The sequence below is a fragment of the Bidens hawaiensis genome, unplaced genomic scaffold (genome assembly GCF_021521415.1).
Source record: "Bidens hawaiensis isolate Kalapana, Puna unplaced genomic scaffold, B.hawaiensis_p1.1 tig00006634_1, whole genome shotgun sequence".
Lineage (NCBI taxonomy): Eukaryota > Viridiplantae > Streptophyta > Magnoliopsida > Asterales > Asteraceae > Bidens > Bidens hawaiensis.
In genome coordinates this window covers 339162-411250 of record NW_027491448.1, presented here as the reverse complement: position 1 = coordinate 411250, position 72089 = coordinate 339162, and the positions used below count along the sequence as shown (strand labels likewise).

Genomic DNA, 72089 nt, shown 5'->3' with positions numbered 1-72089 from the left:
CTACAGCAGCAGGAAATGTTCAGTTCCTAGTGGTAGCCATCGACTACTTCACCTAGTGGATAGAAGCAAAACCCTTAGCCCAAACAACCGTGAAACATATCAAAAAATTTATTTGGGAATTTATTATTTGTCGTTTTGGACTTCCACAGAATTTGGTGAGCGATAACGGCACCAACTTTGCTGACAAGAAGCTACAACAGTGGCTCAAAGAACTTCAAATCACCCATACCTTTACCTCAGTGGCACACCCACAAGGTAACGGTGAGGTGGAAAGAGCAAATAAGAGCATCGTCGAAGGCATCAAGAAAAGACTCTTGGAACACAGATCCGGCTGGGTGGACGAGCTTCCGCACGTCCTTTGGGCAAACAGAACGCTGAAGAAGGCCAGTACGGGAGAAACCCCGTTCAGTCTCACTTATGGCACTGAAGCCATGGTACCGGTCGAAATTGGTTTACCCTCACCAAGGGTCTTGATTCAGCCAGAAGACAATGATGCGGAAAGACGGTTGGACCTTATGCTAACCGAGGAACGCAGAGACTTAGCCGCAGTGCGTGAAGAGAACTACAAGCGACAAATGCAAAAGTACTACAACACGCGGATAAAACTCTGCAACTTCAATATAGGAGACTACATACTGCGTAACAACGAGGCTTCGAACCAAGAACGCCCGGGAAAGCTGGCCCCGGTCTGGGAAGGGCCATATATTATCAAAGAAGTCCTGGGAAAGGGCGCATACCGGCTCGTAAGGCTCGATGGCACTCCCATCCCAAGAACATGGAATGGAGCTCAATTACGCAAATGTTATATGTAGATCAATTCCAAACTTGTAAAGAAAAGGCATAGAGCCACTTCTAATGGAAATGATTTCTCCTTTCACAATGTGTTGATAGCCTTACCTTTATACTTATGAACTTCCCACACTATTGTGCCGGTATTCACCGCATAAATGGGGGAAGAAGTAAGTCGTTACGTGTGGAAGGCGGCAAAACCCGCATAAACACAACGCTAAAAATCTTAAAGTTTTAAGGAAAACCTACACGCAGGTCAGATGTAAGTAAAGTTTAGCCATCCTTGTAAGTGCAAGTGACGGTCTTACCCGCACAATCACGAACAAGGAAGCAAAACTTCAACCTATCATCTACCACGTTCAAAGGTTAACTTATTCTGAACACTTAAAAAATTTCAAAGGAAAAGATGAGGAAAAACTTCCACGCAGGTCAGATATAAGTAAAGTTAAGCCATCCTACTAAGTGTAAGTGACGGTCATACCCGCACAATCATGAAAGAGGAAGCGAAACAAACTTATAATTTACCACGTTAAAAAGTTTAACTTATCTAAGTACTAAAGAAATTGCTAAGTTAGATCAAAACATGCGTAAAATAAACAAGGCAAAGAACAAACACAATCTTTATTTCATCAAAGTTCAAATATTATAAAGAGCTATACAAAAGCAAAAATCTACGCTAGTGGTGGAAAGGGATCTTCAGAATCAAGCTTCAGGACCACTTCCACTTGGACCCGCTCCATCAGTAGAGCGTGGTGGTTCAAGGAAAGCTCTAAGGATAGCAAGCCCATCATCAGCAGCAGCGACTTCGTTCACCTTCTCCACCACCGGATGCGGGAAGGCGGCATACTGATTCACTGCTTGGTCGTAAACAGCTTCAGTATCAACATTGTACAAAGGGAAGTTGGAAGGCGGGATGTCTTTCTCAACGAACCCTAAACCAAGCAGGAAGCCGGCCTTTTCCCCATCCTCGTGAGAAGCGTTGAGGGCTGCGCTCATAGCATCATCATAAGAGGTCTCTGAGAAGACCCGATGCACAACCTACAAGAAAATATACAAGTATCAAAACCTTTTCGTATCTACAAAGAAAAGCGTAAAGAAATAAAAAGCATACCTGAGACAACGCTTCTCGAAGAAGCCATTCCTTGGCAACCAGAGCTTCTTGGAGGGCAGCTTGAGCTTCGTTACGGGCGCGTTCGGCTTCACACTTGTTGAGGTTGGCAAGCAACACTTCTTTAGCCGCAGCCTCTTCGACGCCCTTTAGCTTCCGCTCAGTAGGGTCAAGCACCCCCCTCTGGTCCAAGATCTCCTGGAGCTTTTTGGCGTCTTCCATCGCCAAGGCATCATGAGCCTGCTGGAGAGCCTCTAATTTGGCTTTAAGCTCTTCATTCTCCACGCGTAGAGGCTCAGCAACAGCTTCAGCCTTGGTGGCCCTCTCGGTTGCGTTCCTCGTAGTTTCCTTAGCCAGCCGAAGCTGTTCATTAACAGCTTGGGCAGCCTTGGAACGGGCCTCGAGTCGAGCCTGAACTTCAACCTCGAGGGCCTTGAAGGCCTTCTCCTTTTCCGCAGCCACTGCGGAAAGCCTTTGGTTCTCCTCCCGGACAGCCCGCGCCTGAGCCACTTCTTTAAGGCGAGCTGCTTTTAACTTGTCGTTTTCACGACAAAGCAGCTCGACGCGCGGCTGCATCCGGGCCAGGAGAACCCGAAGCTCATTGGTTAGCCTACCCTCCTGCTAGCTAGCCATGGCTTCCCCCAACGCACCACTGGGAGCAGCGTGACGAGCCCATTCCACGCACTCCACAGGGGTGCGAAGGGTTGTTCCTCGGCGAATGTTCCATCGTGGAACATACACTTCATTGGAATCCGACACTGCAAAAAACATAAAGCAGTTAGGAAAAGATGATATAAAAAAAAATGAAAAGGGCCAAAAGAACCCTACGCACCTGTAGGGTCAATAACAGGCCGATAGCCGCCGAACCCATCACCTGAACCCAAGGGAAATCCATCCAAGAGGTCAGGCAGATGGGAAGGTGGCAGAGATTGGCGAGAAGCCCCATGCATACCTGATGGATCGGCCGTCGTCGCCGATGACGGGGGCATGGTAGCAGCCGTCGCGGTCGCCGCCGCGGAATCCGCAGCAATAGTAACCGCCGGCTCGGTGAAAGATGCTGTAAAAATCGCACTCACAGCCGGCGGTGACGTCATCTCAGCTGGAACAGTCGGCTCAAAGGAGTGAGCAACTGAACCAACGGAAGCAGGCGCAGGCGCCTGGGTCGACGCCTCAGGTAGGCTGACCAAGCCTACAGTCATTGGCGGAGAGATACTCCTCTGCGCTCCACCCTGGAATGCGTCAACATCCACGCCTGCGTAAAGAAGATAAGTGTTAAATGATATTAAGCTATGAAGTTAAAAAACAAGAAGTTTGTACTTACGGGTTTTCTTGAGCCTAAAGGTACGGAGAGGCGGGGACGAACCCGATGGAGCCGGCCTCTTTGCGCCGGTTACCGTCGTCTTCTTGGGCTCTCCGGAGGTGACAGTCGCAACCTCCGGAGCGGTGGTCTTATCACCACCGGGATTCCCCGCCACCTCTTCGCTCTCGGTCTCCGAATCAGACCGAGGCGCCGGATCGGCAGTGGAGGCCACCTTCTCCTTTCCCTTCCCGCCGGCAGCCTTCTTCTTCCGCACCAACGGAGGACCATCTGCGGATTCCTCATCAGAACATACGATTAGAGGAATTCCAGCAGAGGTTTCAACATTGAGGGGTCGAGGGTTGAAGAGCGCCTTACCTGGCCGCCTGGCGCTCAGGATCTCGTGGCCTAGCGGGTAGACCTCCACGAACCGATCCGCAGTTTGTTCTAGGATGGGCAACTCGTTCTCGTCTAGAGCGCGAGTACCCATCCGAGCGGGACCGTCAGACTCCCGCGGGTTCAGGAGCGACTGCAGGTCGTTCCCCTCTGAAATAAACAGGAAAAAAGTTAGAAGAAATTCAGAATCAACAAAAAGAAACAAAACATACCGTAAGGAACAGAGTTCGAACCGTATTCGAGGACGATCGGAACCTTTTGCGCATCCGCCGCCTTCCACACCCGGCTCATCCCCAACATCACCATCCAGGACTCCGCAAACCGGTAAACCGGAGATTGGACCCGGGAAATCCTCGAAAACCATTCCGCCTCCTCGTAGTTGGAGGCGTGAAGGCTGGGAAGAGCTTGCCCGTTCTTAAACTTCATGGCAAGAGGGATGGCGCGAGCGGATATGAAGAAGAACTCCCTCTTCCACGCGCGAAGACTGCGCTCGGTTGCGCAAATCCTCAAACCCTTAATCCGGGTTATCAACCTGTACCACCCCTGGATGCACCTCCAAGTGTAGAAGGTCATCAGGCGGTCAACATAGGGCTCAATGCCCAAAATCCGGCACACCCATTCGAAGTGGCGAATCTTGGCGATCGCGATGGGGTGCAACTCGGTCAAATGAACACCGTGCCTCTCAAGGACACGGTAAACAAACTTTGTCAATGGGAACTTAAGATTCCCATAAACAAAGAATGCAGCATAAACCCCGATCTTGCCTCTGGGGGCATCGTACACCGTCTGGTGGGGTTCAGGAAACTCAGGCTCGAGAGACTCGAGCATGAACTTCCTGACGACGTACCGATATAGATCGCCAGGCAGAGCACACTGACACTCGCTAGCAGTACTCTTGTCATCAGCTGTAGATTCGAGATCACGAGACATCTTGTAAAAGAAGAAAACGATTTCGGGAAAATGCTTGCCTGAAAAGGTGAGTATTCGCCGGAAATCGCTTAGAAGATGAAGAGAAGAGTGAAAGTGTCGATTACAAAGAACCCTCTCCCCTTTTATATACTAATCGCAATTAATGCGATGAAATTAATGCGGAAGAGAGAGAAAACGAAGGTGCAATGAAACTATGACACGTGGCAAAAAGCAAGCTGGCAACAGCTGTTGATAGGACGCATACCATTAATTTCGCGGCCACGCGCCAGAAAAATCGCGCCCACGCGCCTGAAAAAGCGTCTGGAATGACCATGTACTGTCACGTCACCATAACTTCCTGCACGTCCTGACACAGTCAGAAGAAACCGTCGCACGACGTTTCAGAGGTTTTGACTGTTCTTATCCTTCCACAAACTCTTCGAATTTCAAAATTCAAAATTCAAAAAGATTCAAAAGTAAGCGGGAAAATACCCCTTACCTTGGCAACCAAGTAACCATAAGACGGGTGCGGGTACAGTGTCAAGGCAAAACCCTTCACATACTTAGCACCCGCAGGGAATTGACGCCAGGAATACCTTGGAAGTAAAATAACAGTAAGACAAGTGCGGGTACAGTGTCAAGGCAAAACCCTTCACATACTTAGCACTATGCAGGGAATTCAAACCAAGAAGGATCTTCTGGGCCATGCTTGCGGAAACGGGAATAACACCCCCGCATGACGGGAACGTCGAGAACTATATTGTTTGAAACTCCAAGATGGAATTGGTGGTTTAGCATAATTGATCGCTATGTTGAAAACTACCAAGACCCCATGGAGAATCCATACAAGTGGGACTCAACGCTCCTGACGTGCGAGGAGGTTACAAACCTACCCGCTTCACACCCAAAGATCAAGCAGAAAAGTCGGGAATTTCTGCGTGACATCAGGAAAACTGCGGGAAGAATCACCACGGAAAACCTAAAAACTAAACCCTTTTCAAAACCCCTTGCTAAGTCCAAAAGTTCACCTCACTTATTAATAATTCATGAGAAGAACATTGGACTGGGGGGACTTGAAGAGGTAGGTCCCAGCAGAGCCCAGTTGGACCCGCAAGACTCACCTTGAACAGGGACGTCTGCGCAATGACCAATTGCTCCAGCAGGACCCACCATGCTCAAAGAACCTTACGCGCAGTACGCCAGCTGTACCCGCAGGGAAAGCCTCCCAATGGTGAAGTACCCCGCCTGTTCCCGCAGCTGCGGATACAAGCCATCAGGGAAGGCTACCCGCACTAACAGCAAGGCTACACGCACAAGGCATTAGCTACTTCAGTAGTCAAATGAAGGAATGAGCAAGGCGGGAATACTCCCGCCTAAATGAGCCAGTCCGTATGCTTCTGGAAGGTCTTTCGTACTATACCTACTAAGGTATGGGCGGAACAGACAATTTGACCAGAGCAGCCCATGAACCAATCACAGGGTGACAGCTCACCAACAACAATACGAGGAGGAGCACCCTCTAGTACTGTTTGTCACTATTAGCCGCTGCCTACTCACCAACCCTTACGATGGGACGTGCACAGCCTACAGTTTGTGGAACAGTGCATAGCCGGCAGTAACGGAACAGTATACAGCCGACCTTTACTGTTGGCCGTAGCCTATCCACCAACCAGCATGGCCTGTGCGTAGTCCACTGTTGGTGGAACAGGAATACTATTCAGCCGGCTGTACCTTCTAGGAAACCTACCTTCGGCTATAAATACTCCAACACCTTGGAATGGTAAGGACATCATGATATCTCAATCTTATCTAGCAATCTCTTAATATACACTTATATTTAGAGCAATCTAGTCTGATTCTCACGCCGGAGGGTGGTCACAAGGAGGAACCCCCCCCCTTCTCAGTGACGAGCTTACGGTGTCTGTTTTGCAGGTCCCCTGAAGAACAACTTTCTCTGCTAGACCTCATCCTCGTGGGAAACATTACTTAACCCCCAGATTATCTATAATCTGTCCAGGGTTCACTTAGTGTTTCTTCAATGCTACATTTGCGTGTTTTTTCGTAAAGCATATTTTGCCATTTTCATAATGCTTATTTTGTCATCAAAGTCATCGGTTTATAAGCGATACAACATTGTTATACGTCGTTACCTGAATTATTTAATTTGGCCACACCTTTATATTAAGGAAAATGACAAATGTGTCTTCGTCAAATAATTATAATTTCTTAGTAAAGAGTAGACTAACTACTTTATCTATCATGTACTAGGACATCTAGTGTTTTAAACTAGAGAAAAGTCCTAAAATGTGTATTTTCAAAAATAAGTTTTAAATTTTAGGTATCATTTATAAAGAATTTCAGAAATATGTATTTTAAACTAGTCCTGACGACTAGTAGTTTACAAAACTAGTCGGGGCGACTATTTTAGGCTAAGAAATTTTAAGGACAAGTATTTTGAAGCAATAAACTTGTCGGGACGACTATTTTAGGTAAAAAAAATAGTCTTGACGAGTTTTTATGAAATTTTTTGTACTTTTCTTAATATTATATTATTATATTTAATTTACTCATAATTAGTTTTTCTTCTATAACTTTTAAAATATAAAGTTTTACTAAAATCCAAATACACCGTTGAGACTTGCTTTTTTTTTATTTGCGTGCCGACGTTAATTTTAATCAAAACCGAGTACGTAAAAAAATCTCGATATAAATTGAATAAAATTTATGTTGGCGCGTAGATCAAAGAAACACGTCTCAACGGTGTATTTGGATTTTAGCAAAACTTTATATTTTAAAAGTTATAAAAGAAAAACTAATTATGAGTAAAATTAAATATAATAATATAATATTAAGAAAAATACAAAAAAATTCGTAAAAACTCGCTCAGACTATTTTTTACCTGAAATAGCCATCCCGACAAGTTTAGTGTTCAAAATACTCATCCCAAGAAGTTTAGGACTTCAAAATATTCGTCCCTGAAATTTTCTTAGCCTAAAATAGTCGTCGCTACCAGTTTTGTAAACTACTCGTTGACATCAAAAATCTAGTCGTCACGACTATTTTAAAATACCTACTTCTGGATTTCTTTACTGTAACATTCGTTAAATTTCGGATCATAAAACCCGACCCATTTTAAAATTTTTATTTATTATTCGGTCTACTGTTATTTGTTTTATTTTTTATCAATCATTTCACGCTCGAATTAGTTTCGGTTTTATATATATATATATAATCTAACAATCGAAGAATTGCCAAAACAACCCCTAAACTAAACTATAAGCACCTTTGCACCATTGACCAAAGATGAAGGACCACAGTGCAATTAACATTCAAAAAATCTATTCCTTTCTTCTTCTTTAACCGCCGACGGTACCCCCCCCCCCCTCCAATGGCAACTCGTATTTGTCACCCTAAATCACGGAATTGACCTAACCAAATTGATTCTCCGTTAATACACGATTCCACCGACACCTTAAACATGGAAATTGATTAGTAAATTGACAGCTAATTCAAGCAAACAAAGCTGCGGCTACCATAACCTTAATACGCTATAAATACTCGTCGATATCTCAATTAAACTCGCACACACATTCCTCTCAATCTCGCAAAGCAAAACCCTAACCCAATTACAGGTGACAAAGCCGTCTGGACCTGTTCCTAACTCGAGTTCGGCCGTAACCTGTTGTTGATCGTTAACCCTCATCCCGCAATCATAAACGATAATTGAATGTCACACCCGGCCCTGAACGGCGGAAACAGCCGGGCGCACGCGAGTGGGGATTGATAATTAAGCACGGGCCATTGCAAACATTCAAAGTAAGATTTTCATTGCGCATGAAATGTTTAATTCAAATACATTACATTGTTTAAGAACTACATAAAAACATCCAAGTATAAAAACTGTTGAAGATTTCCACGCCATATCCCCTTGCGCGGCGGGAACAACCACGCGCATCGAAGGGATAGAACTAAAATCTTCCAAAAAGCTAGTTTTAGATGTTCAGCGTGAGGTGCTCTAAGTGTGACTCCATGCGCTACCTAGTTATCTCCTGAAAGACACGTAAAAACATTTGAATCAGTATAAACTGAGTGAGTTCACAAGTTTTAGTAACTTGATAAATCGCATTGCATCATAGTCTTGCTAAAAATCATATTGAAACACATTTCTGATTTCATGTCTAAACATATACTTGATAATCCGTATGAAAACATAGATCTGACACATATTTCTGATAAAAGTCGTTCCGCGGGCTACGCGCGAACATTACTGGGAACCGTGCTCGTCTGTGTAAGTGGCGCTGCCACTACGAGCGAAATAAGTAATACCGTCCCGCGGGTTACGCGCGAACGTTTCTGGAAAACGTGCTCGTCCATGCAAAGTGGCGCTGCCACTACGAGCTAAATAATGTAATGCCGTCCCGCGGGTTACGCGTGGACATCTCTGAAAAACCGTGCTCGTCTATGCAAAGAGGCATTGCCCCTACGAGCTAATCAATAAATTCCGTCCCGCGGGTTACGCGCGGACGTTGTGCCGGAAAACAAGGCGCTCGTCCATGCAAAGAGGCGCGACCCCTACGAGCGGGCTCAAACCCATAGTACTGCCCCATGACCATACTAGGCACTCGTCCATGCAAAGAGGTGCGACCCCTACGAGCGGGTGGATCAAACCAGCAGTCCCTACCCTTAGAGTTCCAATGGTAAAGTGATCACTTACTCGAGTTCTAGCGCACATACATCGAAAACCATAGATAACCGTTCGCATTGCTTATCATGAAATATAATTTAAACACATAATCGCTTGCATAGCTTGTAAGTATACCATGATAAAACATTATTTAAGTACGTGTCCCTCGCCCCGAAAACAGTTTAAAAACAGTGAAAACAGTGAGAATAGGGGCTGTGAGACTCACCTGTGGTTCTTGTTAAGGGATTAATCGAGATTCGGGTTTTCTTGGTGTTAGCCTTTGAATTGAAGGTCTAGAATAACAAGAAGTATATAAGAAATAGGAGAATATAAGGGTTGGAAAGTAGATCTCAAGGTTATAATCTCGGCTTACCTAGTAACAGGAACGGAATTGAAAATCAAACGGATGCTTGGGCGATGATTAGTGCGTGCAACTTTAAGAGAGAAGTTTGAAGTGTGTTTTGGGTGATAATTTAGGTTACATATTTATAGGCAAACTCAAGGGAACACAATCCCTTGCTTTAGGGGATTGTAATCTTTTCATATCTAGGTGTAATGATGATAAAGTATGGAAATTATTATTATTTATTTAAAAGTGGAGTAGTGGATAAAAGATTTTGATTTGATTTGGACAGGACATGCAGGTCTGTGGTTGGTGAGAGTAGGGTGGCTGACAGTTGACTTTTCATGTTACAGTATGCTTTTTCAGATGCTTTTGTCAGTGTACAGTAAAAAGTGGAAAATCTCTGAAACACGCTACTGTTTCCTTTTGGGCGGGAGTAATTCCCTTATATCTGGGATTTAGGCTAAGTGTTCTGCGCGTATAACTTTGTGCGCATAGCTTTCTGCGTGAAGGACACTTCTTTGCTGCGGGTAGGTGCGTAACCTTCTCGCAGTCAGGGACATTGAGTTTCATTTGTAGATTCTCCAGGTGGTCTTGGTATTTCAACATAGTGATCAGTCATGTTGAAGTCAATTCCATCTTGGAGCTTCAGACAAACTAACTCTCAATGTTCCCGCCATGCGGGGAGGTTAGTTCCCCTTCCGCACGCGCATAAACGATTTGGGATGCACCCGCCTTAGCATCATGCGGGACGGTCAACCCAATAGACAACATTAAGTTATGGATACATAAAACCAATACACTCGCGCATGGCGCATATAACATATGCCCACGCAGGTTCCTAACATGGTGCGCTCGCGCAGGGCGCACATAACATGCCCGCTCTGACTAACATGGCGCGCTCGCGCACGGCGCATATAACAAACGCCCGCGCTAACTAACATGGCGCGCTCGCGCACGGCGCATATAACAAATGCCCGCGCTGATTCTAATATAGCGCGCATATTATTATCAATCACCTAATTATTAGGTTGATTACTTGGTTTAAGGGGTTGGGAAATTACCGGGTGTCACATTCTCTCCCTGTTAGAAGAATTTCGTCCCGAAATTTAGGAGACGTCGCTGGCAGAAGCCATGCTCTGAAAGAGGTGTGGGTATTTCTGGCGCATTTGATCTTCTCTTTCCCAAGTGAATTCAGGCCCACGCCTTGAGTTCCATTGAACCTTTACTAACTTGATTTTGCTTCTGCGTAACTTTTGTTCTTTCCAATCGGTTACTGCTATAGGTTCTTCTACGAAGTGCAGTTGTTTGTCGATGTGAATCTCGTCCAACGGCAAAACCAACGTTTCGTCAGATAAGCACTTTTTGAGGCTGGACACATGGAACGTATCATGAACTCCACTGAGTTCGGCGGGTAAACGGAGTTTATAAGCAACCGGACCGATCCTTTCCAGGATCTCAAATGGTCCAATGTAGCGCGGATTTAACTTTCCTCGCTTGCCGAAACGGGGGACTCCTTTCCATGGAGAGACTTTCAAAAGTACTTTATCCCCTACTTGAAACTCCAACGGTTTCCTTCGCACATCTGCGTAGCTCTTCTGTCTGTCACGCGCTGTCTTAAGGCGATCCCGTATCTGAAAAATCTTGTCTGTTGTTTCTTGGATCAATTCTGGACCAGTCATTTGCTTGTCACCCACTTCAGCCCAGCACAGTGGGGATCTACACTTGCGCCCATACAAAGCTTCAAACGGCGCAGCCTTGATGCTTGTGTGATAACTGTTGTTGTAAGAAAATTCAACCAATGGGAGATGAGTATCCCAGCTACCTCCGAAATCGATGGCGCACGCGCGCATCATATCTTCCAATGTCTGGATTGTTCGCTCGCTTTGCCCATCCGTTTGGGGATGATATGCCGTACTCATGTCAAGACGAGTACCTAAAGCCCCTTGTAACGATCTCCAAATTCTTGAGGTGAACCGACTATCTCTATCAGAAATGATGGACACTGGGACTCCATGTTTTGAAACTACTTCTCGAATATACAATCGGGCTAACTTTTCCATCTTATCGGTTTCCTTGATCGGCAGGAAGTGCGCTGACTTAGTTAGCCGATCTACAATAACCCAGATTGTGTCGTAACCCCCAGGTGTCCTTGGCAGTTTGGTGATGAAGTCCATAGAGATTTGTTCCCACTTCCACATGGGAATTTCTGGCTGCTGAAGTAACCCCGACGACTTCTGGTATTCAGCCTTTACCTTCGAACACGTCAGGCACTTACTGACATACATCGCGATGGCGCCTTTAAGATTGGGCCACCAATACAGCGCTTTAACATCTTGGTACATCTTGTCTGTGCCAGGATGTACGGAATACCGCGTCTTGTGAGCTTCGTTTAATACTTGCTCGCGCAATCCTCCCTTGAGAGGGACCCATATGCGGTTAGCGAAATATAGATTGCCGTTCTCCTTAAGTTCCAAACTCTTAATCATACCCCCAAGGGATTCGTTTTTAACAAACTCTGGTTTCAAGGCTTCTTGTTGAGCGTCTCGGATGCGGGTAGAGAGATCTGCGCGAATGGTCAACCTTAGAGCCTTGACTCGTAGCGTTTTTATTCGCTCCTTCCTACTTAGCGCGTCTGCTACCACATTCGCCTTTCCAGGGTGATACTTTATTTCACAATCATAATCATTCAACAATTCAACCCATCTTCGTTGCCTCATGTTTAAATCCTTTTGATCGAATATATGTTGAAGGCTCTTGTGATCCGTAAAGATTATACACTTTGTACCATAGAGGTAATGGCGCCAAATCTTTAGCGCGAAGACAACCGCTCCAAGTTCCAGATCATGCGTTGTGTAGTTCTTTTCATTGGTCTTGAGTTGGCGCGAGACATACGCTATGACTTTGTCTCGCTGCATAAGGACACATCCGAGTCCCTGATGTGAAGCGTCGCAGTAAACGACGATGTCATCCGTCCCCTCGGGCAGAGACAAAATTGGTGCACTACATAACTTCTGTTTCAACATTTGAAACGCTGCTTCCTGATTTTTGCCCCAAGCAAACTTCTTGTCTTTCTGAGTTAGCGCGGTCAGAGGTAGAGCTATCTTGGAGAAGTTCTCAATGAAGCGTCGATAGTAGCCAGCTAGTCCTAGGAATTGCCTCACCTCAGTTGGGGTTTTTGGCGCTTCCCAGTTTTCGATGGCCTTGACTTTGGAAGGATCAACGTGTATTCCTTTCTCGTTTACAACGTGACCGAGAAAGTGAACTTCTCTAAGCCAAAACTCGCACTTGGAAAACTTCGCATACAACTTCTCTTTCCTCAACAATTCCAAAATCAATCTCAGGTGTTGCTCATGCTCGGCCTTGGCCCGAGAGTAAATCAGAATATCATCTATAAATACAATCACAAACTTGTCCAAGTATGGTTTGCACACGCGGTTCATCAGATCCATGAATACAGCCGGCGCATTAGTTAGCCCGAAAGGCATCACTAAGAACTCATAATGGCCGTATCTAGTTCGGAAGGCTGTTTTCGGCACATCTTCCTCATGGACCCTAAGTTGGTGGTATCCGGACCGTAGATCTATCTTCGAATAATAACTGGATCCCTGCAACTGGTCAAATAAGTCGTCAATCCTCGGTAAGGGGTACCGATTCTTGACTGTCAGCTTATTCAGCTCCCTGTAGTCAATACACATTCTGAACGAACCATCCTTCTTCTTAACAAACAGTACTGGAGCTCCCCAAGGTGAAAAGCTTGGGCGTATGAAACCCTTATCCAATAGTTCCTGTAACTGATTGGATAGCTCTTGCATCTCAGACGGAGCTAGTCGATAAGGCGCTCGAGCTACTGGCGCAGCTCCTGGGACTAAATCAATACGAAATTCGACTTGTCGCGGTGGCGGTAATCCGGGCAAATCTTCAGGAAAAACTTCTGGAAATTCGCGCACTGCTGGTAAGTCTTCAATTCTTCGCTCATCTCCTTTCTTCTCTACTACATGCGCCAGGAAGGCGTAGCACCCTTTCCTTAGGCACTTGCGCGCCTTTAGGCACGAAATCAGTTTCGTCGCAACTCCCCTTCTTTCCCCTTGAATCACCAAGGTTTCTCCGTTCAACAGTGGGACCCGAACCTGCTTCTCATGACAAATAACTTCCACGTGGCTCTCGACTAACCAATCCATACCTATTACAATGTCAAAACTTCCCAAGTCTATTGGCAACAAGTTAATATTGAACCCGTGACCTCCCATGACTATTACACATTGTTCAGTTCTTTCGTTCGCGCATAACTGCCTACCATTGGCTAGTTCTATAGTATAAGGTGTGTCTAGCCTACTGGTTTCTAGGCCTAGGGAGTCTTTAAACTCGGCGGATATAAAACTTAGGTCAGCGCCAGTATCAAATAAGACAGATGCAAAATGGCCGTTAAGCAAAAACGTACCGGTTACCACATTCGGCTCTTCTTTAGCTTCGCCTGCGCCGATCACAAAAGCTCTCCCGCGAGCTTGGTTTCCCTTTTGCGGGCAATCCCGACTAAAATGCCCTGGCTTCCCGCATGCGTAGCAGTTGTCGCTTGCTCCAGCTTCTCTGATACGGCAATTCATCGCCTTGTGTCCTGGTCTGCCACATTTGGCACATTCGATTCTTGCGCATTCACCCTCGTGGTGATACTTGCATTTGTTGCACCATGGGCGAGGCCCGCTGTATCCTTTTCGTGGTGGCTCCGCGGCCTGAATCGCATAAGTCCTTGCACTTTCTTGCTTCTTGAACGGTGGCTGCTTGGAGTCGGACCCTCGGTGGTGAGAGTTCCACTTCCTCTTGGGATCAGAGGTTCGCTGCTCGATTCCGCGCGTAGTCAACATACCCGCATGGACCGTATCCCTTGTAAGGGTGATGGCCCGCGCTACCGCCTCATCAAAGGTTGGAGGCGCTGCGGCGTTGAGCGGAACCCTAACAACAGGAGGTAACCCAAAGATATACCTCTCGATCTTCTTTTCCTCCGTGTTTGCCATGTCTGGCACCAACTGGCAAAGCTCGTTGAACCGGTTGTTGTAGGCGTCGATATCCGTTCCTACCATGGTGTGGTTCCAGAATTCCTGTTGCAGGTTCTGAATCTCTGCGCGAGAGCAGAACTTTCTTATCATCATTTCCTTCAGCTCCTCCCAGGTCTTGTGGAGAGCAACTTCTCGCCCCAATGTCTTCACTTGAAGCTTCCAAGACGAAGCTGCTTCTTGGAACATGCAGGTCGCGTAAAGGACCTTCTGGTTCTCACTACATCCGCTAATGGAGAGAACTGTCTCCATCTTGTCAATCCAGTTGTAGAGCCCAATGGCCCCTTCGGTACCCTTGAATGGCCAAGGCTTAAAGGCCATAAATGTCTTGTAGGAGCATCCTTTGTCCAAGGCTCCTGATTCGGGTTCTGGGGTCTCATTCTGACGACCCTGACTTGATTCGGCCTTGCTGGCCTCATGTGTTGCGATCGCTTGCGCGATTATTTCCGCGAGTTCCTCGGGCGTCATGGTAATTCCCTTGGCTTTAGTTGGAGGCATTCTCGCTTTAAAAGAGTGAAAACATATCAACTTAGCGCATGTACTCTGAGCACATAATGTTTTTATCTTTATTTACTAGACACTGTGTGACCCGTGTTCCTAAGTGTGTGTATAGTTTCTTTTGAAAATATTTTCTTTGAAAAATATTTCATGCGATTTCCCCAACGGTTATAGTCTAGGTTAAAACTTCTTTTCCTAGTTCGCTATAACCAGTGCTCTGATACCAATCTGTCACACCCGGCCCTGAACGGTGGAAACAGCCGGGCGCACGCGAGTGGGGATTGATAATTAAGCACGGGCCTGCAAACATTCAAAATAAGATTTTCATTGCGCATGAAATGTTTAATTCAAATACATTACATTGTTTAAGAACTACATAAAAACATCCAAGTATAAAAACTGTTGAAGATTTCCACGCCATATCCCCTTGCGCGGCGGGAACAACCACGCGCATCGAAGGGATAGAACTAAAATCTTCCAAAAAGCTAGTTTTAGATGTTCAGCGTGAGGTGCTCTAAGTGTGACTCCATGCGCTACCTAGTTATCTCCTGAAAGACACGTAAAAACATTTGAATCAATATAAACTGAGTGAGTTCACAAGTTTTAGTAACTTGATAAATCGCATTGCATCATAGTCTTGCTAAAAATCATATTGAAACACATTTCTGATTTCATGTCTAAACATATACTTGATAATCCGTATGAAAACATAGATCTGACACATATTTCTGATAAAAGTCGTTCCGCGGGCTACGCGCGAACATTACTGGGAACCGTGCTCGTCTGTGTAAGTGGCGCTGCCACTACGAGCGAAATAAGTAATACCGTCCCGCGGGTTACGCGCGAACGTTTCTGGAAAACGTGCTCGTCCATGCAAAGTGGCGCTGCCACTACGAGCTAAATAATGTAATGCCGTCCCGCGGGTTACGCGTGGACATCTCTGAAAAACCGTGCTCGTCTATGCAAAGAGGCGTTGCCCCTACGAGCTAATCAATAAATTCCGTCCCGCGGGTTACGCGCGGACGTTGTGCCGGAAAACAAGGCGCTCGTCCATGCAAAGAGGCGCGACCCCTACGAGCGGGCTCAAACCCATAGTACTGCCCCATGACCATACTAGGCACTCGTCCATGCAAAGAGGTGCGACCCCTACGAGCGGGTGGATCAAACCAGCAGTCCCTACCCTTAGAGTTCCAATGGTAAAGTGATCACTTACTCGAGTTCTAGCGCACATACATCGAAAACCATAGATAACCGTTCGCATTGCTCATCATGAAATATAATTTAAACACATAATCGCTTGCATAGCTTGTAAGTATACCATGATAAAACATTATTTAAGTACGTGTCCCTCGCCCCGAAAACAGTTTAAAAACAGTGAAAACAGTGAGAATAGGGGCTGTGAGACTCACATGTGGTTCTTGTTAAGGGATTAATCGAGATTCGGGTTTTCTTGGTGTTAGCCTTTGAATTGAAGGTCTAGAATAACAAGAAGTATATAAGAAATAGGAGAATATAAGGGTTGGAAAGTAGATCTCAAGGTTATAATCTCGGCTTACCTAGTAACAGGAACGGAATTGAAAATCAAACGGATGCTTGGGCGATGATTAGTGCGTGCAACTTTAAGAGAGAAGTTTGAAGTGTGTTTTGGGTGATAATTTAGGTTACATATTTATAGGCAAACTCAAGGGAACACAATCCCTTGCTTTAGGGGATTGTAATCTTTTCATATCTAGGTGTAATGATGATAAAGTATGGAAATTATTATTATTTATTTAAAAGTGGAGTAGTGGATAAAAGATTTTGATTTGATTTGGACAGGACATGCAGGTCTGTGGTTGGTGAGAGTAGGGTGGCTGACAGTTGACTTTTCATGTTACAGTATGCTTTTTCAGATGCTTTTGTCAGTGTACAGTAAAAAGTGGAAAATCTCTGAAACACGCTACTGTTTCCTTTTGGGCGGGAGTAATTCCCTTATATCTGGGATTTAGGCTAAGTGTTCTGCGCGTATAACTTTGTGCGCATAGCTTTCTGCGTGAAGGACACTTCTTTGCTGCGGGTAGGTGCGTAACCTTCTCGCAGTCAGGGACATTGAGTTTCATTTGTAGATTCTCCAGGTGGTCTTGGTATTTCAACATAGTGATCAGTCATGTTGAAGTCAATTCCATCTTGGAGCTTCAGACAAACTAACTCTCAATGTTCCCGCCATGCGGGGAGGTTAGTTCCCCTTCCGCACGCGCATAAACGATTTGGGATGCACCCGCCTTAGCATCATGCGGGACGGTCAACCCAATAGACAACATTAAGTTATGGATACATAAAACCAATACACTCGCGCATGGCGCATATAACATATGCCCACGCAGGTTCCTAACATGGTGCGCTCGCGCAGGGCGCACATAACATGCCCGCTCTGACTAACATGGCGCGCTCGCGCACGGCGCATATAACAAACGCCCGCGCTAACTAACATGGCGCGCTCGCGCACGGCGCATATAACAAATGCCCGCGCTGATTCTAATATAGCGCGCATATTATTATCAATCACCTAATTATTAGGTTGATTACTTGGTTTAAGGGGTTGGGAAATTACCGGGTGTCACATTGAAGCATGCTTATAATTCGTTTCTGATCCATTAACAACAACCCTAACTTAATTTGAACGAACAACAAACAAATCATCAGATTAAATTTCTAGGATTTGTAATTGAATTTGGGTTCTGGGTTGTATCTGGTTAAATATATTAAGAACTGGTATGAAACACAAAGTGAAGCACCAGCCTGTTGGCTGGTGCGTTTCGTGTTAAGACACTGAACCGGCCCAGGGCGCAGGTTTCTGTTTATTTTTTTAAGCCATTGTCTAATTTCTTTAATAATTATAATAATAATAAATAAACATTATTTTAGTAAAACCGAACCCAATAGATATTATTTTGGCCATGGCTTCGCGTCATATGGTTCCTTTCTATAAGTACGTATACGTATATACACATAAACATACATACATATATAAATATATATATATATATATATATATATAATTAATATTAACGTTTCATTAAACATATATATAATGTTATTAATACTTAATATCGGTTATTATTTATTTAAGATCTATTTAATTTAATATATAAGCATGGATAAAATATATCACTTATATTAATTACCAAATAATAATATTAACACTAATAGTTATAATAATAATAATAATAATAAATATAGTGTTAATACTAAAATTAGTTAATAAATAAAATAACCTAACCCTACAAGACTCCAAATTTATGTTAACAATGAAACTAGTAATATGTTAAACGCAAACCACCATCAAATCTCAAATCATTATGTCTTATTAGATTTCGTCGTTTATTAATATTATTGTTAACAAATAGGCTCTTTTGTTGACGTATCTAGAGGAGCGTAACAAAGTCTATAATAACTCCTAATCTCCGTTTCGTCTTCGTTAACTTGTTCGAAAAGGTAAGCAACTCACATCCCCCTTTTTACCGTTTTATATTTTGGGGGCGTTATGCGTTCACACTACGATTCCATTATTTGCGTTATATGATATTGCTCAATTAGTTATACGTGCCAATGTGACTATGTGTTTATTTTATATTTTGGTGGTTGGTATCTCATCTCATCCTCATTAGTATGATCATACGCCGTCAGAGTAGCTCATTATCTATGTGATTCGAGTGAAAAGACAATTTTTATATTTATTGTTATGCTAGTTGTAGTATTTCATATTATCGCAAGGAATTGTCATTTTCAATATTATATGTATTCAAAAATCGTGATTACTTGCTCAACTTTATGTTGACAAACTATGTATTTTCACGCATGGCGCAGGTAGCTATATTGGGTGAAGCAAGAGATTAAAGAGTAGATTGGACTTTAGGTTGCATGAGTAATAAAGACGGATTTTGCTCTTATTTATCTAAATTGTAATGTTTATTTATTTCGAGACAATGTTTGTGTTTTTGCGTACTTGAATTATATGAAATAAATAATTTAGATATTGACACGTGTATTTACTTTATTGTCTTTTGAGCTATGATACAATTATGTCGCGCCCCGGCATATTCCGTCGTAGGTTGGGGTGTGACATTTACAAATGATACTTAAAACTTAAAACTTACTTTTAAAAATACATAATTTGAGAATTTTCCCTTTAAACTATCATGTATTGTACAAAAATATATTAAAAAAACATTATGTTTATTATATAAATTAAGGGTGGTATTTCAAACATATGGGTGGTTACTAATCTTATTTCTTCATTTAACCACTAAAAAGGGGTCCATCATGTAATGAAACCGGATCCGTATAGAAGAGTAATCGGGTCTGATGGAGAGAATTATGCCAAAGACGTCGATGACTTGATGCAGTTTGGAACATCTGGACATGTTGCCGGTTTTATTTTTCAAGCGATTCAGGTAAAGTATTCAGGATATAATTTGTCTATAAAGAGTTAAAATATAAATATATGATAAACCAAAAATAGGCTAGATTAGTTAAATATGTTGAAAGTTATCCGATGAGTTAGGCTCGGTTAGAGGGTTTTTCTCTCTTATTGTGGGTGTCTCTTAAGAGTAAAATAGAGATGATCGGATGAATTTTTTATTCCAATGACCGTCAAAAAAAAAATTAACATAAGTACACAACACAAACGTGTAAAACTATTCAAACTTTATTAAAAATGCTAGGAGTTCGAGTCTAACCCAACTTAAATGAATTAATCATGATAAGTTATTATTATTATTACTAACTAGGGAGTGGGATGAGCACATAATTTATGTTGCTTGCCACGTAAGCATCACAACCCTTATAGCTCTTTCTCTATAAATAATATCACCTTCTTTGTTTTCTTGGAGCACATCACACAACACAACACAACAACCAGCAAACATGTTCAAATTCGTATCCTCCTTACGAAGGCTTAAATCCTCCCAAAATCTTGGTCGTCACCGTTTTTCTCAACAAGCTCGAAAACGATCACCACCGGTTGAGGGATCTGAAGAAACACTAAGTGACCCGGTGCAGATTATAGATAACCTGGGGGTTAAGTAATGTTTCCCACGGGAATGAGGTCCAACAGAGACGGTTGTTCTTCAGGGGACCTGCAAAACAAACACCGTAAGCTCGTCACTGAGAAGGGGGGGGTTCCTCCTTGTGACCACCCTCCGGCGTGAGAATCAGACTAGATTGCTCTGAATATAAGTGTATATTAAGAGATTGCTAGATAACAGGATAGCAGATGATCTTACCATTCCAAGATGTTGGAGTATTTATAGCCGAAGGTAGGTTTCCTAGAAGGTACAGCCGGCTGAATAGTATTCCTGTTCTACCAACAGTGGACTATGCACAGGCCATACTGGTTGGTGGGTAGGTTACGGCCAACAGTAACAAAGTCGGCTGCACTATTCCACCAACTGTAGATTATGCATGTCCCACCTACTGTGGATTGTACGCAGGCCATGCTGGTTGGTGAATAGGTTACGGCCAACAGTAACACTATTCCACCAACTGTAGGCTGCGCATGCCCCACAGTAAGGGTTGGTGAGTAGGCAGCGGCTAATAGTGAAACAGTACTAGAGGGTGCTCCTCCTCGCACTGTTGTCGGTGAGCTGTCACCCTGTGATTGGCTCATGGGCTGTTCTGGTCAGATCGTCTGTCCTATCCATACCTTGGTAGGTATAGTACAAAAGATCTTTCAGAATCATACGGACTGGCTCATTTAGGCGGGATTGTTCCCGCCTTGCTCATTCCTTCATGTGACTACTGAAGTAGCTAGTGTCTTGTGCGTGTAGCCCTGCTGTCTGCGGGTAGCCTTCCCTGATGGCTTGTATCCGCAACTGCGGGAACAGGCGGGGTACTTCACCATTGGGAGGCTTTCCCTGCGTGTACAGCTTGCGTACTGCGCGTAAGGTTCTCTGAGCATGGTGGGTCCTGCGGGAGCAGATGGCCTTTGCGCAGACGTCCCTGTTCAAGGTGAGTCTTGCGGGACCAACTGGGCTCTGCTGGGACCTACCTCTTCAAGTCCCCCCAGTCTAATGTTCTTCTCATGAATGTTTAATAAAGTGAGGTGAACATTTGGACTTTAAGCAAGGGGTTTTGAAAAGGGGTTTTTAGTTTTAAGGTTCTCCGTGGGGATTCTTCCCGCGGGTTTCCTAATGTCACTTGCAAAAATTCCCGATTTTTTTGCTTGATCTTTGGGTATGATGCGGGTAGGTATGTAACCTTCTCGCAAGTCAGGAGCGTTGAGTCTCACTTGTATATATTCTCCATGGGGTTCTGGTGGTTTTCAACATAGTGATCAATTATGTTAAGACCACCAATTCCATCACGGAGTTTCAAACAATATAATTCTCGACGTTCCCGTTATGCGGGGATGTTATTCCTCTATCCGCAAGCATTGCTCAGAAGATCCTTCTTGGTTTCAATTCTCTGAGGGGCGCTAGGTATATGAAGGGTTTTGCCTTACACTACCCGCGCTCGTCTTACGGTTACTTTACTTCCAAGGTACTGGGGTCCATTCCCTGCGGGTGCTAGGTATGTGAAGGCTTTTGCCTTAACACTGTACCCGCACCTGTCTTATAGTTACTTGGTTGCCCAGGTATTCTTGGCTTCAATTCCCTGCGGGTGCTAGGTATGTGAAGGGTTTTGCCTTAACACTGTACCCGCACCCGGCTTATGGTTACTTGTTTGCCAAGTTATTCTTGGCTTCAATTCCCTGCGGGTGCTAGGTATGCAAAGGGTTTTGCCTTAACGCTGTACCCGCACCCGTCTCATAGTTACTTGTTTGCCAAGGTAAGGGGTATTTTCCCGCTTACTTTTTTGAATCTTTTTGAATTTTTTGAAATTCGAAGGGTTGGTGGAAAGATAAGAACAGTCCAAACCTCTGAAACGTCGTGCGACGGTTTCTTCTGACTGTGTCAGGACGTGCAGGAAGTTATGGTGACGTGACAGTACATGGTCATTCCAGACGCTTTTTCAGGCGCGTGGGCGCGATTTTTCAGGCGCGTGGCCGCAAAATTACTGGCACGCGTCCTTTTGACAGCTGTTGCCAGCTTGCTTTTTGCCACGCGTCATAGTTTCATTGCACCTTCGATTTCTCTCTCCTCCGCATTAAATTCACCGCATTAATTGCGATTAGTATATAAAGGGGGTGGAGGATCCTTTCCAATTCACACTTTCACATTTTCTCTTCATCTTTACAGCGATTTCCGGTGAATACTCTATTCAGTCGAGCATTCCCTTGAAATCGTTTTCTTCTTCCTTCTGCAAGATGTCTTCACATGATTTCGAGTCTACAACCGATGATAGGAGTACTGCTGGCGAGTGCCAGTGTGCTCTGCCCGGCGATCAGTACCGGTATGTTGTTAGGAAGTTCATGTTCGATTCTCTCGAGCCTGAGTTTCCTGAACCCCATCAGACCGTGTACGATGCCCCCAGAGGCAAGATCGGGGTTTATGCAGCATTCTTTGTCTATGGGAATCTTAGGTTCCCATTGACAAAGTTTGTTTACCGTGTCCTTGAGAGGCACGGTGTTCATCTTACCGAGTTGCACCCCATGGCGATCGCCAAGATTCGCCACTTCGAGTGGGTGTGCCGGATTTTGGGCATCGAGCCCTATGTGGACCGCCTGATGACCTTCTATACCTGGAGGTGCATCCAGGGGTGGTACACCCTGACAACCCGTATTAAGGGTTTAAAGATTTGCGCGACCGAGCGCAGTCTCCGATCGTGGAAGCGGGAGTTCTTCTACATATCCGCCCGCGCCGTCCCCCTTGCCATGAAGTTTAAAAATGGTCAAGCAATTCCGAGCCTTCACGCCACCAACTACCAGGAGGCGGAATGGTTCTCGAAGATATCCCTGGTCCAATCTCCGGTTTACCGGTTTGCGGAGTCCGGGATGGTGATGTTGGGGATGAGCCGGGTGTGGAAGGAGGCGTCTCAGGTTCCCATCCTTCTCGAATACGGTTTGAACTCTATTCCTTATGGTATGTCTTGACTTTTCTGCTGATATGAGTTTGTCTTCTAACTGTATCTTTTCTTTCAGAGGGGAACGATTTGGAGTCGCTCATGTACCCGCGGGAAGCTGACGGTCCCGCGCGGATGGGTACTCGTGCTCTAGACGAGGGCAAGTTGCCCATCCTGGAACAAACGGCGGATCGGTTTGTGGAGGTCTATCCGCTGGGCCACGAGATCCTGAGCCACCGGCGGCCAGGTAAGGCGATATTCTATCCTCAATCCCTCAATGCTGTACCCGCTGCCGGAATTCCTGACATCCCTTCTTCTGAGGAATCCGCAGATGGTCCTTCGCTGGTGCGGAAGAGGAAAGCTGCCGGCGGAAAGGGGAAGGAGAAGGTGGCCTCCACAGCCGATCCAGTGCTTCTATCTGACACTGAGTCAGATAGTGAAGAGGTGGCGGGGAACCCCGGTGGTGAGAAGACCACTGCTCCGGAGGCTACGACTGTTGCCTCCGGAGAACCAACGACGACGACGGTGACCGGCATCAAGAGACCGGCTCCATCGGGCTCGTCCCCGCCCGTCCGTACGTTCAGGCTCAAGAAAACCCGTAAGTACAAACGTCCTTATCTTTGTAGATTTATCACTATAAATTTATTGAAACTTATCTTCTTGTGCAGGCGTGGATGTTGACGCATTCCAGGGTGGAGCGCAGGGGAGTACCTCTCCGCCAATGACGGTAGGCTCGGTCAGCCTACCTGAGGCGTCGACCCAGGCGCCTGCGCCTGCATCCGCTGGTCCAGTTGCTCACTCCTTTGAGCCGACTGTTCCAGCCGAGATGACGTCACCGCCGGCCGTGAGTGCGATTTTTACAGCATCCTTCACGGAGCCGGCGGTTAATGTTGCTGCTGACTCCACGGCGGCGACCGCGGCGGATACCATGCCTCCGCCATCTACTGCGGCGGAAACCGTGCCGCCTCCGCCATCGGCCTCGACGGCCGAACCTTCAGGTACGCGCGAGGCTTCTCGCCAATCTTTGTTACCTTCCCATCTGCCTGACCTTTTGGATGGATTTCCCTTAGGTTCAGGTGATGGGCTCGGTGGCTATCGGCCTGTGATCGACCCTACAGGTGCGTAGGGTTCTTTTGGCCTTTATACATTTTTTTTTTTTTATTATTTTTTTATCATCTTTTCCTAACTGCTTTGTTTCTTTTGCAGTGTCGGATTCCAATGAAGTGTATGTTCCAAGATGGAACATTCGCCGAGGAACAACCCTTCGCACACCTGTGGAGTGCGTGGACTGGGCTCGCCACGCTGCTCCCCATGGTGCGTTGGGGGAAGCCATGGTTAGCTACCAGGAGGGTAGGCTAACCAACGAGCTTCGGGTTCTCCTGGCCCGGATGCAGCCACGCGTCGAGCTGCTTTGTCGTGAAAACGACAAGTTGAAAGCAGCTCGCGTTAAAGAAGTATCTCAGGCGCGTGCTCTCCGGGAGGAGAACCAAAAACTGACCGCAGTGGCTGCGGAGAAGGATAAGGCCTTCAAGGCCCTCGAGGTTGAGGTTCAAGCGCGACTCGAGGCCCGCTCCAAGGCTGCCCAAGCTGTTAACGAACAGCTTCGGCTAGCTAAGGAGACTGCGAGGAACGCGACCGAGAGGGCCACCAAGGCTGAAGCTGTTGCTGAGCCTCTCCGCCTGGAGAATGAAGAACTTAAAGCCAAATTAGAGGCTCTTCAACAGGCTCATGATGCCTTGGCTATGGAGGATGCAAAGAAGCTTCAAAAGATCCTGGACCAGAGGGGCGTGCTTGCGCACACCGAGCGGAAGCTTAAGGGCGTTGAAGAGGCCGCTGCAAAGGATGTGCTTCTTGCCAATCTTAATAAGAGCGAAGCCGAACGCGCCTGCACCCAAGCTCAAGCCGCCCTTCAAGAAGCTCTGGTTGCCAAGGAATGGCTTCTTCGAGAAGCGTTGCCTCAGGTATTTTAGCTTTGTCTTCACGCTTTCCTTTGCGACAGAAGTTTTTTACACTTGTACATTTTCTTTGTAGGTTGTGCATCGGGTCTTTTCAGAGACATCTTACGACGATGCTATGAGCGCAGCCCTCAACGCTTCTCATGAGGATGGGGAACGGACCGGCTTCCTGCTTGGTCTAGGGTTTGCTGAGAAAGGCGTCCCGCCTTCCAACTTCCCTTTGTATAATGCGGATACTGAAACTATTTACGACCAAGCAGTGAACCAGTATGCTGCCTTCCCGCATCCGGTGGTGGAGAAGGTGAATGAAATTGCTGCTGCTGATGATGGGCTTGTTGTCCTTAGAGCTTTCCTTGAACCGTCACACTCTGCTGATGGTGCGGGTCCAAGTGGAAGTGGTCCTGAAGCATGATCCAGAAGATCCCTTTCCACCACTAGCGTAGATATTTGCTTTTGTATTTCTTTTGTATGCGGGTATATACCCAGCAATATTTGTAATATTCGAGTTTCGATGAAATAAAGAATGTGTTTGTCCTTTTCTTTGTTGCATGTTTACACTTAGCAATTTCTTTAGTACTTAGATAAGTTAACTTTGACGTGGTAAATTATAAGTTTATTTTGCTTCCTCTTTCATGATTGTGCGGGTAGGACCGTCACTTGCACTTAGTAGGATGGCTAAACTTACATTTAACCTGCGTGGAAGTTTACCTCATCTTTTCCTTTGAAATTTTCTAAGTGTTCAGAATAAGTTAACCTTTGAACGTGGTAGATGATAGGTTGAAGTTTTGCTTCATTGTTCGTGATTGTGCGGGTAAGACCGTCACTTGCACTTACAAGGATGGCTAAACTTTACTTACATCTGACCTGCGTGTAGGTTTTCCTTAGAACTTTTTAACATTTTTAGCGTTGTGTTTATGCGGGTTTTGCCGCCTTCCACACGCAACTACTTACTTCTTCACACATTGATGCGGTGAATACCGGCACATGGGAAGTTCATAAGTTAAAGGTAAGGCTATCAACACATTGTGAAAGGAGAATCATTTCCATTAGAAGTGGCTCTTAGGCCTTTTCTTTACAAGTTTGGAATTGATCTACATATAACATTTGTGTAATTGAGCTCCATTCCATGTTCTTTGGATGGGAGTGCCATCGAGCCTTTCGAGCCGGTACGCGCCCTTTCCCAGAACTTGTTTGATAACGTATGGCCCTTCCCAGACCGGGGCCAGCTTTCCTGGGCGTTCTTGGTTCGAAGCCTCGTTGTTACGCAGTATGTAGTCTCCTTCATTGAAGTTGCAGAGTTTTACCCGCGTGTTGTAGTACTTTTGCATTTGTCGTTTGTAATTCTCTTCACGCACTGCGGCTAAGTCTCTGCGTTCCTCGGTTAGCATAAGGTCTAACCGTCTTTCCGCATCATTGTCTTCTGGCTGGATCAAGACCCTTGGTGAGGGTAAACCAATTTCGACCGGGACCATGGCTTCAGTGCCATAAGTGAGACTGAACGGGGTTTCTCCCGTACTGGCCTTCTTCAGCGTTCTGTTTGCCCAAAGGACGTGCGGAAGCTCGTCCACCCAGCCGGATCTGTGTTTCAAGAGTCTTTTCTTTATGCCTTCGACGATGCTTTTATTTGCTCTTTCCACCTCACCATTACCTTGCGGGTGTGCCACTGAGGTAAAGGTGTGGGTGATTTGAAGTTCTTTCAGCCACTGCTGTAGCTTCTTGTCAGCAAAGTTGGTGCCATTATCGCTCACCAAATTCTGTGGAAGTCCAAAACGACAAATAATAAATTCCCAAATAAATTTTTTGATATGTTTTGCGGTTGTTTGGGCTAAAGGTTTTGCTTCTATCCACTTGGTGAAGTAGTCGATGGCTACCACTAGGAACTGAACATTTCCTGCTGCTGTGGGAAATGGGCCTGTCACATCGATGGCCCACTTCTGAAATGGCCACGAAGAAGTGACTGGAACAAGTTCATTCTTCGGGCGATGCTTGTTGGGTGCGTAAAGCTGGCAAGACCTGCATTTTCTGGTGTATGCCAGTGCATCCATATGCATCCCCGGCCAAAAGTATCCCGCATTGTTCAGCTTAGCCACAACAGCGCGGGGACCTGCGTGAACTCCACAGATGCCTTCGTGTACTTCCCTTAGGAGGTAGTCAGCATCTTGGTTGTCCACGCATCTTAAGAGTGGGCCAAGAAAGTTACGTCTGTAAAGGGTGTCATCGATGAGTTGATAATTCAGTGCTTTACAGCGTAGTTTTCTTGCCTGTGTTTTTGACTCTGGTAGTGTTCCTGCTGCAAGGTAATTTATTATTGGTGTCATCCACGTTTCTGTACCGGTTTGGATGACACAAATTTCCTTGTGCGGGACTGATGGTGCTTCGAGGAGTTCAATGCGGATGTCCTTTCCCAAGTGGGTGAAGGCTAGTGATGCAAGCTTGCTTAACGCATCCGCAGATTTGTTTTCGCTGCGCTTGACGTGTATGACTTTACAATCATTAAAATCACGCATAAGGGTTTTTGCCTGGGCGAGGTACAGGGCCATTGTGTCGTTCACAGCCGTGTACGTCCCATTTATTTGGTTGGCCACCAGCATGGAATCCACGTGGGCTTCCAAGTTTTTCACTCCCATCTTACGCGCAATTCTCAATCCGGCCAAGAATGCTTCATATTCGGCTTCGTTATTCGTACTTGGAAAATCCAACCGAATAGCGTAAGTATATTCTTGGCCTGCTGGGTTGGATAATTTTAACCCTGCGCCTGAACCCTCGCTACTGGCTGCTCCATCAGTGTAGAGTCGCCAGACATCATTGATGTCCTGTGCTGGGGAGGGTTGAGCCTCCTCCTGGCACTCTTTCTCCCGCGAAGCGGGGACTTCTGCAATAAAATCGGCCAGGACCTGGCCTTTTATGGCTGGTCTTGGCTTGTACTTAATTGCATATTCTCCCAATTTAATTGCCCATTTGGCTAGACGTCCCGATAATTCGGGTTTGCCTAGAACGTTTGAGAGTTTGAAGTTGGTGAAAATGGTGATTGGGTGGCCCTGGAAATATCGTCTTAACCTGCATGAAGCGTGTATAAGTGCCACGTAAGCATCACAACCCTTATAGCTCTTTCTCTATAAATAATATCACCTTCTTTGTTTTCTTGGAGCACATCACACAACACAACACAACAACCAGCAAACATGTTCAAATTCGTATCCTCCTTACGAAGGCTTAAATCCTCCCAAAATCTTGGTCGTCACCGTTTTTCTCAACAAGCTCGAAAACGATCACCACCGGTTGAGGGATCAGAATCCCCGGTTATACCGGCTTTTGATTACACTCCTCCGCCGTACGTGGGTCCCACTGCCGATGAGATCCTCCACAAGCGTAATCAGTTCCTCAGCCCTTCCATGTTCCACTTCTACAAGAAACCCGTGAGTTCCTGTCCGATTAATTTCCATTATTTTAACGTCTTAAATTACATCTAGGCCAAATGTTCTCGTGTATTTGTCAATTTTATTATGTTATAATAATGTGTTAGGATCATTCTGCATCTGCTTATAATAACAAGATTAACTTTAAGAAGATTAAACTTTTTAAGACAAAAGAGTAACAAGCTAAGACGGTGTTTTTTTTTTTTGTTTTTTTTTTATATATCAAACTAAGTTTTTGTAGAATTTAATAATATATAAATGATTGTAAATTTGTGTTACATATAATTAAAATTTTGCAAAACAGTATTTGGTATCATATTCCATTAATAGTGATTAAAAAATGTTATCATATCAAATTTTATTCATGATTTAACTAATTTTGAAATCAAATTCCAAGATATTATAAGGTTTATTATCATTTATGGGATCATTAATTTCTAATATCAGGTTCACTTCTTTTTAGTATTTTATTTTAATTCAATCACAGATTTCTATATATATATTAATCATTTTCATACGTTACGTAACATAATTTAAATATAAATCTTTTCTTGTCCACCTCTAGTTATTTAAGGTACATTTTTTCTCCCAGCAAAAAAACTTATGTCTTTTTTTTCCCTTAAAATGACGTTTTGTCAATAAGGTAATCAACAGGCAACGAGGTCCCATTTCACTTTTATTTGATAATAATAGCTGATAATAGTTGTGAAGTAATTTATATATTCACTATCAAAATTTGATAATTTTCGTTCATTACTTCTTAAATAACTTTATTAACAACATTAAATCTATAAATTTTATACTTGATAAAGGGTAAATAGCCAATTGTTTGTTACCATATTATATGTGGGTAAAGTTAAAATATAAAGGACAACAAAAATGAAAAAGATGAGAATGAGTCTAATCCGTTAATCTTCTATTTAAATTATGGAGATTAATTTAAGAAAATAATTTGATGAGAATGGCATAAAGGTAATAACCCGCTTTTTTTGACTTTCTCTTTCTACATGCAAGGCACACGTTAATTCTTCCATCATTTTAAAACGTCCATAACTTTTTTATACAACATTATTTTAAAAAAAAAAATTCACCATAATAACAAGCGTTTTCTATGTTTAATATGAGTATCATATTGTTAAATAAAAATAAAAAAAATTAGTGGGTTTTTTATATTGTGTTATTGGTTGTTCATTATGATTTTCAATTGGGTTTTTCTATGCATTGTGTTATAGATTTTGGTCATTGTGTTATCAATTGATACTCATATTAAAGATAGCAATTAAAACAAAGATTACGTCATTGTGTCTTTTTATTTATCATTGTGTCTTTGTGCTCATCATTTGTCTTTTTACTTATCATTTTGTTTTAATTATTATGTATTACGTTTAAGGTCATTGTGTTATATGTATTCAACATTGTGTTTTATGTTTCAGATCATTGTGTTATATATGTAGTCATCATTGTGTATTACGTTTCATGTAATTGTGTAATATGTATTCATCATTGTGTTTTATGTATTAGATAATTTGTTATTATTTTATTATTATATTTACGTATTATTATTACACCGTATTATTAGCATTTAAAAAAAAACACAATGATGATTTGAAAGACAAAATGACGAAAAAAACACAACAAGAAACAGAAAGACACAATGACGTAATTTTTTTATTTTTATTTTTATATAACAAAGTCATACTTATATTAAAGATAAAAAAAATGCTTGCTATTATGGTGATTTTTGTTTTAAAAACTAATATCATATGAAAAAATTATAGACTGTTTTAAAATGATGGGGGAATTGACATGTGACTTGCATGTAGAGAGAAATATGTATTATTACTTTTATACCCTTTAACATTTGGTTCTCACTTGACACATGTTAATCAATTATGGCTTCTCACACTTTAAATTTTTATTGGCTTTTGTAAAATAACTCAACCCATTATATGTTTTTTATGATTTAATTACTATTATTACCAATAATACAATCAAAATTTTGTTTTTATATGCTCATTACTTTTGAATTATTTTACTTACCATGTGTCAACTAAGTTTAGTGATTCTTGTTTCAAGCTACAACACCACTTATATCAAAATTCAGCTAATCTTTAAACAAACTCACATTTATAGATAAACATTAATCAAACTTGAATCCATGTTATTTTTTTAAAGTTTAAACCACCAAAGACTAGGAAAATAGTATGCTAATATTTTGAAATACTTTCAAAAAATTAAAACATTGTTTCTTAACTCTTAAACTTTATAATTTGTTAAAAACATTTGATTTTCATACAAAATTTTGATTTTTAATGGTAGGTGTCTTTTATGGGACAATTTAACAATACAAATTAGCCATATTATCGTCCCATTTTAATGAATTAGAACGTTGGTCCTCCCTTGATGACGTGGTACATGACGCGTCAAGGACGTTAGCAATATGTTACATGCCTCATTATTAGGCAGGCGGACGAAGCAATTGCTATTTTGAATGAAGGTCGTGTTAGTGGTTTGATTGAATTATTGTAATCCAATGTGTCTTTTTTAATATATATATATATGATTAGGTTAAAATGAAAACCCACTTGAGTTGTGAAAACTCTAGAAACTCATTTTCAACCACATGTTTTTAATTAAAGTTTAAATCTTGTGGTCTACAATTAAAGTTAATAAAAAATATAAACATATATATAACATTTTCTCTCTCCTGAAAACATATATAAAAATTAGTAAAAAAATGTTAAAAAATAGCAAAAAAATGTTTTTTTTTTATTTTTCGATATTTTGTATTAAATGTAACAACATATATTACGTATGTAACAAAAAAAACGATTTTACATAGGGTTTTCATGGGTTTTTACAACTCAAGTGGGTTTTCATTTTATACTTCCCATATATATATTGAAGAGGTAGGTCCCAGCAGAGCCCAGTTGGACCCGCAAGACTCATCTCAAAGAGGGACGTCTGCGCAGTTGAACCCGCAAGACTCACCTTCAACAGGGACGTCTGCGCAAAGGCTAAACTCGCAAGACTCACCTTGAAGAGAGACGTCTGCGCAGAAACCAACTGGATCCGCAGGACCTACCATGCTCAGAGACGTGACGTCCTTACGCGCAGTACGCAAGCTGCTATCGCAGGAAAAGCCTCCCAATGGTCGACGTACTCCGCCTGTTCCGGCAGCAACGGATACTAGCCATCAGGGAAGGCTACCCGCGCAGCAAGGCTACACGCACAAGGCACTTAACTCTTAAATAATTCAGTAATGTCACCTGAAGAAAGAGTGAGCAAGCCGGGAATACTCCCGCCCAAAGCCGGGAAAACTCCCGCCCAAATGAGCCAGTCCGTACGCTACTGGAGGATCTTTTGTACTATACCTGACGAGGTATGGACAAAAGATCTGACCAAAGCTGCGACAGCTCACTGACAACAGTACAACGAGCAGCATGCTCTATTACTTAAATGTCACTATCAGCCGCTGCCTACTCACCAACCTGTCGTGGCACGTGCATAGCCTGCAGTTGGTGGGAAAGGAATAGTACACAGCCGGCCTGGTCACTATCAGCCGCTGCCTACCCACCAACCACCAGCACGGCATGTGCGTAGCCCACAGTTGGCAGAACATGAATACTATTCAGCCGGCTGTACCTTCTTGGAAACCTACCTTCGGCTATAAATACTCCAACGCCTTGGAACGGTATTATTATCTGATTATCTTATCTTCTCTAGCAATCTCTCAATATATACACTTATATTCAGAGCAATCTAGTCTGATTCTCACGCCGGAGGGTGGTCACAAGGAGGTACCCCCCCTTCTCAGTGACGAGCTCACTGTGTCTGTTTTGCAGGTCATCAGAAGAACCATCTTTGCCGGACTTAACCCTCGTGGGAAACATCTACTTAAACCCCAGATTATCCGTAATCTGTCCGGGGTCAATTAGTGTTTCTTCATTGGCGCCATTCGTGCATAAAAGCTAGAACTAATTTTCAGTTTTTTCAAACTTCTAGAAAGATGGTTAAGGTTACTCCGTTGCCAAAGCCAGCGAGTGACCAAGAAATCCCGGTAATCACAACCCTAGTTACTGGGAGGAACACCGGCGATCACACAAATATTATGAACACTACCCCGGTTACTCAAGCCGGAGCAAGTGCAGTAAATTTTACGAACACTACCCCGGTTACCCGAGCCGGGGCAAGTGCAGTAAACAATCATCCCCTGGGATTCATTGATACCCAGGCGGAAAGACGACAGACGAGGTTCCCCCACCAAACACTTGATCAAGTTAAAGCGTGGGCGGAAGCACGTCAGAGAATTCCAAGCTGAGTTGGACGAACGCTTATGTTCACTCCAACAGGCTGACGAATTCGGAAGCACTCGACAACAGCTCAACATGAGCAATGAGTGCGAGTACTTGGACGATGATTCGGAGGAATCCGACACCGACGTAAACCCTCGCCATAGGGCGAAAGGGAAACGTAAGGAAACGGACTTCCAACCAAGAAGGAATTTTGGAGAAACCTTCAAACCAAAAAACGTGGGTGGAAACCCACGTGACTTCTCTAAAACCTTCAGACCAACCGCTGCAAATGCGGGAACCTCCAAGTTTGCAAGGGACATTGCGGAAGCAATCGCCCCGAAAAGTGCCAAGCAGATGCCCAACATCGGCACTTATGATGGTATATCCGACCCAGATGATCACCTGAACAGATTCATAGCGGGGTCAACCGTCAGCAACTGGATGGAACCCACGTGGTGTTATATGTTCCAGATGACACTGGTTGGAGCGGCTAGAGCGTGGTTTGACCGTCTACCGGTCCACCACATCTACGATTGGGCGGACTTCCAACACAAGTTCAGCCAACACTTCAGTCAACTGAGGAAATATACTGAAGAGCAGTGGACGATCCTTAACTGCATCCGAGAGGAAGATGAGTCTTTACTAGACTTCATCACGCGCTTCAATACAAAGAAGCTAAGTCTGGGCAGTATTAGCGAAGATCTTGTTCGCGCTGCTTTCATCCAGGGCGCGAAAGACCCAGAGCTCATCCGCACCTTAACGGGTAAAGATGACATGCCATCCACATGGGATGCCATCATGACAGCAGCTAAACGCTTCGCGGAAACGGAAAAGCAACTGGGTAGTGATCTTCCCTAGAGCACGAACCTCTACACCCAGAAAACAAGAGAAAACAATGTCCTTACCGCCCGACTAAACAAAAAGAGGAAGCTAGGTATTTGGCAGTCAAGGGTAAACTTTGACACCTCATCCGGCTCGCACCCTCAGTTAGGCGGAAAGGATAACATGCGGTCGTCGAACCGGAACTCCAGATGGACGCCACTCACCAAAAGCGTCACCGAAATATTTGACACCGAGAGGCTTCCATAACCAAAGGCTCCAATAATCCAAGAGCGTCACAACGCTGATCAGAGCAAATTCTGTGACTTCCACAGGACAAGAGGCCACACCACCGACGAATGCTTAGACTTGAAGGACATCGTCGAAGCATTTGTCAGAGATGGGACGCTCACGCACCTCGTGGCGTAATGAATGCTGAGCAGGCTAATGCGTGTAGAACCCCAGTTGGGGAAAAGACGGACGAAACTGCAGCTACAATGTTGGAAACTACATACTACGTAAACAACGAGATTCCGAACCAAGTGCATATCGGCTCGAAAGGCTCGATGACACTCCCATCCCAAGAACATGGAAGGGAGCTCAATTACACAGTCTGCATGTAGATCAATTCCAAACTTGTAAAAGAAAAGGCCCAGAGCCACTTCTAATGGAAATGATTCTCCTTATCACATTGACGCTGATAATCTTACATTTATACTTATAAACTTTCCACACTGATATGCCGGTCTTCACCGCATACATAAGTGGGGAAGTAAGTCGTTGCGTGTGGAAGGCGGAAAAACCCGCATAAACACAAAAAACGGCCAACCTTCACGCAGGTCAGTTATAGGTAAAGTTGGGTCATCCCACTAAATGAAAGTGCCGGTCCTACCCGCACAAATCATGATAGAGGAAACCGAACTAACCTATTGACAACCGCGCGTCGAACGGTTAACTTATTCAACACACTGATATGCCGGTATTCACCGCATAAACAAGTGTGAAAAGTCGTTGCGTGTGGACGGCGGAAAAACCCGCATAAACACAAAAAACGGAAAACCTTCACGCAGGTCAGTTATAGGTAAAGTTGGGTCATCCCACTAAATGAAAGTGCCGGTCCTAACCGCACAAATCATGATAGAGGAAACCGAACTAACCTATTGACAACCACGCGTCGAACGGTTAACTTATTCACTGATATGCCGGTATTCACCGCATAAATAAGTGTGAAAAGTCGTTGCGTGTGGACGGAGGCAAAACCCGCATAAACACAAAAAACGGCAAACCTTCACGCAGGTCAGTTATAGGTGAAGATCGGTCATCCCACTAAATGAAAGTGACGGTCCTACCCGCACAATCAAGATAGAGGAAACTGAACACTAACCTATTGACAACCGCGCGTAGAACGGTTAACTTGTTCAAAACACTTGGAAATTTGCTAAGTTAAAGTATGCACGAGCGAATCATATATGGTTTATGCGGCAAAACAAGTGCCAAATTAAGCTATAATATGCATGAGCAAGTCATATAACGTCTATAAAGCAAGTCATCCAGTGAAAGTGGCGGTCCTACCCGCACAAAGATTTATACATTCCATAAAAATTCAAGTATTACAAGAATGGCCGGGTATCTACCCGCCTACAAGAGTGTAAATCTATACAAAAACATAAACCTATCCTAACAGTGAGAAAGGATCTAAAGGTTCAAGCTTCAGGACCACTCCCTCCAAACCCACTTGTACCCGCACCATCAGTTGGCTGTGGCGGTTCAAGGAAGGTCTTGAGAATGGTTAGCCCATCATCATCAGCAGCAACTTCGTTCACCTTCTCCACCACCGGATGCGGGAAGGCAGCATACTGGTTCACTGCTTGGTCATACGCAGCTTCAGTATCTACATCATATAGAGGGAAGTTGGAAGGCGGGATGCCCTTCTCAACAAACCCCAGACCAAGCAAGAAGCCAGCCTTTTCCCCATCCTCATGAGAAGCGTTGAGGGCTGCGCTCATGGCATCGTCGTAAGATGTGTCCGTGAAGATCCGATGCACAACCTACAAAATACCAAGTATCAAAACCTTTCCTAAGTACAAAGAAAAGCGTAAAGACGTTATGAAGCTAAGCTTACCTGCGACAACGCTTCTCGTAGAAGCCATTCCTGGGTAACCAGAGCCTCCTGGAGGGCAGCTTGAGTTTGGTTACGGGCGCGTTCGGCTTCACTTTTGTTAAGGTTGGCAAGCAACACTTCCTTAGCAGCAGCCTCTTCAACGCCCTTTAGCTTACGCTCAGTATGGTCAAGCATACCCCTCTGGTCCAAGATCTCTTGAAGCTTCTTGGCGTCTTCCATGGCCAAGGCGTCATGAGCCTGCTGGAGCCTCTCTAGTTTGGCTTTGAGCTCCTCATTCTCGGCGCGCAGAGGCTCCGCAACAGCTTCAGCCTTGGTGGCCCTCTCGGTTGCGTTCCGCGCAGTTTCCTTAGCCAACCGAAGCTGTTCGTTAACAGCTCGGGTAGCCTTGGAACGGGCCTCGAGACGGGCCTGAACTTCAACCTCAAGGGCCTTGAAGGCCTTCTCCTTCTCCGCAGCAACGGCGGAGAATCTCCTGTTCTCCTCATGGTGTCCGCGCCTGAGCTACTTCTTGGATACGCGCAGCCTTTAACTTGTCGTTTTCACGACAAAGTAACTCGACGCGCGGCTGCATCCGGGCAAGGAGAATCCGAAGCTCATTTGTCAGCCTACCCTCCTGGTAGCTGGACATGGCTTCCCCCAACGCGCCACTTGGGGCCGCGTGACGCGCCCACTCGACGTATTCCACAGGCGTCCGAAGGGTTGTTCCCCGGCGGATGTTCCACCATGGAACATACACCTCATTCGAATCCGACACTGCAAAAACAAAAAGCAGTTAGGAAAAGATGATATATATATATATATATATATATATATATATATATATATAAAGGCCAAAATAACCCTACGCACTTGTAGGGTCGACAGTAGGCCGGTAGCCGCCAAACCCATCACCCGAACCTAACGGATATCCATCCAGGAGGTCAGGCAGATGGGAACGATGCAGAGATTGGCTAGAAGCCCCGAACATACCTGCTGAACCGGCCGGAGACGAGGTAGTCGCCGGTGCCGGAGGCACGGTTGAAGCCGCCGAGGTAGAGACCATGGGTGGTGAACTCACTGGAGGTGAACTCACAACCGTGGCCGCCGCTGCGGAGGAACTCGCAGAAAAACTCACCGCCGGATCAGTGAAGGACGCAGTGAATATGGCACTGACAGCCGGCGGAGACGTCACAATTGGAACAGTTGCCTCAACCGGGTGAGCAACTAAACCAACACTCGAAACAGGCGCGGCCGCCTGGGTCGTCGCCTCGGGTAGGTTGACCAAACCTACCGTCATGGGTCCAGAGGTGCTCCTCCCCGCATCACCTTGGAATGCAGTTGCATCCACGCCTGCATGAAGACAAGATAGTTAAATATAATGGCGGAAGGATATGCAGTTAAATTAAATGGAAATTATAATTACGAGTTCTCTTCAGCTTGAAGGTTCTGATAGGCGGGGACGAACCCGATGGAGCCGGCCTCTTCACGCCTCTCACCGTCGTCATCCTGGGCTGCTCAGAGGTGACAGCTGTCTCAACCTCTGGAACAGTGGTCTCACCACCACCAGGATTCCCCGCCGCCTCCTCGCTCTCGGTCTCTGAGTCAGACCGGTTAACCTGATCGGCGGTGGAGGCAACATTCGCCTTGCCCTTCCCGCCTGCAGCTTTCTTCATCCTCGCGAAGAAAGGACCATCTGCGGATTCCTCATCAGAAGATGACAAGATTAGAGGAATTCCAGCAGAGGTTTGAGCATCGAGAGGTCGAGGGTTAAATAATCTTTTACCTGGCCTCGTGGCGCTCAGTATCTCGTGGCCTGGCGGGTAGGCCTCCTCAAACCGATCCGCCGTTTGCTCAAGGATGGGCAACTCGTTCTCATCAAGAGCACGAGTACCCAGCCGAGCAGGACCACTAGCCTCCCGCGGATGCAGGAGCGATTGTAAGTCATTCCCCTCTGAAATAAAAAGAGAAACAGTTAGAAGAAAAACCCTAAATCAGCAAAGAAGACGGAGCATACCGTAAGGGACAGAGTTCAAACCGTATTCGAGGACGATGGGAATCTGTGGCGCCTCCGCCCCAGCATCCTTCCACACCCGGCTCATCCCGAGCATCACCATCCCGGACTCCGCAAAGCGGTAAACCGGAGACTGGATCCGGGAAATCTTGGCAAACCATTCCGCCTCCTGGTAGTTGGAGGCGTGAAGGATGGGGAGTGCTCTCTCGTTCTTGAATGTCATCGCTATGGGGACGACACGGGCAGAGATGTAGAAGAACTCCCGCTTCCAAGACCGAAGACTGCGCTTAGTAGCACAGATCTTCAAACCCTTGATCCGAGTGACCAAGGTATACCACCCCTGGATGCACCTCCAGGAATAGAAGGTCATCAGGCGGTCGACATGGGGCTCTACGCCCAGAATGAGGTACACCCATTCAAAATGGCGGATCTTTGCGATCGCCATTGGGTGTACCTCCGTCAGGTGCACACCGTGTCTCTCCAGAACACGGTATACAAACTTCGTCAATGGGAACCTGAGATTCCCATAAATGAAGAATGCAGCATACACCTCTATTTTGCCCTTGGGGGCATCGTACACCGTCTGGTGTGGCTCAGGAAACTCAGACTCGAAAGGCCCGAGCATGAACTTCCTGACGATGTACTGATACTGGTCGACGGGAAGAGCACACTGGCACTCGCCAGCAGTACTCTTATCGTCCCTATCAGAAGTGGACGTCGGGTTCTCGGAATACACGTCCGACTCTTCAGCAGTAACTTCAAGATCATGAGAAGACATGTTGTGGAGGATGTAAAGAAGAACGATTTCAGGAGAATGCTCGACGGAAAAGTTAGAGTATTCGCCGGAAATCGCTTAGAAGAAGAAGAAAGTGAAACTGTGAGTTGAGATGCATCCTCTCCTCCCTTTATATACTCATCGCAATGAATGCGATGAATTTAATGCAGAAGAGAGAGGAAAACGGAGGTGCAATGAAACTATGACACGTGGAAAGAGCAAGCTGGCAACAGCTGTTGACAGGACGCGCGCCGTAAACTTCGCGGCCACGCGCCCGAAAATTCGCGCCCACGCGCCTGAAAAAGCGTCTGGAACGACCATATACTGTCATGTCGCCATAACTTCCTGCACGTCCTGAAACTGTCAGAAGAAACCGTCGGACTACGCAACCGTCCCTTCAACAGTTTGGACTGTTCTTATCCTTTCACCAACTCTTCGAATTTCAAAAAGATTCAAAAAGATTCAAAAGTAAGCTAGACTATACCCCTTACCTTGGCAACCAAGTAACTATAAGACAGGTGCGAGTACAGTGTTAAGGCAAAACCCTTCACATACTTAGCACCTGCAGGGAATTGAAGCCAAAAATACCTCGGCAACCAAGTAACTATAAGACGGGTGCGGGAACAGTGTCAAGGCAAAACCCTTCACATACTTAGCACCCGCAGGGAATTGAAGCCAGGAATACATTGGAAGTAAAATAACTATAAGACGAGTGCGGGTACAGTGTCAAGGCGAAACCCTTCACATACCTAGCACTCCGCTGGGAATTGAAACCAAGAAGGATCTTCCGGGCCATGCTTGCGGAAACGGGAATAACATCCCCGCATAGCGGGAACGTCGAGAACTAGATTGTTTGAAGCTCCAAGATGGAATAGGTTGTTTAACATAATTGATCACTATGTTCAAAACTACCAAAACCTCATGGAGAATCTACACAAGTGGAACTCAACGCTCCTGACTTGCGAGGAGGTTACAGACCCACCCGCATCATACCCAAAGATCAAGCAGAAAAGTCGGGAATTTCTGCACGTGACATTGGGACTTCCACGGGAAGAATCCCCATGGAAAACCTTAAAACTAAACCCTTTTCAAAACCCTTTGCTTAAGTCCAAAAGTTCACCTCACTTATTAACAATTCATGAGAAGAACATTGGACTGGGGGGACTTGAAGAGGTAGGTCCCAGCAGAGCCCAGTTGGACCCGCAAGACTCACCTCAAAGAGGGACGTCTGCGCAGTTGAACCCGCAAGACTCATCTTCAACAGGGACGTCTGCGCAAAGGCTAAACTCGCAAGACTCACCTTGAAGAGAGACGTCTGCGCAGAAACCAACTGGATCCGCAGGACCCACCATGCTCAGAGACGTGACGTCCTTACGCGCAGTACGCAAGCTGTTCCCGCAGGAAAAGCCTCCCAATGGTCGACGTACTCCGCCTGTTCCCGCAGCAACGGATACTAGCCATCAGGGAAGGCTACCCGCGCAGCAAGGCTACACGCACAAGGCACTTAACTCTTAAATAATTCAGTAATGTCACCTGAAGAAGGAGTGACCAAGCCGGGAATACTCCCGCCCAAAGCCGGGAAAACTCCCGCCCAAATGAGCCAGTCCGTACGCTACTGGAGGATCTTTTGTACTGTACTTGACGAGGTATGGACAAAAGATCTGACCAAAGCTGCGACAGCTCACTGACAACAGTACAACGAGCAGCATGCTCTATTACTTAAATGTCACTATCAGCCGCTGCCTACTCACCAACCTGTCGTGGCACGTGCATAGCATGCAGTTCGTGGGAAAGGAATAGTACACAGCCGGCCTGGTCACTATTAGCCGCTGCCTACCCACCAACCACCAGCACGGCATGTGCGTAGCCCACAGTTAGCAGAACAGGAATACTATTCAGCCGGCTGTACCTTCTTGGAAACCTACCTTCGGCTATAAATACTCCAACGCCTTGGAACGGTATTATTATCTGATTATCTTATCTTCTCTAGCAATCTCTGAATATATACACTTATATTCAGAGCAATCTAGTCTGATTCTCACGCCGGAGGGTGGTCACAAGGAGGTACCCCCCCCCCCTTCTCAGTGACGAGCTCACGGTGTCTGTTTTGCAGGTCATCAGAAGAACCATCTTTGCCGGACTTAACCCTCGTGGGAAACATCTACTTAACCCCCAGATTATCCGTAATCTGCCCGGGGTTAATTAGTGTTTCTTCATATATATATATATATATATGAAATATAAATACATGTTCTGATTCATGATATACAATATATTATTATTGTGATGAAATAGTTGAACGTGGTGCATGGGAAGATGCAGTATTTGTTTGATGAGAATGGGAGAAGATATCTTGATGGTTTTGGAGGGATTGCCACTGTGAATTGTGGTCATTGTCACCATGATGTGGTCCAAGCCATTATCAATCAAGTCACTACCATACAGCACTCCACCATTCTCTATCTTAACCACTGCATCACTGATTTTGCCACCGCCCTTGCAGAAAAAATGCCTGGCGACCTCAAGGTATTGTACTTTTTTCCAATAGTGTTTGAAACTACCCTTAATATCCGAATGAACCATCTATTTTAACATTCATGTAGGTTCATATAATAACTACACTTGAGGCTTGTCTAGGTTCATTGAACACCATGCTATTGGTGCAATGATATAGAAATAATGGACCCACAAATTAATAAATATTATAAAGGCAAGAAGTGTGGATTGAATTGGCATATCTCATCCCTTGTCTGGTTGTTACTTGTTGGTGTTTTATGATATACTTGTCACCAATGCTTACGTTATCTACTACCATATATAATAATTAGGTTAATTCAATTAAAAACTAATATTGTTTAAAACCTGTGTATTTGTGATTTTTTTTATAATCGATATAATCTACCAATAAATTTGATGAAAAATTATCATTCGTATTTCAAATCTATAAAGAATATTCAATTGATTAATCTTACTATACTATTGAAGCAAAACAAGATATCCACATGGTCTTCAACTAACATGTCCATATAAGCTTCAAAGTCATTCAGTTTCCATCTATAGAATTGTCACATAATTCACTAATTAATGTTTTCTAAAATCATAACCAACTATTTCCTTTCAAATGATTTAAAAACAGATTTCGACTACAACTGATTATTTATAACTGATTTGTGTTCCCTTTTTTAATATGACTATTACTTTAGCAATTCAATGATTTATATATTCATATAGTTTCTCATTCACACAATTTATACATATTTTTCCTACATCTTGTGGTTTTGCAGAGAACAAGGTAAATAATTCTTATGATATCTACATATATATATATATATGATGTTTGAAATATTTTCTATCCATGTAACACGGGCCACGTACTATCCTAGTTTTTATTTATATTAGATGGTATGAATACTTATCAAAAATAGTTCAAAAGTAATAGAATACTCATGATACACAGGTGGTGTTTTTTACCAATTCGGGCACGGAAGCCAACGAGCTAGCGATGATGATCGCCCGATTATACACATGTTGCCAAGATATCATATCATTGAGGAATGCGTACCATGGGAACGCAGCTGGAACAATGGGGGCAACTGCACAGTCCAACTGGAAATTTAATATTATTCAGGTAATTATATTTTGAGTTATACCTTTTGTTTTTTAAATGTAAAAACAAACCAATAAACACTAGTAGGCTGTTTTTCTTCTATATACTTTTCATTTATCAATCCTAAACTTATATAACATTAAATTTTAGTTTGTTCATATTTTAAACACATGGATTTGTTATATTGGGTAATAAAAGTCGTTTCCTAAGAGCATTCTCAGTAGGTTCTTCAAATTATGTGAGGGGGTTCTCTATTTTTTAGAAATGGTTATAAGTGGTTGTGAGAGGAGGAGAGAGAAAATGTTACTGTTCATGGTTAAATTTGAAGAAACACACTGTTAACCTCTATAATTTTTTAATGTTTTTTTAAAATGGTTGTGAGTGAAGGAGAGAGAAAATGTAATGATAACGTATAAAAAAATATTATTTAATTAGAAATGAAAGAGAAAAGATGATGTTTTTAGTTTAATTATAGAGATAAAAATGGAGAATCAACTGGAAATGCTCTAAAAGCTTTCAGTAGTCTACTCTTTCTCATCCTTATATAACTAAACGTGATCACATTTTAAATTTATTCTCAAGTTTACAACACTTTTCACATCTCATTCCTCATATATATATATATATATATATATATATATATATATATATATATATATATATATATATATATATATATATAGGGGAAGTATAAAATGAGAACCCACTTGAGTTGTGAAAACTCGTGAAAACCCTATGTAACATCGTTTTTTTTAAATAAAAACCCACTTGAGATGTGAAAACTCTAGAAATCCATTCTTAACCACATGTTTTTAATTAAAGATTAAATCTTGTGGTCCACAACTAAAGTTAATAAAAAACGTAAAAGTTGATTTACATTTTCTCTCTCCTGAAAACATATATAAAAATTACTAAAAAAATGTAAAAAAATAGCAAATTTTTTTTTATGTTTTTTGATGTTTTGTATTAAATATAACAACATATATTTAATGTAACAAAAAAAAAGAACAATGTTACATAGGGTTTTCTCAACTCAAGAGGGTTTTCAAACTATACTTCTCCTATATATATATATATGTATATATCAATTAATAATACTTTTTCTTATTCAAAATTTGTTATTATTTCTGTTTTTTCCATTCAAAAAAAAAGTAAAATATGATTATGGGGTGAATGATAACCCCTCAACTATGGGACGGTAGGGTTGTTTCCTTCTAAAGTTTAGATGTTTGAGATGGGTATAGAGGTTCTAATACAATTCAAATAACTTTATTTTTTATTCTTCCCTCATAATTTAGATATGAGGTTGTTGATTGGACGGTTATCTTGAATGCTCTAATTTTGGAACGTTTCTACTGTTGGAATACATTAAACGCTACGTTTGCGTGTGTTTTTGTAAAGCTTATTATTTTGCCATTTTCATAAATGCTTATTTTGTCATCAAAATCATCGGTTTATAAGCGATACAACATTGTTATATGTCGTTTTCTAAAATTTTTAAGTTGGCAATACCTTTATCTTAAGGAAAGTGACAAATGTGTCTTCATCAAATAATTATTATTTGTTAGTAAAGAGTAGACACTAACTATTTTATGTGTCATGCACAGGGACATCTAGTGTTTTAAACTATCACTTATTGTACAAAAAATATATTAAAAAAGCATTATGTTTATTATATAAATTAAGGGTGGTATTTTAAACATATGGGTGGTTGCTAATCTTATTTCTTCATTTGACCACTAGAACGGGGTCCATCGTGCAATGAACCCGGATCCGTATAGAGGAGTATTCGGGTCTGATGGAGAGAAGTATGCCAAAGACGTCGATGACTTGATACAGTTTGGAACATCTGGACATGTTGCCGGTTTCATTTTTGAAGCGATTCAGGTGAAATATTCGGGGCCCACCTCAATTTTATTAATTTTTTATTTATATTTACATAACAATTAAAATTGTGACACATCTCTCCCTAATCTCTTCTACACCACTACACCCCTAAAATACAATCCATCTTCTTACTGACTGTGCGTCATGTGGCACACTTTTTCCCTCCATTCTCCTCCATTCTTATGAGGTAATGAAATATTGTTTTTAAACGTAACAAGGGCCCGCCTGTCCCATAATATCACTTGGTTCAATATGAATTTCTTTTGATCTTTATTGCGCACTACATGCACGTTTTAATCGTTGCTTTTCTTTTTGATATGGTTAAATATATATATTTTGTATTGGTATAGGGAGGGTGGCATTGTGGAATTGGCTCCAAACTACTTACCTCCGGTTTATAAGAGTATTAAGAAAGCCGGAGGGCTTGTGATCGCGGATGAGGTCCAGGCTGGATTTGCTCGAACCGGAAGCAACTTTTGGGGATTCCAAAACCAAGGAATTGTCCCTGATATTGTCACAATGGCAAAGGTACAATAATCGCTTCCAATTAAACAAACCCGAATTTTGAAGTGCTTGCATAATGGGATCAAATTTACAATCTTGCCTATTAGGGTATTGGCAATGGGATTCTACTTGGTGCAGTGGTGACTACCCCTGAAATTGCAAAAGTTTTAACTCGTCGAAGTTACTTCAATACATTTGGTGGAAATCCGGTTTGTGCTGCTGCGGGTCATGCTGTCCTAAAAGTCATTGAAAGAGAAAATCTTCAAGAAAATACTCATGTTGTTGGATCATACTTGAAAGAACGACTTACTGCTCTTAAAGATAAGCATGAAAGTAAGTTCTACTTCGACGTTTCATAGTTATATTTTTATAGTTTAAAGCAATGTTTTAAAAGTAGGTCTACAAGTCCGAGTACTTCCTGAATAATCGCTACAAGATGTAGTGCCGAGACGACTTTCTTTAACTCCCCTAGTTACGAAGAATCGATCAAATGTGGTCAACTAGGGCCGATTTTGACTTAAAAACTAACATAATTCATATTTCTATAATATTGAAGAACAAATATCATTTTTTTAATTAATGATAAATAATTTAGTATTTAAAAATATATTTCTCTTATTTATATTGATATTCACGTATATTATTATAAATGTCAGTAAACTTTTTATATTTGACATATATATAATAACTAAAATTAATTTTTTTTATATTTATCATGTCCGAGCACTCTCCAATTACTCCCTGAGCACACTAAACTCTCTTGTCGGCCACCTTGGATCCGTCTAGCGATTTTTGCAACCATGGTTTAAAGTAGTAAATTTAAGAATCTAGTAAACAAATATAATTATGTTGTGATATATTGAAGTTATCGGTGATGTCCGAGGAAGAGGGTTAATACTTGGTGTTGAACTTGTTACTGATCGCAAGCTTAAAACGCCAGCAAAGACTGAAATATTGGAGACAATGGAGATGATGAAAGGTAATTTTCAATCTAATATACAAGCAATAATAAATGGCCGATCTAAGTTTTTTTTCACCGGTGTCACTCAATTGTCTGATGACTAAATGAAAGGTCGGCTTAACGAATGTGGAGTCCTAAACCGAAACAAGATTTTGTGGCTTTTTCATGACAATTGTTAAAGGGAAAAAAATGCTTGTTACAAGTTTTGAACCTATAACCTACACTTTAGTAAAAGTAACAACCAAGGCTACCACCATACCAATACATTACTTTCACTTTACTTTCCCTATTATAATATATCTATATAATGTTTCTTTTGGACTTGGAGGCCTTAATTAAATATGGACCTAAAGCTCTAACTTATTTTCGTTGTCCCACGAGCCATTCCTGACTAAATGACACATGAACTTTATTTATTTATTATTATTATTATTATTTATTTATTTTTCAGATTTGGGGGTATTAGTTGGTAAAGGTGGATTCTATGGAAATGTTTTTAGAATCACTCCACCACTATGCTTCACCAAGGAAGATGCAGGTGTGCTTTTTTCCTATACGATTTCTTTTTTATAATTATTTTTCACATTACATATTTAAAAATTCAAAATTTGTTTTATTGTTTAACAGATTTTCTTGTGGATGCTATGGACTACTCGATGTCAAAGCTCTAAAGATCTATCATCAAATTTGGTACCAAAATTTGTAAAAAGCTTTGATGAAGTAAAACATATCAAGAGTCTAACTTATCATATCATTTGCTAAATAAAAGGTTTTTCCCATATGGGGAAATGTGTGATTGAATTGTTGGGCAATATGCACTTTGATAGAGTGGTTAAAGTGTAAATTAGGATAAATATTGTTTGGGTCAATAACTCATTGACCCTCTATGTCCTGAACCTTGGATGTTCTATTTGCTATTATATATTTTATTTATAAAAAGGTTCTATGTTATTGGATTGACAACAACTCGTTGTCTTTGTATTTGTCTTCTCTTTTTCTCGTTTTCTAATGTCATCCAGTGAACAGAAGTACACCATCATCATCATACTCAGTATATCTTATCAATAGCAAAGCTATGATAGTGTTCGGGAACGGTAAGATGTCGACAGTCTTACCTCTACCCCATAGAAATAGAGAGGTTGCTTCCAATGAGACCCCCGGCTCGATAGTAGTTTTGCATCAAGCCTTGGACTAAGGCACATAACACTCAACCATCGGGACATCGGCTGATTGGTGCATGTACCCTTGTCTTTTGACTATAAACGCCACTACATGATGCCTGATTAACCTTCCGTCACTTTTAACGTTATTTTCACGAGATTAGTAAAATAACGTCAAAATTAGTGCAATTTCACTTTTGCCCATCCGAGGGTTCACACATATATACCTTATATGCGAGGACCGCAAGCAATGCTAGAAAAAGAAATATGGTTTTGAACATGAAAAAGAAAACTAAATATATACTGTTAAAATAGGTTTATCATAATATTAAAATCCTATTAAGTAGTGATGTCCAACCCCTTTAATATATTAAATGACCTCTGTTTTACTTTACCTAAACCCACAAAATGTTTGAGCCGTCGTTGGTTTGTGATCAAGAACTTTTGACAAAAGAGGTAGTATTCTTTTTGAAACTTGATGAAAAATCACACGAAGGTTCGAAGAGATGGAAACTATTTTGTTGACACCCAAAGACATGGTTGAGTTATTCTATAAAGGCCAACCAGTGATGGACCTAGGAATTTTTGTCAATGGGATCCCATATTTTCGGTGTTCAAATTTTTCGGGTCGACCGTTGTTTGGGTCGGGTCGATACGTGGAACATAATAAAAAACAATATCATAACAAAACTTTCTCTTCAACGAGAAAAGTAGGCCAGGTTGACTTGTATACTCTTCTTTCCCTTTCTTTCAAATTATCAATTTAGTATTGTTACTTGGAGATGGATGTGAATTAGACATACATTACATTTGATTAAGATTTTAGTAGTACATTAGAAGCTCTATAAAATAATACACTTGGGATCACCAAAATTGATTAATTAAAAGAGTTATTAATTAATCGATAAATTAATAATTATTAATTTATATATTAATTAATATTTTATTAATTTATAGTAGAATACTTAGTTTACAAACACCTTTCAAGCTTCCACTTAATTATTGTATACAATGCATGTATATCAAATGAACGGCCCAATTTGAAAGAAACCTTCAATCTCCCAAGTTGAATTGAAAAATGATCCAAGAAATTATTGAAAGCGTTATTGGAATTAATAAAGATGATATCAATGAAGAAGATGATGAAAGTTCTACAATGGAGCCCCCTTTGCGAAACGAAGCTATTAAAGCGGCAATCACATTGAACAATTTCTTGTTGAGCTATGAGAAAACAACACCAGAAGTTCTTACCATGCTAAGGAAAATTAGAGACGAGATTCAAGGGGAAATTGATTTCAATAAAAAACAAAAAACAATTGAGTCATTTTTCAAGAAACCTTCATAAATCATTCATGTAATATGCTATATATAAGGAATTATTAATTTATATTTTATATGGGGTCTAAAGAAATTATCAAAAATGTATTATCTTATAATTTTAGCGAATTATTAATTTAGCACCCTATCCCCGAGTTGGGACCGGCAAAAAATATTATCTTAGAGAGTTTATTAAATAATCGAGTATTAATTTATCGAGTTTCTACTGTAGTAGTAGAGAGTTGGTTGTTTTTCTTTTTAAATAACAAAATAAAATTTGTATATACAAAGCTCAAAACAATTAAATTAAACAGGTGAAAAATGGAATTGGTCATTTGGTACATATAGTTGATATGTATTAGGTACTTTTGCTTTGTTGTTATTAAATGGATGAATCTGGCAATGATTTTAATGGATTTTATTTTCCGATTAGAATGAGGCTTTCATTAACACTAAAAAACACATCATTAATACTAAAAAAACACATATTGGATTAACTAGAGGTGGCAAATGGGTTGGGTCGGGTTGAGTCGAACGGGTCATGGGTCGAAATGGGTTTGGGTCAGAATATGTCAACTAAAAAAGGGTTGTTTTGGTTTGGGTCAAAATAGGTTAGGGTTTGAACGAGTCAGAACAGGTTTCAAGGCCTTTTTTTTTTTGAACGAGAATAACGACGGAAACATTTTAGCATTTTTAATTTTTTTTATTTATATTTTGAGTTATGATTTTTTTATTATCTTTTTTGAATTTTTTTCTAAGGGGTTTTTTTGTTAAGATAAAAAATCCTCAAAAAAATATTCAAAAATAATAATAAAAAAATCATAGCTCAAAATATAAATAAAAAACAAAAAGAGTAAAAAAAACTAAAATGTTTCCTTCGTTGTCCTCGTTTCATAAAAATAATAAAAAAAACCACCGAGAAACCGAAACCGAAACTAAAAAATCGACGGAAATGAAACAAAAAGCCAAAACCGAACCAAATCAATTGAAATAAAAAAAAATCAATCAAAATGAAACTAAAAAACGGACAAAAATGAAACAAAAAACCAAAAACGAGTCCGGAATCGACCAAAAAGAAATCAAAACCCAAGTCCTGTGTGAAAACTCGTGTTGGCTTGAAAGCTGAACCGAAACCGAAAAATCGACGGAAATGAAACAAAAAGCCAATACCGAACCAAATCAATTGAAATAAAAAAAATCGATCAAAACAAAACTAAAAAACGGACAAAAACGAAACAAAAACCAAAAGCGAGTCCGGAATCAATCAAAAAGAAAACCAAAACCCAACCCGTCCTGTGTAAAAACTTGTGTTGGCTTGAAACCTGAACCGAACCCGTTTCAATCTCAAACCCGTTTCGTGCCGAAACCTGTATCATGCGGAAACCCGTTCCGATCTGAAACCTGCCACATTTCCTTATGACACTAACCCACATCGACTCATTTCTTTGAATATGTCGACCCATTTTGACCCGAAAATAACAAGATGAAATTTCAAATAACTATTTTAACTCATTTAAAAAAATTCTCTGACCCAAACCAACCAATTTAATTTTTAAAATAACCCAAATTGACCCATCTGAAATGGTTTGAGTCAGAATTGTCACCCCTAATTAACACTATTAAATGGATGAATCTGGCAATGATTCTTAGATTAACACTAATATGATCGGATGCAGGTAAGGAAAGAGCAGTTGTTGATGAACAATATAAATAACATAAAAATGGAGCCTTCTAAGTCTCCAACAGCGACCCTTCAAAGACGAAACAACAAACTTTCCACTAGACCAGACCAATATTAATAACTTGGGTTCTAAGTATTGACATTTATGGGGTCCTTAAACAATTTAATATTCCGATTCTAAGAACTTTGTAAAAACCATTGGCATCCTGGGACCCTGGTCCACACTATCTGGGTCCGCCCTTGAGGCCAACAAAAATAACAAGTATGAAAAGTCATAATTAATTGACATGTGTCAATTAGAGACCAAAGACAAAAATGTATAAAAGTAATAGTATGTATTTCATCTCTCCACATGTAAGTCACATGTCAATTCTCTTATCATTTTAAAACTTCTATAACTTTTTTCATATGATATATATTTTTACAAAAAAAATCACCATTATAGCAAGCGTTTTTTTTATCTTTAATATGAGTATGAATTTGTTATATACAAATTAAAATAAAAACTAGGTCATTATGTCTTTTTTTTGTCATTGTGTCTTTTTTCATTAGTGTGTGTGTTTTTTTTTTCTTTTTAAAAAAATATTAATAGCATCGTTATGTAATAATATGTAAATATAATGATAAAATACAACAAATTATCCAATACATAAAACATAATGGTGAATACATATTTACATAATAACCAATGACGATGGAAAAGGTATTTATAGGCGGGGGTGAGGGAATGTGATTAGTGGAGTTGCCACTATCTGGAAGATGTTTCCTTCTACCTGAATTGAAAGTGGCTCGTTTTGACAGAGATGATAGCTAGCCATGTGTAGAGTTGTTACAAAACATCTAGCTGGCCTCTCCCGATTGGTTGTGCCATCACATGCTCTCCTTTAGGAGGGAAACGTCGCTGTCAGGGAATATTTTCACCAATATTCTAAAAGGGCATTCGTTATAACTGCCTTCTTTAATGAGTGCGAAGTCCTCTATTGTTTCTTTCCTCTACAGGAAGTTTCTGCGGCCCCTGGGAGGGTATTTGGACTATCGTTCATTTGTGAATGCCCCCCGCGGGTATTGTGAATGATCCGCGGGTGTCTCTCGCGAGTATTATGAAAGACCTGCGGGTACCTCTCGCGGGTATTGTGAATGGCCCGCGAGTATCTCTTGTGGGTACTGTGAATGACCTGTGGGTATCTTTACTTAAGGTGTTGTTTGTTTTTTCAAAGGTAAAATGTCTGTATTCTGCGGACCATATCTGCAGTCATCTGTAGCAGAAGAGGTGGACCAAACCTCTTCAGTCTGCAAGAAAAAAACTGTTTGTTTTCTAACGTCTGCAGACTGCTAAAGTAAAACAGAAATTTTTAAATAAGCTGAAATTTAAATAAAAAAAAGTCATTCAACGTTGAAATTTAAATAATACTCAAACAACAGTGCAATAGTATCCATAAAACCACAAGAATATTTTTTAAAAATAATTTGTTCGGTACTTTGCATTAACTACTCAGCAATTTCATCTCGTAACTGCGTCATATATTCTCAATCTGATGCAGTGTCATGTGCTTCAACCTCGTCTTCATCAGCATCAACGTGCACATGAGTATTTCTAGTGACACATTGGGTTGATCGTATTGTTCAAACAACTCATCGCTCAAACCTTCTTAATTATGTAGCCCGAAACATGCAATTGTAAGGTTCCTTTGTGTCTCCAATGGAAATGGTGTCATCCTCTTCAATATAGGGAATCGTGCCTTCAAGACACCGAAAGCACGCTCAATGACGTTCTGAAGTTTTGCATGTGCCTGGTTAAATTTTTCTTTATTGGTCAATGCACGTCTCCGACGAAAATCTCTAAGCCAATACCTCACATTACGGTACGGAGCCATAAATCCTCGTGTGTGTGCACGACGCCACAAAGATAATATTTCTCTGTAAAGATATACAAGTTAATTAGAATATTAAACTAAGATAGAAATAACTAACAAACAATAAACACACCTGGTGGTGGAAACGGGAATGGCGCATGTTGATCTGATAATGCCTCTGATAATATTCTAGAATCATGTGCTACCCCTTCCCAGCCGGCCACGATGAAGGTAAAAATCATGTTGAAGTCACAAATTGCTAATGCGTTTTGATAACAATCCCCTTTTCCCCTTCCTCTATATAAATATTGTTCCTTAGTAGGGACAACAACATGTATCAAGGTTCCATCTAGTGCACCTACCGCTCCTTTAAAAACCCGTTGTAGCCTCTTATTATGTCCCGGAATGTTTGGATTCAGATTGAAAGAAGTTGGTACTATCATATCTTTGGCGAAAAACATCATTTTATCCAACACCTCATAAAAAAATTTATGAATTGTTTGCTTTGAGTGTTGAAATATAAGCTTGATAACTACATAACGTTGATTATGACCGATTATCATAAAAAACATAGCCATCTTCTCCTCGACCGATACATGTTTACTATAATTTAATGAATAATTTGTTCTAAAAAGTGCACGTAGTCGGAAAAATGATTCACAAGACATACGTTGCAATTCAATACATTGTTTGGGATTTCCTTGCAATAACTCTAACATGTATTTATGCCCCATCATAGCCGAATCATTGTCTCGCATTCGTTTCAAACCTCTCCTCCAAAAAAAGCGGATATACAAGTACGTAAGAATTACTAAAATTAATTTCTTATCGTGATCTATTATGATCCTATGATAATAAAACATAAACAACCATTAAAAATAAACATCCATTAAACATCAACAACAACCATTAACATAAACATCAAAACAACCATTCTATATAAAACCAAATAAACCAAAAACATACAATGCCATCGATGCATTACAAAGTCAACATAAACCAAACAATCATTCAACATAAACCAAAAGCATACAATGTCAACATAGAAAAAACAAATATAAAACCCCCAAAAAAACCAAGTTCTTCACTACTTTAATACCTCTAAACTTGTACCCGTCATCTTGATCCACCCATTTAACACTTCGGGAGTATTTGGCAATTCCATCCATACCTCTCTCAATTCCAACACTCCAAATATATGAAAAGCGGCTAAAAATAGATGGTCCTCCCCTTCTAACCTAACCAAGCTTAACTTCTACTTATATTCACGAACGGTTGGCCCATCTTTGCCTTTAACCAAATATTGTAAAGCCTTTGCATATCAACTACTAAATCATTAATAGTGACAAAATATGATTTTTAGGTTTTGGCCCTTTTATTTGGATTAGGCTTGGGGGTAGGCTCAAGAGTAGGGTTAGTAATCGGGTCAGGAATAGTGCTAGCATCATCATCTTCAGTGTCAACAAAAACGTTGTCCATAATCATAAGTTGTTGGACCCGATGACAACAAGAAGAGGTGGAACCAACCACTGATGTTTGGGTTGAGGTCCACTTGCGATTCCAAGTGGCAGTATTACCATCAAATAACCGTGCACAAAGATCTGGAAAAGGCAATGGGGTTATTTTTAATGATGCAGCCTTCGGATGTCCCTAAACCCAAAGTAGAAAATGGCATAAGTTTTTGTTTATAGCTAGATATTAAAAAATAAAATATATGAACATACCTTCTTAAATTCCTCCCATTCCTCATTTGATAAGGTGAACGTGTTTGTTTGAGCATTTTAAAGGTTGTTGGTTCTGTTTGTTAAATACACCCATCCTATGTATTTGGCTTTAAGATTATCATACGCATTCTTCATTTGTTTTTTATTCAACTTCAACCCAAACTTTTCCTTAAGAACACGTCCTAAGTTGTTCCATAAAAAATCTTTTTGCAAACTCAAACCTTTTCTACCCACCTTGTTGCCTCTTCAATGGAAGTCTCTAATAAGCATTTTAGATGCTCATTTGACCATTGTTGTTTCTCTCCCATTCTATTAATCAACAATCAAACCAAAACATAATCAATATTCAGCAACAAAACCTAAACCTAAATATCTATCTAACAAGATTCATAATTTAATCCTATGATAGAAAACAACAATTGTTTCAATGTACAAACCTAATGCAAGAAATCAAACCAAAACATAATCAATATTCAAGTGCTCAATTAACATTAATCAACAACAAAACCTTAACGTAAATATCTATCTAACAAGATTCATCATTTAATCCTATGATAGAAAACAATAATTGTTTCAATGTACAAACCTAATGCAAGAAATAAAACCAAAACATAATCAATATTCAAGTGCTCAATTAACATTAATCAATAGCAAAACACAAACCTAAATATCAATCTAACAAGATTCATAAGTTAATCCTAAGATAGAAAACAATAATTGTTTCAATGTACAAACCTAATGTAAGAAATCAAACCAAAACATGATCAATATTCAAAAAGCTTATCTTGTTAATAGACAATGGAGGTGGAGGATGCAGGTGTCTTTCTATTTATCATTGTATTTTTTTGTTTATTTTTGTCATTGTTCTTTTTCATCGGCATTGTGTTTTTTGTTTATTTTTGTCATTGTGTCTTTTTTCTTCGACATTGTGTCTTTTTTTCCTCGACGTTGTTATATTACTCAGCATTGTTTTATATTTTGCTCAGCGTTGCGTTATATCTTGCGATTCATTGTGTCTTTGCTCTTTCTAGATTTAGGACACTGTGTATGACAACATAACCAAAACATGCATGTTAACTAAAATTACCCTGAAAAATCAACGCTTTTCCTTTTTTTCAACAAGATACATAAATAAAATTCTGGCACGCGTATAAACAAATGTTTAAATTGTAATCAAAATAAAGTTATAACTATTAAACCCATAGCATATAAAGCCAAAAAAAAATCTTGTAATTTTTACCCACTGTTGGGATCCAAACGTGCCGAGCTGTTCACGAATTATTCGAGCTCGGATCAATAAAAAACTCGAAACAAAACTTTTTTTTGAGCTAAGCCTAAAATAAAGTTACTTTAGCTATCGAGATCGAGCCTTGTGTATTTTTTAAGTTTTTTTTTCTCTTTTGAGCCTTTATGTATTAGTTTCACACTTTACAAGGATTAGGCTTGCTTAAGATTTCTATCAAAACATATATAAAAAAAACGTATATAAATTAATGATTACTAAATAACAAACGAGTCCTGAGCTTAAAACGAGCTAGTCTTGTTTGCACTGCATGTTCTTATGGACCTATTTGTGATTCATAAACCCTAACACGTCGGCGTTTGTTTTTCCTAGAAATCAGAATCAAAATCTGTGTGAAGATGTTTGACTCCTTTTGAAATCCAAATGGAAATCATGAAGCGTGTTGTTGATGTCAAATATCTTATCCGCTGCAGATCTGTTTGTAAACAATGGAAGTCGTTCATCGACAGTTCTGAGTTCATCACTCATCATCACAACACCCAACCGCATCATCGTATGTTGATAAGGTACAAAGTAGCTTCTTCAGAGATCAAATATGTTTCAATTATTGATGATGATGATAGTTTTCCCGAACACAATCCTATTATTCCTCCGTCTCTAGTTAGCGGTTTATTACTCGTTGGTTGCTCTCATGGACTGGTGTGTTTGTTTGGTTTACGTCAGCATCTTATTGTTCTTTGGAATCCGTCTATTAGGAAATCAGTTGGTATAGTGTTGCCGGATTTGGGGCATGTTGTTGGTTTTGGGGTTTGTCCTAAAACTAATGAACTCAAGATTGTCGAGATTCCAAGTGATCGCCAGGCTCGAGTTTTTACATTAAGTTCTAGGGCTTGGAGATGCGTTCCGTCTCCAGGATTCATGGATATTTCATCCGATCATGTGGTTATAGATGGGGTTATTTATTGGCCTGCTTTGACACATGAATGCCAGTAATTGCTCTCGTTTGATTTGACGAGGGAAGAATTTGGAGACGTACCTCTTCCGGATAGTTTACAAGGATTGGTGAAGATATCTAAGCTGAAGGAGTCTCTTGCTTGTCGTAAAGACGATGTGGGGGATCCGGTTTATGACATATGGGTAATGTTGGAAGACGGTGCCTCTTTTACTAAACTATTCACTGTTAAAAATATGCAAGTATGTTGCAATATATAGTTAAAAATGATAAAAGAAGGGTTACATATAATAAAAGGGCTAATTGTGTAAGCTACGGTTGTTATTTTCTATGTATGACTGGTTAAAAACCGCATTAAAATTTTTTTTAATAATATTTAAGCAAAAGAGATTGGTTGTCGAATTAACGATCATTTACGGATAAAACACACTAAATGAAAGGCCGACAGGAAGTTTGAAAGCAAACATCACTTGGAGCATTGAACAATGAATGCCGTCGAGTGCCAGAAATCGAGGTGTGGAGATGTCGATCATTCAAATGAGTACTGCAAGAATTGTTTCCTATATTGCTGCTCTAAGCAACGATTTGAAAGTTCACCATGTTTTGGCAATCAGTTTGAATTAATGGGTTCGTTAGGACGATTTTTCAACATTTGCGTTAATAAGGGAATTCATTATTACAAATTTACAATAGGTAAATTTGTAACCCAAACTAGAAAATCTCTTTTTTGGAAGTGAATAATTTGACTAGAGATTTAAAATGGAATCACTTTTTATACTATTTGTGTTGTCAATGTTACAAAATACATGTTTTCTTTAAGCACTTTTGGACTCATGAACTTTTGCTGGTTTGTAGTAAAAAGACACTTGAACTTTGGTTGGAAGGTAGAGGTAAAAACAAGCTGAGTCACGCAGGCTCAGATCAATAAATAGCTCGAAACAAGCAAAGCCTTTTCAAGCTTCAAACGAGCTGCGCTTTTTTGAGTTTAAGCCGAGCCCAAGCTCTAGCTGTTCATGGGAAGATCATTTAAGATTTTTTGCAAAATGCATATAAAAAACTAAAAAAGATACAAACTATCTAATAATAATGGAGCTAAGGCTAAACTTGAAAAAACAACTCAAAATGCAAAAATAAAGAGCTTAAAACACCTACACTCGACCTCTCAAAAGTCAAAATGAAAAATGAATTGAGCTCAAGCTTGTTGAGCTACAGCTCCGCTTGACCGACATACTCTAGTCAAAAGTGATAGCTAGTAAGAAAAAAGTAACTAGCTGATAATTGTTTCAGGTAATTTTCTCAAGTTACACAGTAAAATAGTAAAGTTCTTCCAAAAACTTTTTCTAAGATAGTCTGATATAGCAATTGACAATCAAGCACACTCCATGAAAGCAATACAAGACCAAAAATAACAATAATATAAATAAAATCTCCAAAAACCAGTCTGATAAAAAAAGTATTAAAAAGTCGAAAATGATGCTAAAGCAGCAAACAAGATAGATTTAACTAGCAATCAAGCTTAATTATCACCCTCCTCTATCTTTGCCTTGTCACTCACGTAAATACCATCGAGAAACTTCCGGATATCCTTGTTCTTCACATGGCATTTCTGCACACATGAAATCGAATAACTATAAATCATTAATAGATCAAACAGTATATAAACATCAGTCTTTTTAATCAAAATTTGAGCTTCAATGTGTTAAAAAAAATTAAAACATAGCCCAAAATATAAAAAAAAACGATACCTGGTTGATTAGAGCACAAGATCTTGAAACAAGTTCGATGTCATTTCCATCAAGAACAAGTTCGTCCTTAACCTTCTCGGATCTGACAACAGTAACTCCTTCAAGCATGTCAACCTTCCTCACCTGTTTCATACCAAAAAAGATTGATGCTACCACATGACAAATTGTCATATCAACTATGGAATATTTAGAAAACTGACCATCAATAAAATAACCAAAATTACAAGACTAACAAGAGAAACCAGGAACAAATCAAAGACCGAAATCAGATTCTAGAATAAAATCATGACAAACTGTCATATCTACCTCATGGTAAACTGCCATAATAACCGTAGAATATTTTGGGAATCATTCAATCAACAATGTAATAATAACAATAATAAATACAAAGCTAACAAGAAAACCAGAAAGTAATCATTGACTAATATTACGTTATGAAAATAGATCATAAAGTGACTTACAAAATAATCATCCTAGTAAATATAAACTGCATTCTAAACATCATGAATCAAAATCAGCAGCTAACAAATGCTCAAATTTTTATATAATATAGAACTGAAAACATATAAGAAACTATAACCTAGAAGCTAAACAAAAATGAATTAAAATCAGCAGGTAACAAATGTTCAAATGAAATCAAATAAAGCATATAATATAATACAGTTAGCAAACATAAAGTAAACTACAAACTAAACAAAATGAATTAAAATCAGCAAGTAACAAATACCCAAAATATGTATATAATAGCATACAATACTTAAAAACACATAACAAAATAAAAACTCTGACACAAGTCGAGCCTTTTCAAGCTCAAGCCATGCCCGTACGTCAAATTAAAAGTCCATTTAGTTATCACGGCTAATCTCAAGCCTAGTATAAGAAGCTCGTTTAGACTTGTCAAGTCTAACCTCTTCGGCTAAATTAAATTACTATAACAGCTCGACCCAAGCTTAGGCTCATTGAAATTTTTTTTCAAAATATATAATAACAATTAAAAACATAGACTAATTAATAAATCACAAACAAACCGACAAAATCAAACAATGCATATAATAGCATAAAAGACTTATAAAACACATAACAAAATAAAAAACTCGACACAAGTCGAGCCCAACCCGAGCCATACCTCGAATTAAAGCTTAGCCTCTTTAACTCATTTAAAGTACTACAACAGCTCGAGCCAAACCTAGGCTCATTTATTTTTTCAAATATATAGCAACAATTAAAAACCTAGACTAATTAACAAATAACAAATGAACCGAGCTCGAGCTTACAATTGATAGAGCTACCAAAAATCCTAACTTAACATCACTAAAATAACACATAGCTTTCTAAACCTATGCTAATAATCACAATAAACATAACATGAACACTTAAAAAAACAAAACAAAATAATAATAATAATAATAATAACAATAATAATAATTAAAAAGATTACGTTAAACATCTACCTTCTTTTCACCTAAAAAGTTACGGATCTCAATAGCAGTGTTATTATTAGTAATGCTGGCATTGATCGGAAAATGAGCATACACAAACCGCATCTTGTATCTAAACCCTTGCGTGACGCCAATAATCAGGTTGCTGACGTGGCTGAGGGCCGTCCGGATGGCGGCAGTGGTTTTGCGAGAGCCGAACCAGGCGTCGACCTTGAGCTTGCGTTTGCCGGTCTCGTCGTCGGTGATGAGCATGAAGTCGAGGTTGAGGTGCTTGAAGTTGCGAGTGAGGGTTCCACGAGGACCAGTGACTTCGATGATTTTGGCTTTGACTTTGATTTCGATGCCGTCCGGGATGTCCATGGTTTCGGACGATAGGATGGTCTTCATTTTGGCGGCGGACGGTGGTTGTTTCGGATTAGGGTTTGGAGTGGGTGGGCACAAGAGAAAGGTTTATGTGGAGAGTTGATATATGTCTAAAACTGAAGATGGGCTTGTAGTGTGTAAATGGGCTATACTATTAATTTCTCTATCTATAAGGTTTTGGGCTTAGAAATTAGAAAGAATAAAAGGGTTGTAACTTGTAACTTGTAATTATGAACTGTTTGACGCTTGAAACTTGTTTGGTGTTCGATTGAAAAATGCTGGTTTGATTTTGGCTCGGGCCGGTTGGTTAATGAGTTAAGCGTGAGTGGGTTCTTGTTTGGTTCGGTTTGGCTCGTGAACAGCTTCGAGAGTATTCGTGAGTATTCGTGTATTTGTTTGTATATTTAATTTATCTATTAGTGACATAAATGTTTTATATGCAATTCACATGAATGTAAGGGTTTGGTTAAGGACAGCAGGGTGGCAAAACAAACTCAAATTGGTTGTTTTGGGTCCAGTGGCGGATCTAGACCATAATCTCAGGGGTAACGTTCAAAAAGAAATTTTTTTACCGTACTTCATACAATGTAAACAAATTTTTTTACCATATTTCATACAATAACCGAATTTCTTTTTACAATATTTCATACAATAGTTTTTTGTTTTTTTAAACTTGCTTTGGACCGATGTCATCATTTTCTTGTAATTTTCGTTTAAAACGATTGTTAATAAGACTTTGTTGTTTCATCTTACAAGTTCCCTAATTTTAAAGGGAACAAAATTTAAACCATAAATCTATAATCAATTTCAAAATACAAATAAACTCTAAATCCCTAATCAATTACAATTTCCAATTTATATTATCCGAATATCCAACAAACCATAATCAGTCATTCAATTGCTACCAATGGGGTGGTGCTCCATTGCTAAACGTAAAGCCTTTAAAACACCTGGGTTTGAAGGGGAGATCTTGTGTTCAAATCCTAAAAACAACAAAAATTAAAAAAGTTCACTATTAAAAAAAATCTTTTAATTGCCCATAAACAATTCCAAATTAACAATTTTTATAAACAAATAAACAATTACAATTTTAAGTAGAAGTAGAAGAATACCTAAATTGAACAAGTATAATTCAAACTGTGGTCAAGGGAGTGAGGGACTGAAGGAGCACCGGCCGTTGGCTACTCGGCTGCAGCATGCAGGGGGGTGGAAGCCACGACTGAATGAAACTTTGTTTTGTTGAATGTTGATGTCCTACCTAAACAAAACGTTTAAGCATAAAGGAAAAACAAATAAATAGTTTTATTTATTTTGTGCTCAAATTTGGTTGGGCTTTAATTGGTTTCGGCTTTTAATTTTGTTGGGCTTTAAACAAACAGGGGTAACGTTATATTTTTTCAGGGGTAGCGAAATACGAAACCAACTAAAACATATAAAATTTGTACTACCGACGAAAAGTTGAGGGGTTGCGGAGACGACCCCTAGTTATATGCTACATCCGCCATTGTTTGGGTCAATATGGGTAACTCTTAAAATTGAAATGGGTCGGTATAGATTAAAAGAATCTTTCAAGGAGGTCAAGATGGGTTGTATAAATGTTAGTGACTTTTGGTTATGGGTTAGAATGAGTTTGTTTTTGGGTTAGAATGAACTAAAACAAGCTCTGTCCTATTTTATTTCAAACAAAACCCATGAAACTGAATAGAAACCGAGAAATCGAAACCGAACAGAAACCGAAAATATCGAAACCGAACAGATACTAAATCCGACCAAAATGAAAAAAGCACCAAAACCGAACCGGAAAAAACCGAGCCTAAAAAGGGATAAAACCGGGGTGGGGTTTTTTTTTATGAACGATGAAACATTTTAGTTGTTTACTTTTTTCGTTTTTGAGTTATTTTTTTTATTGATTTTTTTGAATTTTTTTTAGGGGTTTTTGAAACCCTTTGTATTATAACCTTTACTTGGGTCATGATGAGTTAACTTTACCCATCTTGACCCATACCCATCCTAACTTGTTTTTTCAAAAACTCATCCTGACCCATGTCCATCTCGACCCAAACCCATTCTGTCCCATCATCCAATCCAACCCAACTCATTCATATTGTCACCTCTAGTTAAGGTAATGGAATTGACTGGGTGAATGAAATAAACGAGGGAATAGAATGGATAAGGAATAGAATTGACTGCTGCTGCTGCTACCACCACCACCACCGCTACTACTACTACCACGACCACCACGACTACCACTACTCATTTGGTTATCCTATGGGAATGTAACAAATCATTATTTTGTGTCTTTTTGTAGCCAAAAAAACGACGGAAGAAAAGGAATACAAATGTGGTGGTGGTGGTGCCGGTTAGGGTAGAGGGTGGTGAAAGTGGTAGTGGCTGCGGGTTGTGGTGAAGGAAGGATTGGAGTAAAAAAAAAACAGGGGGGGGGGGGGGGTTGGAGGAATGAATTTAGGGTATTTAAAAGGAATGAGATTTCTTGTGGAATATGTGATTTCATTTGATTGACTAACGACACACCATTTCATTCAACCTTGATTCCTGCAAACCAAACACTATATTAGAATTTAAAGTCGTACCGAATCGAACCGAACGACGGGTTAGTATGAAAAATGAATATCTATGAAAAATTAACAACAATACTTTTACAAGCATTCTTCATTTTTTTAAGCTAACACAGTTTCTTAAATACCGAGTCATTACTGTTGAAGATTACATGAGTATAGTCGGTCCAAACCAAACACAAACACAAACACAAACACCCGCTTCTGCTTCCAATAAGAAAATGGCTATTTTTATTTAATTGACAAATAAATACAAGATACAAGACACTTGATACAAAGAAACTAATAACCCTAATAAACCTTATTTAGGTAAACAACTTAAGGAACAAGAGTTAGCCTTCTAACTCCGTCAAACTTCAATGTAATAACCATTTAAATTATTAATCCCTAGACTTTTTAGATCTTCTTCAAACTACCTCTTTGAGATTAAAACTGAACCACCCTGATCACCAAGTGTTGCAATCATTTAATGATTACTTGATTTGAGATTTGTAGAATGGTGATCCTGGCTTCCCGGTCGGGTTGGGTCGTGACTGTTGTCTAAGGATCTGAACTTGTTTCTTTCCATGCAGTTGTATTCCTTTTTGTAAATTTACGGAGGGCTAAAAACATAAATATCAAAAGTACGAAAATCACCCGAGCCAATCCACAATAAAGCCTGAAATACAAACTTGAAAAGATGTAAATTCAAAAAGATTGAAGCTATACAACATAACGGGTTAATATTTTGTGAAGTTTTTTTCATTAAAAAGAAAAAATTACTACTTACAAACATGTATTGGCTATGAAAGAAAACCTGTAATAAAAAATCCCTAAAGAACATTTCATAGTTAACATAGTGACAACATTTTTGTCACTATTCCGTAGAAAAATTTATAGCAAAAAAAATAGCCACGAACACCGTAGATGCGAACCAAACTGTAGCAAACTTGTTGTTTACTACAAATTTACTTCAAATTTGATCATGGCAAATACTAGTTTTTTTTTAGTAGTGAAGGGTTTTGAAAAATCATAATATATTACTTTTATATCATGGGAATTTGTACCAAAGAGTTTCTTTCTCTTTTCTTTCTCGTTTTTTTCTCAAAGCATAGTAGTCCTCTTCCTGCAAATCTTCAAACAATGCTACTTCGCGTGTTCTGCATATATGTTTTACCAACAATAGCATTTTAAAATATGATAAACTACATATATTATATCATCAATAAATGTTTATAATATCTAATATAAGTAAATTTAATGATAATATATATAATCCCATATACTTCATATAAAAGAAGTTAATTTTTCACATAATAAATCTATTATAAATATTTCGGGCATGGATTGAATAAACGGGTATATGATTTTTAGTAATGGAGTCATGTATCACCTACAACCATAGTACCATACACGTCTCATACTCGTAATTTTTTTTTTATCATTCTTATACTAATTACATGTCCATTTAGTTACTTGCCCACTATGCTTCAGATTTCGGGTAATCTGAAGTATAGTGGACAAATGATTTCGGGTAATCCTGTCAGGTAATTAGGGTGGGGAAAATGATTCGTAATTATTTAGCAGTTATCATTTAACAATAGATATCATTTACCTTGACATGTTTATCACTGCATGCTCTTCATAACTTTCTCCAAGTCTCTGTATAGTAAACAAAGTCAATTGTTTAAACAAAATCACACGTGTATAGAATACAACACTATCTTTTAACTAAAAAAAGTTTACACATACGTAAATACATTAACGCTCGCTCACACACGTGTTTGCACACGTACACATAGATACATGCATGCATACTAACATACATACATAAAAAGAGTCACTGATTATGCAAAAAACCCTAACTTTTTGATATGATGTTTAATGATTAGAAATTCAATCACGTGAACATATAACCAGTGGCGGATCTTGAACGTCTAGTATGGATGGGCCGAAATTCACGAGAGCCAAAAAAAATATGTTTTCCCCTACTCTCATGTTTCGGGTCGACAATCCGGTTCGGGTCGGGTCAAACAATAAAAACATACTATATTCGATCAATCAACTCAAATACCAATTCAATAATATAAATTTAAATTCAATCATTCTAATTATCGTTCTTGCACAAATAATATGGATGGGCTGGACTCAAATCTCAAGTACGAATTGATATAACTCACCAAACGTAAACACACAATAACTAATATTGAATAACTCTCAATATTATATAGAGGAAGTATAACTCAGAAACCCCAATTACACATAACTCGTGTTTCTCTAGATGAGCCCTAACTCGATTGCATCTCGTGTGTGTTTCTAATGTCTAACCATAACTCGGTTTATATATACTAGCCTAACTTGCTAGCCAAAACATTACCAAATATAATAAAACCTTAATTGCAGCCTCATAAACCCATTACATATTAATGAATCTCACGGGCCCAATAGGTCCGACCCGGTTATCTACACGTGACAGGCCTATTAAGATGGAAATTACATCCAACAAAATCTGGGCTTATTTTTTGTACTGGGCTTTATTTTTAACCTTTCATGACTGGCCCGGACTCAAATAACATGGATGGGTCAGACTCAAATAACATGGTTGGGCCGAACTTAATAAATATTTTTTTTTTTTTGGAATTTTTCTGGTAAATAATACACTACTAAACAAAAAAGATGGTGGGACCGTGGCCCGGTTTGGCCCAAAGAAAGGACCACCACTGGTTGAGTGATTTTTCACATTAAAGTTAATTAGAGTTTATCATTTTCACCTTTAACCCATCATCCCTATATACATAAACAATCATAACACAACATATATCTATAATCCATATAGTTAATAATATAAAACTTACTTGTTGTTCAAACGCAACCTCAACTTTATCAAGAATCTCTGACATTGTTGGTCGCTTTTTATGATCTCTATTCAAACAACTATATGCAATGTTTGAACATGTCATCAAGGAAGCTTGATTAATTTGTGTCTTTAGTTCGGGATGGATAATATCTCCTAATCTTTTCTTGTCAAAACACTTTTTCCACATTGGCACCAAAACGATCAAATCGCCATTAAGATATTCACAACATAGTTTTCCACACAACACTTCGAATAACACTACTCCAAATGAGTACACGTCAGACTCTTTTGACAGAAAGCCTGTCTCGAGATACAACGGATCACAATATCCAAGGGTACCTACAGCGTTGGACACGAGATATGTTTGTGGTTGATTAGCTGGACCGTGTTTTGACAAACCAAAATCAAAAACTTTCGCCGTCCAGTTCTCATCCAAAAGGATATTTGAGCTTTTAATATCTCGATGAATAATCCTTTGTTTCATTTTCGTGGGATGATGAAGATACTTGAGTGCACATGCAACCTCAATGCATATTTTAAGGCGTCTGGTCCATGTCAGACGGAAGTTACATAGATGGCGATCAAGGCTTCCATGAGATGCATACTCGTATACCAGAATTCTCTCATCATCTTGAAAGCAAAAGCTCAAGAGAGATTAGATTCACATGTTTGTATTTGGTAAGCATCATGATCTCCTTCCAAAACTCAGTATTCCCTTGTTCGAGTCTACGATCTAAGCGTTTAAAAGCTACCATGCGTCGCCCATCCGGAAGAGAGAGTTCTCCTTTATATACCCTTCCGAAACCACCGTGTCCGATTTGATTGCTCGAACAAAAGTTGTTAGTGGCCGATGCTACATCTTCTAGTTGAATTTTGAGGTGACCAAACTCTTTCATGAAAAACATAGTATAAAGATATATTATAACTTGAAGTGTAAATGAATATATAGCTTCAAGATTCACCTAGCTGCCTAGAAGAAATCGTCATGGTTCCTTTTGTTATTGGAGGTGATTTAAACAATATTAGAACTATATTATCATTAGATGTAAGTTATATTTTTGACGTATCAAGTAATTTTAATGGTACATCTAATGAATGGTCCAATTGTGGTCATTATCACACAAACAGTTAAAGGGGAAAACTTTGTTTTCTTATAAGTTGTACTTTTGTGGCATTCTTTTGTAAGGAAACTAGAAAGCGAGTCTCATTTAAATTACATTGAAATAGAAGGTAAACGAGCAACAAGGTGTGTCGCTAGTATCTTTTAGATTGCAAAACCAAGTCTTTAATTTATAAACTACAATGGCCGATCGATCTTGAAGTCATAACATTATCATGCACGACGACCCCATGTCATCCTTTAATATTCAAACATATAAATGTTGACGAGCTACAAACATCTGTCATATATCACTTAAATTTTCTTAGACCATGTGTTATGGAGCATGGTTAGTTAATAAAAAGTGATGTCAAGTCACTGTCATGCACGCAATGAGACATTAACTATCAAACCCAAAAATACAAGTGTTATGGTTTAAGTGTTTTAACTTATCTTATAAGTTTATGGCGCATACGGCTCACACAAAGACTCCTAAATTCATCCCGAGCCTTTTCTTCCACCTCTCCTCTCCAATCCTCGAGCAAACTTGCGTTCCCCAGGCGCTATGAAATGGGGGTCTTTCCTTCGCCTATCGTATGTCTCCAAGCCGAACCAAGGAGGCATTCTGGCGGGCGCGTGCGTGTAGGAAGGCCGGATAAGCTAAAAGACTACGACTGCAAGCCAAGCCGGAAGCTACACGCTTCTATTTGATTTATCATTTATCTGTTTGCCTTGTCAGTTATCATTTTATATACAATTTGAACATTAAAACATACCGCTAAAAAAAAATGTTCGAGCGGAAACATTTCTAGTTTGGCACTTTGGCCAAACTAGTGTTTTTTTAATCAAAATTGTCGTCTTGCTTGCCCATCAAACTTGTCCTCTCAAACAGGCGTCCAATTGACAGGCTAGATATACACACGGGATGCCTGTACCGTTACAAATATGAACATGTTAATAGGAGCAACCTTTGCAGGCTGCAAACATAACTCTAAGTTGTAAAATCAGTTGGAGCAAATTGTGAATCCCGGTCCATTGATAAGTTTGAGATTAGGGCCGATGAATGTGAAAAGGGAGAAGGTGAGATTAGGCCGAAACCTGTCTCGTGCGGAAACCCGTTTTGATCCGAAACCTGTCACATTTCCTTAGCACACTAACCCACATCGACCCATTTTGACCCAAAAATAACAAGATGAACTTTCAAATGACCCATATAGTTAAAATCTCTGACCCAACCAACCTATTTAATTTTTAAAACACCCAAGTTAACCATTTAAAATTGTTTGGGTCAAAATTGTCACCCCTACTTTGAAGTTTATAAAAAGTCATACAAGGGAGGCTATTTTATATTTTTGCCACATATCCGATTAAAACATTTATTATTTTAAATTTTTAATCCTTTCTTCATGTGTATGAATAGGTAACAAAAATTTATAATTTTGTTCAAATTGAAAAGTCGAAGTGTTGTATAATTGTGCCATGTATCCAACTTACAGCATCAATTTATCTCAAGTTGTTCCTGCTGACGTAGTATCAGTAAGTAAAATAAATTAAATTCACAATTACCATTTAACACGTGTAAAAGTTGTTAAGGTACGAACTTTTAAGAGAAAGAAATTAAAGTATTATTGTTTTTTATTTGTGAAAAATAGTTAAAAAGACTTTTAAGAAAATATAAAGTATTTTTCATTTTTCCTATTAAAAAAACATATACTTTTGATTTAGCATACACTTTGCAACTTTAGAATCCGAAGCATGTGAATGGACTAATTTCATATAATGTTATTATTAATTGAAAAGTATATATACTCCATGCAAGAATAAGTCGATCTTTAGTCCATTTTAAAATTCATCTCCATGTTTTAACTGAATTAATCAAAACTACGTAATTGATTGGTTATGATGGAGGTGGACCCCATTATTATTTTTCTTCTTTTTTTTTTTTTGATGTTGGGTACTAGCCAATGCATTGGCGCTAGACATGTTGGCGCCCCAAACTTTTGAGGATGGTATGGGTTTTGTTGATTAAAGTTGGTTGGGTGAACCTCACCCCACCACAACACTCACTTCATCATTGTGTTTTGTCAATCCAAAAACCTAATGGTTAGCATATTATTGTTTCAAATAAAGAACCTTAACTTTAAACTCCACATATATGCCATGATTACATTTTGCCCAACAGTAACGTGTAATAAATATCTATGTGTAACGTTACTCTTACTCATGCTCATTCTAAATCTAAATGTCAACGAAAAATTATCGATATGATAAGTCATTAATTATCACTAAACTATTGTTTTGATGTTCATAATATGTTCTTAATTTGCTATTATTTTTCTCTCTTTTAACTCATTTCCTCTTGGGGAGGTCTCTGTTTTGATATAGTGGACCAATTAGAATACTACCCGTGTTATACACGGATGAAACATATATAAAACGTAATATATATATATATGTATGTAAAACCATATAAATTTAATGAAATGCAAATGTTGTATTTATATATAAATAATTATTTTACATGAATCAAAAGACATCATAACTTATTTCATTCGAATACAAAAACATAAAATGAGATCAATGAAAAGTTAAAAACATTTTATAAGTTATATCATGAGTACAATAACAAACAAATGAAATTAGTTTTCAAATAAAAAAAGTCTCCAATTCTTAAAACATAACAATAAATACATATCATTATCTTTATTTATTAATCGATAAATGGTAATCATAACCATTCTTTTTGAAACCTCTTTCAACTTAAAAGTTACAAGTTTAACACCATATGTCATTTTGCTATCAACTTCATCTTTAACAACACCACCAAACTCATTTGTCTTCTCTTCCACATTTGATGTTTTACACTTAATTGTTGATATGCTAGATTCATCATCAACATCAAACACATCCACAAGTTTCCTCTTCGGTTTATCATCAAATAATGTAATTGATGACTTCTTCAAATTATTTTCATCCTCAAATTCATATTATGATTAACATTTATTGACTAATAAAGGAATGATATGTTTTCATTGTTAAGTTTTAATATTTGGAGAATTTGATTATATATATATATATATATATATATATATATATATATATATATTTGGAGACTAATATCCGTTGTTTGTTTATTGTACTCAAGACTAATATAAGATACTAAAAAGTATAAACTCAAAACAAAAGGAACTACTAATTTAAATAAAAATACATTGTCAAACCGAGATTTTAGTAATATTTAAAAAAAAAAACTTTTGTGATCATTATGTTAATCATAATTAGTTGTTATCAAATTTAACATATTCCTTTTTGTAATAAAGTCAAAGTAAATGTTAAATTATAAACTCAAAAACTTTAAATGTTAAGTTTGACTAATGCTTGTATTACATATTGGTTTAAATGTTAATTAACATTAGGATTAAAATTAATTGATTAATTATGTGGAAATTCTAAGTATGAAAAGTGGATGACATGGAACATTAGGTGGACACCCTAAGAGAAAGACATGTTGACAAATTGGTTTTGCTTTAATATATTAGTTAGATTAGATTCGATTAATTTAAAATGGCTGACCAAGTTACGACCCGTGAGAGTTACACATTGTTTTGATGTTCATAATATGTTCTTAATTTGCTATCATTTTTCTCTCTTTTAACTCGTTTCCTCCTGGGGAGGTCTCTGTTTTGGATATAGTGGACCGGTTCGGTTAATTTAAAATGGCCCACCAAGTTACGACCCGTGAGAGTTACATCTTGGGCATGAACAAAAATCCGCTTAAATTGTGTAACCGGTAATGACAATAATTAACGAGTGGTTTATTATTTAGGTAAAAGTTAAATTACAAAAAGAGAAAAAATGGGAAGTGTGAAAAGGATTTGTGGCTTAAAAAATCAAGAAAAATAATAATAAAAAAGCATAACTCAAAATATAATTAAATTGAAAAAACTAAAAAAGCTAAAATATTTCCCCGTCTTTCTCATTCAAAAAAAAAGGACGCAATGTCGAGAATAAAAGATACAATAACAAAAATAAACAAAAGCACAATGATAAAAAAAACACAATAGATCACGAAATATAATACCATATCAAGAAATGAAAGAAATAACGTCAAAGAAAAAAGTCAATTAATGACGAAGGCACAATGATATTTTAGCCTTAATTATTATTATTATTTTTTTTAATAAGAAAGACAGGTGAAAACATTTTAGTTTTTTTAGTTTTTGATTTATATTTTGAGTTATTGTTTTTAATTAATTTTTTATTATTTTTTTTTAAATGTTTATTGTGCGGTCACAAATCTTTTACATCATCCTTATTTTTGTTCTTTTTTTAAGAATAACTTTACACTATTAATATACATAAAACCAAACTATATATAATAATAAAGAAATAAAGATAAACAACATTTTAAAATAACCAAATAAACTCATATATGATTTATTGTTACTCAATTTTTAAAATAAATTATATTTAAATAACAAGTCATAATTACCACATATCCGAATAATATTTGTGTTAACCGAAGATTTCTAACAAATAAAATCTTTAAAAATGGCAGATATGAATTCTTATTTTTACAGAAATTAATCATTTATTTAAATAGCAGGTCATAATTGCGACCTATCTGGATAATAATTGTATTAAGTAAAGATTTCTAACGAATAAAGTCTTAAACGATGCTGATATGAATTTTTATGGGGAAAGATATCCTAAGAATTTATCTTTCATGCTTATAAAATAGTCGTGAAGTTATTATTATTATTATTATTAACATTTTAGATGGAGCCAAAGCAGAATTCTTGTGATAAGTCACCTTCGCATCTTGCAAGATACCACTCGTTTATTACCCAGAACCTGGAATGTTACAATCAGCGTGGAATCAAAGAACTCCAAGGTAGACGAATCCGAGCATGTTTCCATGGCTGGGTGATTCTCTCCAACCTTCCTGACAACGTCTTGTGGTCTCTTTGGAACCCACTCATCTCTAAGTTCATTCGTCTGTCATCTTTGATTCATAAAGAAGGAGACCCTTATGAATGCTGTTTGTCATCTCCTCCGGACAATCAAGGCTCGGTTTTCATGTTGTTACCACAACACAACTCTACCATTGTTTTTTGTCGGTTAGACCATAAAAGAAAGAGATTAAAATGGACCGAAATGTCATATGCTAAACAGCTTCGAAGCATAGGCGGGCTAAATTGTTTCCTAAGACGCCCAACTTGTTGCAATGGTAAGGTATATGCGTTGGCTACTGATGATTGGGATTGTAGGTTTGTCACACAAGTTGATATAATGGTTAGAGATAAAGAAGTTGTCATAAGTCTAGTGCCTTTTGTGGAACTCCCAGAGACTTCAGCTATTAGCTTCCACACCAACTCTTGTTTCTTGAAGGATCTTCTATAGAATTGTTCTTTATTAAACTACATTTTAAGGAAGACTACAAAAAGAGGATTAGTGAGGTGCATTTGTTTAAACTTGATATGACCAGTATGGCGTGGAAGGAAATAGAAAACCTCAAAGACGCTATGTTTTTCATCCAGCATGCTATTGATGACTCGTACTCTGTATTTTATAAGTCTGCAATTTCCTCAAAGATAGGCGGTTGTGCATATATTTTTAATCACATCGACAAAATAGTATCGTTCTATGTCAAAGATAGAACCATGTCTATACCTTCAATGCCATGTATTGTACGAGAAAGTCATTTGGTGGTGTGGGCAATGCTTGAATGCGGGTATGTCTTGTATTTTAGTTTACTTTTTTGTGATAATTTAAGAAATATTATTAAAACTTAGTTGGAAAATATTGTTTCTACCATCCTATTCTATTTTATGTGTAGTTTGGAAGTTGATCTTCACCACTCGCTAGAAGACCAGTACAATGACAACGAGATTATCTTAAGACCGGTTAACGATGAATCTGATAGCACAACAAGTGAGTCACACCAACTCAACATTCCATTCCATGTGTTGGAGATGATTATGGAGTACTGTGTTGGTGGCGAATACATGAACTTCCGTGCTACATGTAAACATTGTCGTTATGCAGCAATTTCAAAACCATGGAAGAACATAGCGACGTTAAAGAGATGGCAAATGCATTCACAAGTTTCACCTTGGTTTATGGTGATAGATTATTATCGAGGCATTATCACTTTTATAGATCCGGTGACAAGTATTTTATAAAAACACCTCGAGAACTGCATGATGGCTATAAAATATATTGTTCCAAGTATGGTTGGTTGTTGATGTACAATGGTGATGGACAGGCAGTGTTCTTTAACCCGTTCACAGGTGATATACGTAAGCTTCCGCGGTGGTATAATTACTTTGAAACTCTTAGTTTCTCAGCACCACCTACTTCACCCGATTGCATGGTTGTTGGATTTTCGAAACACTCTCACCCTCGTGGCCTACGTATTTGCATCCTCTTTGTATTTCAAAGTATGTGGTTTGCCTATCTTTTGAAACTTGGCATATCTAATGATATATATTCTTTTAACTTTCCAACAATCATTGGTCGTGATATCTACGTCTTGCGGAACAATGAAAGAATTGAAGCTTTTAAAAAAATAAGTCAAGTTAAATTCTCCTCGGACGTTGTTGTTGACAAAGTCCCAAGTAGTTGCGGAAAAAATCCGACAAAGTACTTTTTATCGACTTGTGATCAGCAACTTTTACTTGTCATCATGGATGAGTCCGAAGAATATGTTGAG

The 72089-nt window shown here is 39.8% G+C and overlaps 4 protein-coding genes across 4 annotated transcripts; 2 read left to right on the top strand and 2 right to left on the bottom strand.

The window, feature by feature from the left end:
- The first annotated feature begins 28192 nt into the window (after positions 1-28192).
- On the top strand, positions 28193-46084 carry LOC143633180 (alanine--glyoxylate aminotransferase 2 homolog 3, mitochondrial-like). The gene is made up of 9 exons (XM_077101527.1): positions 28193-28426; positions 40723-40953; positions 41885-42055; positions 43778-43921; positions 44276-44449; positions 44533-44758; positions 45291-45404; positions 45838-45924; positions 46014-46084. The coding sequence occupies exons 1-9, from the start codon at positions 28193-28195 to the stop codon at positions 46055-46057; spliced, it is 1425 nt and encodes a 474-aa protein (XP_076957642.1). The 3' UTR covers positions 46058-46084.
- An 8703-nt stretch (positions 46085-54787) lies between these two features.
- Positions 54788-55357, top strand: LOC143633195 (F-box protein At5g18160-like). The gene has a single exon (XM_077101545.1). The coding sequence runs from the start codon at positions 54788-54790 to the stop codon at positions 55355-55357; it is 570 nt and encodes a 189-aa protein (XP_076957660.1).
- Positions 55358-56713: 1356 nt separating this feature from the next.
- On the bottom strand, positions 56714-58892 carry LOC143633178 (large ribosomal subunit protein uL6x-like). The gene is made up of 3 exons (XM_077101526.1): positions 58513-58892; positions 57062-57184; positions 56714-56922 (listed from the first exon to the last, which is right to left on the bottom strand). The coding sequence occupies exons 1-3, from the start codon at positions 58885-58887 to the stop codon at positions 56833-56835; spliced, it is 588 nt and encodes a 195-aa protein (XP_076957641.1). The 5' UTR covers positions 58888-58892; the 3' UTR covers positions 56714-56832.
- Positions 58893-62469: 3577 nt separating this feature from the next.
- LOC143633194 (putative serine/threonine-protein kinase PBL2) lies at positions 62470-64759 on the bottom strand. Its single transcript, XM_077101544.1, has 3 exons — positions 64274-64759; positions 63034-63080; positions 62470-62578 (listed from the first exon to the last, which is right to left on the bottom strand). Exons 1-3 carry the CDS (start codon positions 64757-64759, stop codon positions 62470-62472), a joined length of 642 nt encoding a protein of 213 aa, XP_076957659.1.
- Positions 64760-72089: the final 7330 nt, after the last annotated feature.

What these genes read in the sequence shown, in the direction of transcription:
- LOC143633178 (XM_077101526.1), bottom strand. Translation starts at nt 58,887, where the DNA reads ATGAAGACCATCCTATCGTCCGAAACCATGGACATCCCGGACGGCATC. An exon ending in ACTTTTTAGGTGAAAAGAAG is followed by an intron (nt 57,185 to 58,512) that starts GTAGATGTTTAA and finishes GGTATGAAACAG; the next exon opens with GTGAGGAAGGTTGACATGCT. An exon ending in CTTGTGCTCTAATCAACCAG is followed by an intron (nt 56,923 to 57,061) that starts GTATCGTTTTTT and finishes TCATGTGTGCAG; the next exon opens with AAATGCCATGTGAAGAACAA.
- LOC143633180 (XM_077101527.1), top strand. Translation starts at nt 28,193, where the DNA reads ATGTTCAAATTCGTATCCTCCTTACGAAGGCTTAAATCCTCCCAAAAT. An exon ending in AAATGCCTGGCGACCTCAAG is followed by an intron (nt 40,954 to 41,884) that starts GTATTGTACTTT and finishes CATGATACACAG; the next exon opens with GTGGTGTTTTTTACCAATTC. An exon ending in TCATTTTTGAAGCGATTCAG is followed by an intron (nt 43,922 to 44,275) that starts GTGAAATATTCG and finishes TGGTATAGGGAG; the next exon opens with GGTGGCATTGTGGAATTGGC.
- LOC143633195 (XM_077101545.1), top strand. Translation starts at nt 54,788, where the DNA reads ATGGAAATCATGAAGCGTGTTGTTGATGTCAAATATCTTATCCGCTGC.
- LOC143633194 (XM_077101544.1), bottom strand. Translation starts at nt 64,759, where the DNA reads ATGAAACAAAGGATTATTCATCGAGATATTAAAAGCTCAAATATCCTT. An exon ending in AGGTTGCGTTTGAACAACAA is followed by an intron (nt 63,081 to 64,273) that starts GTAAGTTTTATA and finishes TTTACTATACAG; the next exon opens with AGACTTGGAGAAAGTTATGA. An exon ending in GCAGTGATAAACATGTCAAG is followed by an intron (nt 62,579 to 63,033) that starts GTAAATGATATC and finishes ACATATATGCAG; the next exon opens with AACACGCGAAGTAGCATTGT.